This window comes from Mus caroli, unplaced genomic scaffold, assembly GCF_978045245.1.
Source record: "Mus caroli unplaced genomic scaffold, Mus_caroli_1 scaffold_8, whole genome shotgun sequence".
Classification (NCBI taxonomy): Eukaryota; Metazoa; Chordata; class Mammalia; order Rodentia; family Muridae; genus Mus; species Mus caroli.
This window is the reverse complement of record NW_028227263.1, coordinates 107,821,078-107,892,775: the sequence shown is the minus strand read 5'-3', so window position 1 is coordinate 107,892,775 and position 71,698 is coordinate 107,821,078. Positions and strand designations below refer to the sequence as shown.

Below are 71,698 nucleotides of genomic sequence, written 5' to 3'. Positions count from 1 at the left end.
AATCTGCAGCTTTTCCTCCCTCCCCTTTATGGTAAGAATTAGTTCTACATCTTATATGTGCCAGCCAAGTTCAGTAATCCTGAGATAGGTCTTCAACCAGGACAGTAACTGTTTTTAAGCAGCATCTCATGACTTTACTCTCTTGGGGAGGATCATCTTGAATTTCTGAGACGGGTACCATCCTGCATAATTTATATGGTGCTGAGGATTGAAACCAGGACTCTGTGTGTGCTGGGCAAACACTCTACCAGCTGAATTTCAGCTTAGATTTCAGTATCTTTTCTACATATCAATAGTGGACATGGTAAGAAGGAAATGAAGAAAACAAAGTAATTTAAAATTGCCTCCAAGTAACCCTAAGCCACCTAGGAGTATTCTAAATAGTGTGGACAGTTAAACCTTTAACACTGGTCAAACTGAGTTTAACATGCTGGCTCAATAGATAAAGAAGCTGGAGTTTAGTCACTCACACCAGTATGGTAGAAGGAAAGAGCAGACTTCTATGGGTTCGTTCTCTGACCTCCACACATGTGGTATGGTATGTGTGCATTCTCACATATAGACAAATAATGTAATCTTTTAACAGAAAATTGAGGAAGACAATAGAGTAATTAAAGATGTCACATGTTCACATAATTAGTTTAGTCAAAATGTATTAAATAGGTTTGCCAGTATTTATTCAATATAGGATTAATATTGTGAATATATGAAAAAAGAACCCATATACACAGTTGTTGATAATAAAGAATTATCCAGCTACTGTTGAGTTTTTTGTCAGATGTGAGACATAGAACGGCTGTATGATGCAAGTATCCCATCCTGGGTAAATGCACGATGGGACCATGGGTGCAGTGGCCGCCCTTCAAGTGCCATGCTTATAATAACCAATATACAGTGTCGTTCTCAGTGCTCATCATTGGAGTCATCAAAAAGATGACGATAATTTCAGATGACTGTTTAACTGAAAAGAATCAGATTGTTCTGGGCATGGTGGCACACATGCAAACATGCACAGTGAAGTCAATCAGTTTATTCTAGTCTTCAAGAAGAACTAAAATGTATGCTGTTATCATAAGGCAATATTATTTTATACTTTTCATGAGGACAAGAAGACACACTTTTATGTTTGAGTTACATGAAAAAGGATTTCAGAATTATTCATGAACAATGATATTTTTAATATCATTTTAGGTATTCATAAAAAGTCTGCCGGGAACGAGACTGGCCAGGAAAATCACCAAGGGCATTTGTGGCAAGTTGAAATTACCAACGCCCAGACATCAAATGACAAAATTGTTGAAGTAAGTAAAATCTTTAACATGAGCTCTTACCATATTTCATATCTAAACATATATGTTGGAAATTACTTAGTAAAGTTTCTTCTAGAACTTAATCCAAATCAAGAAGACAGCTCAACGTGTAACAGGACTTGTGCTTCTTATGGTGGATAATGAAGAAAAGCCCAGAAACTTGTTCTCTGAACTTTGTGTGTGTGCTCTGGTGTGCCTATGCATACACACACAAACAGAAATGTAATTTGGAAAATAAAAGAAGTACCTTAGGCCTGGGAAGATTGTTTGCTTGGTGAAATGCTTGATGTGGGAAAGCATGAGGTCTTCAGTTTGGATCGCCATCCCCAATATGTACAGCTAGTTTGGACAACATGTATCTTTAACCAGTGCTATGAGAATAGGAGAGATTGGAAACACTGGGGGTTGCTGCTTATCATTCCTTCCAAGCTAGGAAACCTCAGGTCTAATGAAAGACCTGATCTCAAAATAGACAGTAAATGGTGATTTATGAAGACACGGAACATCAACCTCTAATAACCTCACACATGCACACACAGACACACATGCACACAGAGATACATTTAAACATGTATACACAAATGTACCCACATATACAATTAGAAAGGAACACATGGCTTAGCATCGTTGTCTACTATGTAGCTAATAAGAGCCAGTGGGAGAAGAATGTGATGTTTAATAATATTAGAAAATTATTCTGACATCATGATCAAATTAATTTGCCAAAACCTCAGTCAAAGTTCACAGCAGTATTTCCAATATATTTGATCAGGTATGTTGTTTTACATAAAGGTAATAAATGATTTTTTATTTTAAAGATATATCTGGGAACCTCAGTAAATATCTGAAATCCTTATATATTCCAAATCAAAATCAGAAAGCACATTCTAGGAAAAAGCCCTGTTACTATATGAGCTATAACTAATTCCTCTCCTTCAAGGCAGACCTGAATTTTGCACAGAAGATCCAACCAGGGACAGCATCCTATGAAGATAAAGATGTTGTGAAGGCATTTCTCCAGCAGTCACAGCACACAAGGAGTCAGATGAGTTACTCATGTAAGAAAAGCATCCAATGTAAGTCGCCTCTCAGTAACTGTCAGAGGCTTCTTAGTGAGGAGACGCAGTACACACACAGACCACGCAGGAAGTCATACCTGACTGAACAGAGAAGTCACGAAGGGGAGAAGCCATGTGAAAGCTCAGGATGTGGGAAAGCTTCCCACACCAAGTCTCAGCATCAGACCACTCATAGAGATGAGAAGCCCTACAAATGTCTAGAATGTGGGAAATATTTCTACTACAAGTCACAAATCATTGAGCATCAAAGAAGTCATACAGGGGAGAAGCCTTATGGGTGTACAGAATGTGGGAAATCTTTCAGCTATAAATCCCATCTCACTGTACATCACAGAAGTCACACCGGTGAGAAGCGTCATGAATGTACAGAATGTAGAAAAGTTTTTTACTACAAGTCCCAACTCACACAGCACCAGAAAAGTCATACAGGGGAGAAGTGCTATGAATGTATGCAATGCCTGGAAGCTTTCTACTTCAAGAAACAACTTACACATCATCAGAAAACTCATAGTGCTGAAAAGTGCTTTAAATGTAAAGAATGTGGTAAAACGTTCAACTGGAGGTCCAACCTTGCTGTTCATCAGAAAATTCATAGTGGGGAGAAGCCCTTTGAATGTAAACAATGTGGAAAAGCATTTTACTGCAAGTCCCACCTCACTGTGCATCAGAGAACTCATATAAATAAAAAGCTCTATCAATGTTCACAGTGCAGGAAAGCGTTCTACTCTCAGACACAGCTTGCTGTTCATCAGAGAATTCACACTGATGAGAAGCCCTATGAATGTAAGCAATGTGACAAAACATTCTACAGCAAGTCTGGGCTTACTGCACATCAGAAAACTCATACGGGCGAGAAGCCCTATGGATGTAAAGAGTGTGGGAAAGCATTCTATAACAAGTACTTGCTCATTGAGCATCACAGAGTGCACACAGGTGAAAAGCCCTATCAATGTACAGAATGCAAGAAAGCATTTTTCTCCAAGAAACATCTTTCTCTACATCAGAAAACTCATGCAAGTGAGAAGTCATTTCATTGTGCAGAGTGTGGGAAAGCTTTCTCCTGGATGTCACACCTCACTCAGCATCAGAGAATTCACACAGGTGAGAAGCCCTATGCATGTGAACAGTGTAGGAAGACTTACTACTTTAAGAGACAACTCACTCGACATCAAAGAACTCATACACACGAGAAGTCATGAGGTATAAATAATGCAGGAAAATGCAACCTTTCTCTGTCTGAAAGAGCTCAAACAAGGGAGAATCCCTGTGGTGAGTGTACCAGATACAGAAAAATTTCTCCCTCATGCATACCTTATTCCAAGTCAGATGAGAAAGCCTAAGAGTGTAAAGATGTATGAACTCTTGCTCAAGTGTGTAATCAGAAAGCTTGTAGGTGAGAATGATTAATGTAAAAACTGGAAATTTTCTAGTGTAAGGCAGGTTTTAATCAGTCAATGAACATATACTGGAGTCTGTCTGCAAACATTGTTGGAAGGCCACATATACTGTCTTGTAAGAGAATTCATACATGGGCTGTCTCCTGTGAAGTTAAAAACTATATAAAGGCTTTCTCATTCTTCAAATTCCGTTAGTATAGTGTAGGTGAGTGGTGAGTATTGTAGAGTGTAAAGGACAGAGGAACGCTTTCCAGTATTAAGCCCCATCAATTCCCACCTGAAAGCTTTTACAAGTATGGGCCCCATGAAAATAGACACATTTTGTTGTTGTTGTTTTTTTTTTCAAGCCAGGGTTTCTCTGTATAGCCCAGGCTGTCCTGGAACTCACTTTGTAGACCAGGTTGGCCTCGAACTCAGAAATCCGCCTGTCTCTGCTGGGATTAAAGGCATGTGCCACCACAACCTGGCGAAAATAGACACATTTTGAGGCAGAAATTGGGCCTCTGCATTAGCAACTTCTCATGTGATATGCCAAGTAGAGCAAAAGGCAAAGTGAGATATATTACTTCATGCTTTCAATTCTAGGCCCTGGTACTGCAGGTTTGCTGCAACTCAGTGACTGAAGATTGAACTTCGCAACCTAGGCAGGCTCCATTTGATAAAAAGCAGAAAAGCCTTCTTGAAGTGCTCATGTCATATGATGACATTGTAACCCATGTGTTTCAAACCCTAAGAGTCTAAAGGGTACCAAGACTTTTAAAACTAACTTGGAATTTATCTGGCATCAGAAACCCAACAGAGCTGATTAAACAGAGGATTCTACTATGAAAACATACTTCTGTAGTTCATGTGACTTTTTTTTTTAACAAGAATTCACCAACTATTAGTGTAAGTATTCTAGAAACAGCATTCAGCCATGCTTCCACAGGCTAGGGCCTGCCCTAAATTTCGTTCATGGGATGAAGTGATCCCTGGAACCTGTTTACACATATCAAAGCTACAAGGTATATTATGGAGTTACCTGCCTAACTCAAAAGCTCAAGCACCCTGTTCTTGTGAGCCTCTTAGAGATTTCTGCCTTCTCCAGCAAGACCCAAAGTTGTTTTCTTCCTTTCTGGATCCTGTAATACACTTTTTTTTTTATATATTTTTATTACATATTTTCCTCAATTACATTTCCAATACTATCCCAAAAGTCCCCCATAGCGCCCCCCACTTCCCTACCCACCCATTCCCATTCTTTTGGCCCTGGCATTCCCCTATATTGGGGCATATAAAGTTTGCAAGTCCAATGGGCCTCTCTTTCCATTGATGGCTGACTAGGCCATCTTTCGATACATATGCAGCTAGAGACAAGAGCTCCGGGGTTCTAGTTAGTACATCATGTTGTTCCAACAATAGGGTTGCAGATCCCTTTAGCTCCTTGGGTACTTACTCTAGCTTCTCCATTGGGAGCCCTGTGATACATCCAATAGCTGACTGTGAACATCCACTCCTGTGTTTGCTAGGCCCCAGCATCGTCTCACAAGAGACAGCTATATTTGGGTCCTTTCAGCAAAATCTTGCTAGTGTATGCAATGGTGTCAGCGTTTAGAAGTTGATTATGGGATGGATCCCTGGATACGGCAGTCTCTAAATGGTCCATCCTTTCATCACCGCTACGAACTTTGTCTCTGTAACTCCTTCCCTGGGTGTTTTGTTCCCAATTCTGAGAAGGTGCACAGTGTCCACACTTTGGTCTTCATTCTTCTTGAGTTTCATGCGTTTAGCAAATTGTATCTTAAATCTTGGGTATCCTAAGTTTTGGGCTAATATCCACTTATCAGTGAATACATATTGTGTGAGTTCTTTTGTGATTGTGTTACTTCACTCAAGATGATGCCCTCCAGGTCCATCCATTTGGCTAGGAATTTCATAAATTCATTCTTTTTAATAGCTGAGTAGTACTCCATTGTGTAAATGTACCATAATTTCTGTATCCATTCCTCTGTTGAGGGACATCTGGGTTCTTTCCAGCTTCTGGCTATTATAAATAGGGCTGCTATGAACATAGTGGAACATGTGTCCTTTTTACCGGTTGGGACATCTTCTGGATATATGCCCAGGAGAGGTATTGCTGGATCCTCCGGTAGTACTATGTCCAATTTTCTGAGGAACCGCCAGACTGATTTCCAGAGTGGTTGTACAAGCTTGCAATCCCACCAACAATGGAGGAGTGTTCCTCTTTCTCCACATCCTCGCCAGCAACTGCTGTCACCTGAATTTTTGATCTTAGCCATTCTGACTGATGTGAGGTGGAATCTCAGGGTTGTTTTGATTTGCATTTCCCTGATGATTAAGGATGTTGAACATTTTTTCAGGTGTTTCTCTGCCATTCGGTATTCCTCAGGCGAGAATTCTTTGTTCAGTTCTGAGCCCCATTTTTTAATGGGGTTATTTGACTTTCTGGAGTCCACCTTCTTGAGTTCTTTATATATATTGGATATTAGTCCCTTATCTGATTTAGGATAGGTGAAGATCCTTTCCCAATCTGTTGGTGGTTTTTTTGTCTTATTGATGGTGTCTTTAGCCTTGCAGAAGCTTTGTAGTTTCATGAGGTCCCACTTGTCAATTCTCGATCTTACAGCACAAGCCATTACTGTTCTATTCAGGAATTTTCCCCCTGTGCCCATATCTTCAAGGCTTTTCCCCACTTTCTCCTCTATAAGTTTCAGTGACTCTGGTTTTATGTGAAGTTCCTTGATCCACTTAGACTTGACCTTAGTACAAGGAGATAGGAATGGATCGATTCGCATTCTTCTACATGTTAACAACCAGTTGTGCCAGCACCATTTGTTGAAAATGCTGTCTTTCTTCCACTGGATGTTTTTAGCTCCCTTGTCGAAGATCAAGTGACCGTAGGTGTGTGGGTTCATTTCTGGGTCTTCAATTCTATTCCATTGGTCTATTTGTCTGTCACTATACCAGTACCATGCAGTTTTTATCACAATTGCTCTGTAGTAGAGCTTTAGGTCCGGCATGGTGATTCCACCAGAGGTTCTTTTATCCTTGAGAAGAGTTTTTGCTATCCTAGGTTTTTTGTTATTCCAGATGAATTTGCAGATTGCACTTTCTAATTCGTTGAAGAATTGATTTGGAATTTTGATGGGGATTGCATTGAATCTGTAGATTGCTTTTGGCAAGATAGCCATTTTTACAATGTTGATCCTGCCAATCCATGAGCATGGGAGATCTTTCCATCTTCTGAGATCTTCTATAATTTCTTTCTTCAGAGACTTGAAGTTTTTATTATACAGATCTTTCACTTCCTTAGTTAGAGTCACGCCAAGATATTTTATATTATTTGTGACTATTGAGAAGGGTGTTGTTTCCCTAATTTCTTTCTCAGCCTGTTTATTCTTTGTGTAGAGAAAGGCCATTGATTTGTTTGAGTTAATTTTATATCCAGCTACTTCACCGAAGCTGTTTATCAGGCTTAGGAGTTCTCTGGTGGAATTTTTAGGGTCACTTATATATACTATCATATCATCTGCAAAGAGTGATATTTTGACTTCATCTTTTCCAATTTGTATCCCTTTGATCTCCTTTTGTTGTCGAATTGCTCTGGCTAGGACTTCAAGTACAATGTTGAATAGGTATGGAGAAAGTGGACAGCCTTGTCTAGTCCCTGATTTTAGAGGGATTGCTTCAAGCTTCTGACCATTTACTTTGATGTTGGCTACTGGTTTGCTGTAGATTGCTTTTATCATGTTTAGGTATGGGCCTTGAATTCCTGATCTTTCCAAGACTTTTATCATGAATGGGTGTTGGATCTTGTCAAATGCTTTTTCCGCATCTAAGGAGATGACCATGTGGTTTTTGTCTTTGAGTTTGTTTATATACTGGATTACGTTGATGGATTTCCGTATATTGAACCATCCCTGCATCCCTGGGATGAAACCTACTTGGTCAGGATGGATGATTGTTTTGATGTGTTCTTGTATTCGGTTAGCAAGAACTTTATTGAGGATTTTTGCATCAATATTCATAAGGGATATTGGTCTGAAGTTTTCTATCTTTGTTGGGTCTTTTTGTGGTTTAGGTATCAGAGTAATTGTGGCTTCATAGAATGAGTTGGGTAGAGTACCTTCTGTTTCTATTTTGTGGAATAGTTTGTGAAGAACTGGGATTAGATCTTCTTTGAAGGTCTGATAGAACTCTGCACTAAACCCATCTGGTCCTGGGCTTTTTTTAGTTGGGAGACTATTAATGACTGCTTCTATTTCTTTGGGGGATATAGGGCTGTTTAGATCATTAACCTGATCTTGATTCAACTTTGGTACCTGGTATCTGTCTAGGAACTTCTCCATTTCATCCAGGTTCTCCAGTTTTGTTGAGTATAGCCTTTGGTAGAAGGATCTGATGGTGTTTTGGATGTCTTCAGGATCTGTTGTTATGTCTCCTTTTTCATTTCTGATTTTGTTAATTAGGATGCTTTCCCTGTGCCCTCTAGTGAGTCTGGCTAAGGGTTTATCTATCTTGTTGATTTTCTCAAAGAACCAGCTCCTTGATTGGTTGATTCTTTGAATGGTTTTTCTTGTTTCCACTTGGTTGATTTCACCCCTGAGTTTGATTATTTCCTGCCTTTTACATGTTCTGTTTTCCTATCCTCTTCACATCTATAAAGCTGAACTTATTTCAGGAATCCACATGGACCTCTTCTCCAGGAAGACCCTGGACTTTACCCGGAACACCATTAATACTTACTGAGTTACATTACCCATTCCATTGCTCCAGTCAGGGAAGTCTTGCAAACATTGTTGATTTCCTGTACAGATCTTAAGGTTTCTTTTAATCCTGATTACAGTCGTTACAATCATTATCTTCCCTCATATAAATTAAACTATGTTGCCAATTGTATTCAAAATGACTTTCATTATCCAGCTAATCCTGTCACTTACCATGCAAGCAATACCTTTGCCACTTTCCCAAAAGGTCTATAATATCTTCAGATACTCTTTGGTTCTTTTGGGGGACTGCTGGGTTCCACTGCATTGATGCCTAATTGGACTGATGCTGATTAACTGGGAACTTTTCAAATAAACCAGATTGGGAGCTAGAGAGATGTCTCAGTGGTTAAGAGCAGTGGCTCTGTTTTTTTTTTTTTTTTTTTTTTTTTTTTTTTTTTTTTTTTTTTTTTTTATTCCTAGAATACACACAGTGGTCAGCAACTCTATAAATACAGTTTCCAGGATCTTCTGGCCTCTGTGGACATCAAGTATACAGGAGATACAAACATACATACAAGCAAGACATTCATAGAATCTTACAAATAAACAAAATTTGCAATCTTATTACTCCTTTTAGCACTGTATAACTAAATATACACATCTCTTTCCTTATGTATCCTCTTTTTGTCAGTTGAGGATTCAGTCCTGTCATGTATTGAACTTTTAAGCCAAGTCTCTATTTGTATTAAAGCTATCAGCCACATAAAATAGTCTATTATCATGAGCAACAGTCATTATTCTATGACATAAGACACAAGGGATATTTTTTTTTACAACACCCTAAATGCCCACACAACATTGAGACAGGTATATCAATGTACCTGACAAAACTTTTAAGTAAAATCTCAGTTTCATCAACATGAAGACCTGCTTATGTTAGACCTATACTTGAAGGGTTTGTACCTCCTTTAAAGCTATCAAAATTGTCTCCCATGGGCTGGCAAGATGGCTCAGCTTCTCTCTCTCTCTCTCTCTCTCTCTCTCTCTCTCTCTCTCTCTCTCTCTCTCTCTCTCTCTCTCTTTTGAGACAGGGTTTCTCTGTGTAGCCCAGGCTGTCCTGGACCTCACTCTGTAGACCAGGCTGGCCTCGAACTCAGAAATCAGCCTGCCTCTGCCTCCCAAATGCTGGGATTAAAGGCATGCGCCACCGCTGCCCGGCTCAGCTTCTCTTTATTGGCTTCTGGTACTATAAGTTCTTAATGTCATCTTTTAAGAAACTATTTCCTAAATTCTTAAAATATAGTTATCTCTTTCTTAGAGTAATTAAGTAAGCAAGAACAGCCACTTCCTTTGACCACTGAATCATCTCTCCAGCATAGGTCTCTCTATGTAGACCAAGTTGGCTTAAACTCACCAGATCTTTCTACTTCATTGCTTGTTTGCTGGGGTTAAAGGTACCATACCCTGCAGGGATTTCTTTTAACAGAATGAAAATTAATCAATAAGGTAACTAACAACTTCAAATATTAAAATCAAAGAAGTAAACACCCTTCCCCAATAAACCATCCCAGAAGACAAGACACATGTGTAATATATACAATACGAAAGAATTTGGGTGCAGGGTTAAAATCAACCACATACATGTATTATAATCAGAAAATAATATGAGTACAAAATACACACACACCACACACACACACACACACACACACACAGAGAGAGAGAGAGAGAGAGAGAGAGAGAGAGAGAAATTTACAAGATGAAAGACCATACATGACATTGATCCCATCTCTATGGTAACAAGGGACACAACTTCAAGTAAATGGGTTCTCAAATTTACTACATGTTCAAAAATTAGTCTCCTGATGATCAGACCAAACCAGGTAAATTATGAATAAATTCATCCACACACATAATGATTATAACACCTTGAGACAGTTACAGTTGAGAGTAACTCATTGGACACCAGCATAACCCTGCAACCCTTACATTACACTTCATAAACACCTTCAGTTTGGTAAAGCAGCTTGCTGCAGCCCTTTGATTCTTCCCTGGGTAGAAATCATATGTAAGGAGAAGCTGCTCAAGTGCTGGGTTGTAGCAGATTTTGCCTCTCTCGGCAGCAGATGGGGTGGGAGCAGGCAGAGAGAGTAGAAGGCTTGTAGGGTTAATGCTCACATGTAGGCAGCAAGACACTAAGTTGTATTATAAATATTTAAACTGTTTTGGCCTGGGAGAGAGCTGCTTCAACTTCTCTGCACTTACAACCCTGCTTTGTCTGAGAAAACTTCACCTAACTATAAAAATACACCCCATGGTATGTATTTATAGAAATCAAATATTTACTGATAGAAAGAAATTTACTTAAAAATTGGGGGTGAACTTGCGGAGGGGAACTGGAGAGATAGATGGCTTAGCAGTTAATAGTACTTGATGCTCTTCTAGAGAATCTGAGTTCAACTCCTAGCACCCACATGGCAGCTCACAACAGTATGCAACTTCATTCTCAGGTGACCCAATGCAGTCTTCAGGTCTCAGTGGGCAGTAGCCACTCATGCACACAGACATACATGCAGGCCAAATGCCCATGCACATAAAGATGAATCCCAAAACATGTTTTGAACAGTTAAGAAAATAAAAATAGTTTGGGACACATGAATAGACTCCTAGAAAAAGGTGAACGCAGATTTGCATTCTCATGGTGTAGATTTGCTTGTTTACTTTTTAGATAAAATGAAGTCATGGTTGAGTATTTTATTTGATATGCAGGACAGAACATCTGCCATGTTTTTCAGAGTTTATCATTTCATTTTAAATTCATCAGTCTTGGAAAAAACAGTTTGTCATAAATATGTTTGAGTGTTTTCCCTGCGTGTATGTAGGTGTACCACCTGTTTGCCTGGTATGAAGAGGTCAGAAGGCACCAGATCTCCTGCAAATGGAGTTACAAATGGTTGTGAGCCACCATGTGATTCCTGGGAACCAAACTCCAAACCAAACTTGCAAGAGCAAGTGCTATTAAACATTGAGTAGTCCTTTACTGCTTTCTTATTCACATTACCTATTCAGACTGTGAATGGACCAAAATTGGCACAGGACACTCAAGGACCAAGTTCTCAGCACACAGTAGATTTATTTGCCCCACAAGGAACAAAGGATAGGTAATAAGATAAAGCAGGAAAGAGATAAAAGAAAAGAAATAAGGGGACAGGAAAAATGGGAGGGGAAGAAGGGATATTTGTTCTGGAATGACAAAGGACTACCTCTGGATAGAGAAGAGACATACATGGCCCATAGGAGAATTGCAATTTATAAAGGGTAAAAGATAATCCCTGTGCTAGGATGAGCTAGTTTGTTTTTATTGGACATATTAATTAGGGTAACTAAAAGAGGCCTTTGATTGCTGTACTTCAGTACTTTGATACCTGGACCTTGGTGGTCAGCCTCTGGAGGAAGAAGTGGCCTAAGAAGGTGGCTAGCTTTAGGAATGTAAGTAATTCAACTGTTTGGCAAGGTAGAGGGAATGGAGAAAGGGCAAAGCCTGCCAAGGCTGTATTTGCCATGCTGTGGCCTACTAGAGCTGTTCAGACTGCACTACTAAATTAGACAAGACCAACTCAAAAGAAGCCTAATGTCGCAATACCAAGCAATACATACAGCACAGGGCATTACCTACCAGCGTCTTCGCCCAGTGAGTTGAATGGGTGAAGTGTATTAAGTAGACTAGGGATATTTGCAACAATTGTACCAACCTTTTATGAAACTGAAGGTTGCTTTGCACTAATCATAGCATTGTTTCCTTAATAGCACCAGTCACAAAATCCCCCTGATAGTTCACCACAAGGGTCCACTCTGATCTCGATGAGAATGGTTGCAAGATTATCTAGACTTTAGATCTAAATTTTATTGAGGCTCCTGACAGAAAAAGAACAAAAAACAAAAAAAAACTGATGACTGGAGATGGCACTCAGGTTATGGAAGGCACACACAGAATGAATATGGACTCTATCTCCAGCTAACTGAATAAGTTAGTTGGGTCAGTGCATAAGTGCAATTTTACCAATTGGTACATAGAGGTCCTAGGACCAGAAATCCAAGGAAGATTATCTGAGCCATCACTTACAGCATGCATGAAATGTTTATAACTACTAATTTAGTATAAATATAGTCTGGTCTAAAGTGTGACAGTTCTTTGCTCAAGGAATCTAGGGTAATAAGGTTCATTCTAGCAGCTGCCAGTAAGAAGTTCAGATTGCCCTAATATCTTGGTTTCTTTACAGGACAGTTAGTGTCAGTATGAGTGTTCAGAATTAAAATTTCAAAGAGCATCCCACTAATGGTACTAGTGATCCTAAGAGTATTTTAACAGTGATTGACACAGCCCTGTTGTTCGTGAAGAGATAGATTTATTTCATCTCTATCGGTTACTGTGTGACATTAACATTTTAAAAAATGAAACAAAGCAACAATAACAAAAACCTTACACCAATGTTCTCTCTAATATTTAGTAATGTGGAGGCAGGAGGATCCTGAATTCTATTAGATCATGAACTTGTAGATTTTTTTTTGTTTTTTGTTTTTTGTTTTTCGAGACAGGGTTTCTCTGTATAGCCCTGGCTGTCCTGGAACTCACTTTGTAGACCAGGCTGGCCTCGAACTCAGAAATCCGCCTGCCTCTGCCTCCCCAGTGCTGGGATTAAAGGCGTGCGCCACCACACCCGGCGAACTTGTAGATTTAACACCATCTCTGCAGGCTAGAGAAATGAAGTTATGCTCCCTGCCAGCTACTCTGACCCTTATCCTACAGATGTAGCAAAAATGTGTAAACAAATATACTTCCTTATCTCTGCTGCTCTGATGGCCACTCAAACTGTCTTCGAGGTATAGACTCAAAGGTTTTCTCCATCTTTCATACTCTCTCTAGCTGGTGTTTAAATAGGCACCCCTCATGTTGCAGGATATTTGATCACACTGTGAACCCTGAGATTATGTTGTTCACTGGAGAAACCTGTTTCTAGTTGAAGTGTGGCTCAGCCCTAGAACACACCTTTAATCCAAGAGCTTTCTGCTTATTGTAAACAGGATTGAATAAAGTCAACCCTAGGTCAAGAGGCAGAGCAAGCAACCAGTTGACAGGGAATGAACATAGGGAAAAAAACTATAAAGTCAAGAGGATGGATAGAAAGATGCACAGGAAGTAGAAAGGAGAGACATCCAGTGTGAGGGTTTTGAAAGAGTGTGAAGAAGGAGAACTTTACTTTTTGTTTTGGGACATCCCCTGAGGGGGAAGGTCAGCTGTGTGCTTTCTCTGCCTTTCTGAGCTAGCAGGCTTTCACTCCAGAGTCGTCATTGGTAAAAGTCAATCATTGAGATTTTGTTTAAAACAACACTCTCCACACACACATATTCATGTAAAATGCTCATACATATAAAATAAAGTAACAAATCTCAGGGAAAGAAAAAGAAAACACATCATCCAGTCAACCAAATACCTTAGCAAACAAAAAGATCTGCATGGGGCTCACAGCTGTAATTCTAGCACTCAGGATCTGAATGTATCTCACAGCTGTAATCTGAGCACTCAGGATCTGCATGTGGCTCACAGCTGTAATCCTAGCATTCAAGATCTGCATGTGGCTCACAGCTATAATCTGAGCACTCAGGATCTGCATGTGGCTCACAGCTGTAATCCTAGCACTCAGGAGGCTGAGGACTGCAGTGAATTTCAGGCCAGCCTGGGCAATACAGCCAGTTCCAATCTGGGTTACATAGTTAGTTCTTTGCTAACTACTGGAGATATAATGCAAGATTTTACTTGAAAAGGGGGGCAAAGGGCTGGAGAGATGGCTCAGTGGTTAAGAGCACTGACTGCTCTTCCAGAGGTCCCGAGTTCAATTCCCAGCAACCACATGGTGGCTTACAACCATCTGTAATGGGATCTGATGCCCTCTTCTGGTGTGTCTGAAGACAGCTGCAGTGTACTCATATACATAAAATAAATAATTCCTTTTTAAAAAATATAGAAAAGGGGGGCAGAGTTGGGAGAGAAAAATCAAATTCTAGGAGAGATATGACATACCTATATCACTGATATGCAGAACAACAGCTGTACATATTTAAAAGCTTCCTCACTGAACTGATTAAATCTAATCTTAAGAGCCGGGCGTGGTGGCGCACGCCTTTAATCCCAGCACTCAGGAGGCAGAGGCAGGAGGATTTCTGAGTTCGAGGCCAGCCTGGTCTACAAAGTGAATTCCAGGACAGGCAGGGCTACACAGAGAAACCCTGTCTCGAAAAACCAAAACCAAAACTATAGGTGTGCTTCGCCAAAACCTGACAGGTACTATTTAAAACAGTTCAAAAGTGATCCTATTTTCTAGTATAGCCTAAACTGTTATTTTATAGTCCAATTTTCTAATGTACATTAAATTTAGTTATAACAAATACACGATTATAAGATTACCATAGCTTTAAAGTGACATTCATCTGTAATAATTGTCATCTCCGAGGCTGACTGCCTCCATCTGCTAACGTAAGCCTAGTCCTGGAAGCCTCTAGCCTCTGTACAATTTATCTAGGCCTAGAATGTTTTCAGCCTCTGAGACTTGCTGCTGAATAAACTCATGCTTTCTTGTTCTTTCTGAACTCTGGCTGGCTCATTCAACTCAGCTGTTCTGGCTCATAACACCTCTCCAAGCTGACTGATTCAAACTGTCTTCTTTCTTGGCCTCTGACTGAATTGTTCTGCTTGGCTTCATACTAACTCTAGCAACCTGTTCTAATCTTCTGGCTCCTTCTCATTCTCTGGCTTGTTTTGTGTCTAGCTTTTCCTCTCTTTAAACTGTCTCTATAAAACTCTTCCAGTAAAACTGCCTTCTCCCTCTCTCTGCACTGCTTTTTCTTAGTTTCCCTTAAATCTCTCTTGTGATAGTTGGGCATATCCTATTCTGTCAGATATTTCTCTGATGTATCATTTTGTCTGATAGTCAACTAGACATCACTCTCCAACATGGGTGCTTCCTTCTACAAACTAACTTTACCTTTATTGCTTGGGTTTCAACATGTGTGCTAAGGGCATGTTTGTATCCACCGAGACGGATTAAAGGTCTGTGCTAAGGGCTAAGCCACACCACAACTAGAAATAGGAATTTTTTCCCACCAGTAAATAATACAATCTTGGGGTTCATTACAGTTTTTTACCTCTTGGGTTAGAATTCATGCATAGAATTCTAAACTGTTGGGTTGATTGTTGATATTATATCATGAAGCCATCAATGCTCTGATTCCAAAACATTCTGTCATCCTGCAGAGTAATTTAATATTTTTAGAAATTTTTAATAATTTTATTTATTTACGTTCCAGTCATTGTCCCCCTACCCCATGCCCTTCCCACAGTTCCTCATCCCATTCCTCCTTCCCCTTGTCTCCACAAGTGTGCTCCCCCCACCAACCAGGCCTCCCTCTTCCCTGGGGCTTCAAGTCTCTTGAGGATTAAGCACATTTTCTCCCACTGGGAATATATATCTGTTATATATGTGCCAGGGGCCTCGGACCGGCCCATGTATGCTCCTGGTTCATTCTCTAAGAGCTCCCTGGGTATTTAAAAAATTTTTTTGAAACTTAAAATTTACTTTCTGTAGACATTTATCAAGTGCTTATTATATGATAGGTGGAGTATGTTTGAGATGTTTGAACAATTTTAGTTTAGGGTATTTCCATAGCTCAGGCCAGCTCTGCCTTAGTTTTTGAAGTTCTGAGGTTACAGTCCCTTGTCCCCAAGCCCAGCTTCATTTTCTTGGCATTAGTTTGTTGGCAGCTGAAATAAACCAAGCTGGCCTTGTACTCACAGAGATCCACCTGCCTCTGCCTCAGGAATGCTGGGATTAAAGGGATGCGCCATCACAGCCCATGGACCCACATTCTTACCTCTCAGTATCAATTGATAAGTATCTTATTAGATTTCGTTTTATTTCATGGGCAAAAGTAGAAGGCATGAGCTCCCCTGGAACTGAAGGTACAGGCAGTTGTGAGCTGACAGCCTGTGAGCTTGGGAAGAGAACTAAGGTTCTCTGGAAGAGCAATGCACACTCTTTAACCTCCTATCCTCCAGCCCTTTTATTTATTTCTGTAATTAGTTTTTTTTGCCTTCAGTTTTGAAGTGAGTACCCAAAATTCAACCTCTGGTTTCAACCATGCTATGGAAGCATTGTATTGCAGAGTGTTTCTGTGTTGTGTGTGTTTCTGTTCTGAGACTGGCCTTGAATTCAGCCTTGTCAGAAGCCTGCTTTTCCTGCCTCAGCCTCCCGTGTTCTGGGATTACAGGACCTAGCTAGACTGGTCTCTAAATTTGGCAGTCTTTTTACCCCCACCTCCCTTTCAAAAGTAAATAACAGGTGCGCTTAATTTTTTTTTTTTAAATCAACTTTTGGGAAAGCGAAATGGCTCAGCGAGTAAAGGTGCTTGCTTCTAAACCCTATGAATTGAGTTCGATCCCCAGGACCCACATAGTGCAAAGGGGCCATCAACTCTAGCTAATTGCCCTTCAATTTCCACTCATGCACTGTGGGACACATGTTCTTCTTCCACATTTTTCTTTTAACTAAATACATGCAATTAAAAATTTTAAATTAACCTTTTGTATAAAAATTCACGGCGATTCCTACACTAGCCATTGCGTGTAGTGGTCAGTGCGCACGCGCGACTCTAAGACGGCAGGTCCAGTTCTGGAAGGCAGGAGTAAGTTCTTAAAAGGAAAACTCCTTCACGTGTATACTCGGGGGACAAGCCACGGGCCACAAGGACCGGCTGGGCTGCCTTTGTCTCTTCGCTTCCACTCTCTCCTGTCACTCTGGCATTGCTAGCCATTCAGAGCAGCCAGACCAGCTGTCCAATAAAGGGCGCTGCCGAGCGGCGAGAGGCGGGTCCTTCGCCGCCATGCTCCGGGTTCCCCTTTAAGGCTGAGCGAGGTGCCACTTGAGCCGCGCTTGGGAGCTCCGCTGCCAGGACCTGTGGGGAGAGTGCAGTCGAGATCGGAAGCCGCGCCATGGTGAGCAAGGGGCTGCTGTCCTCAGACGGGGAGGAGAGGCGGGCTGAGACCCGGGAGCCCGTCTGGTGGAGCCTCCTTGCGGCTGGAGCGGCAGCGCTGTTCTGGGCCCCGGCTCTGGTCAGCTCCGCCCCTCGGGCCGCGCTTGCGTAGAGCGCAGAGCACCGTGGCAGGAGGCTCCGCCCCTCTCGCCTTTTCGGGTGACGTCACTTTGTTGCGGGCTCTCAGGCAGTGTTGTGAGACCAGTTCCTCTCAGTTATCTATAAGAGGTTCTGTACTTCGCATTTCATTATTTAGGTTTAGAATACACTTAGAGTTAATTTTTGTGACAGTTATAAAGTCCTTTGTTAATTTCTTACATATAGGTGTTAATTTAAGGTGGCTCACTAATATTTACTAATGAAGGAAATTCCTTGAGTTTTCTTTGTTTCTTTGTCAAAAACAGTTAACTGTATTCTTTTACCTTTATTTCCTAATTTTCTCTTTATCTTTTTATTGTGAAATAGAACATTTGTTTTGGCTTTTGAAATAGGGTCTCTCTACGAAGCCCTGGCTCCCTCGGGAGCTCTCTTTGTAGACCAGGCTGGCCTTGCACTCACAGATATCCTGCCTCTGCCTCCGGAATGCTTTGATTAAGCAACTCCGCCAGAGTAGATTGCTTTTATTATTGTAGTTTAAACAAAGTTTTACAGTCAGATGATGGTAGTGCGAGTGTGTGTGTGTGTGACCTATTCTAGTGTGCTGACTATTTTCTTTAGAGATAGACACCCATGACTCAGTCTATGCTCAAACTCGCTGTGAAACCGAGGGTAACTTTGAACTTCTGATCTTTCTTCTTTCACTCACCGCAAGAGTGAGTGAAATTCAAAAAGTGAAAGAAACTCGAAGTACAGAACCTCTTAAAGATAACGCAGAGAAACTAGACCTGCAATACTACCTGATTAAAGACTAAAGATATGTGTCAGCCATTTCTGTCTTTATGTAGTGCTTCAAAAGGAACCCAAGGCTTCTTCCTGCTCTCAGAAGGCTCTATACCAACTGTGCTACTTACCAGTCTCATGGGTTTTCCCTTCCCGCACAACCTTTATTTTTAAGATTTATGTATTTTATATGTTTGAATGTTTTGCATGCATATTACATAATGCCTAGTTCCCTCGGAGGGGAGAAGATGGCGGTCAGTCCCTTGAGCTTGAGTTGATGTTTGTGAACGCCACGAGTGCTGAGAACCCAATGGGGAAATCCCTTGCCAGAACAAGATTTCTTAACCACTTAGCTTTCTCTTTAACACAGCAGTTTTCATCCTGTGGTCAAAACCACTTTTCGAGGTCGAAAGACCCAGGGGTCTTATATCATACATGCTATATATCAGATATTTACATTATGATTCATGCAAGTAGCAAAATTACGGTTATGAAGTAGCAACAAAATAATTTTACAGTTGGGGGTCACCACAACACAAAGAACTGTGTCAAAGGGTTCCAGCTTTAGACTTTCCATACAACCTATAGAATTAGATTTGTTATTAAGTCGTTAGAACTTCTTTTTTAGATTGTGTTGAATCTACAAATCTCTAAAAATAATCACGTATATATGTGTTTGTGTGTTTGTGTGTGTAGACTGGTGGGCACACTACCAAGCATGTGTGAACATCAGAAGACAACTTTCAGGAATCAGTTCTTACATTGTGTGGACCCCAGGTGTCAAACTCAGGAATTCAGATTTGGCACCAAACACCTTTAACATGCTGAACCATCTCTTGAGGTCTCTTGAGTTCTGTGTTGAATTTATAGTTTCAATTGGGAAGTAACATAATTTTAAAGCTTTTGGTCCACAATTGGAATCTTTGCACTCATTTAACTTTTCAATTAATAATTTAAAGTTTGTGTTTATAGATCTTTATTAAAGTCATATGTATTTCTAACTCCTTTTATCTTTAGTGCTATATAAATGATGCTTTTAAATCATATACTCAGATGTTCAGTGCTGATATGCAGGAAAATGATAGGTCATTAATTAATTTTGCAATTTTGCTTTTTTTTTTTTTCTTTTTTCTTTTTTCTTAACTGAGACAGAATCTCAGCCTGTAGCTCTGAACTTTTTAGATCTGCCTGCCTTTGCCTTTCAAGTGCTTTTCTTTTTTCCTTGAATTTTTATTGGGTCTGGGGATTTTCTGTGGTCAAAGACAAAATTATATTTTTCTGCTCAATATCACCTTTTAACCTTGTCCCTGTTTTTTTTTTATTTTTTTTTAGGTTTTGTATTTTTAAGATTTTATGTTTATGAATATATGCCTAAATGTCTGTCTGTATAGATCCCCTGGAATCAAAGTTAGTATCTGGCTTCCATGTGGATTCTGGGAACTTAATTCAGATCTTTTGCAAGAGCGTCAAAGATTCTTAACCCATGGGGTTTTAGGTATTGTCTTAGTTAGGGTTTTACTGCTGTGAACAGACACCATGACCAAGGCAACTCTTATAAGGACAACATTTAATTGGGGCTGGCTTACAGGTTCAGAGGTTCAGTCCATTATCATCAAGACAGGAGTATGGCAGTGTTCAGACAGGCATGGTGCAGGAGAAGCTGAGACTTCTACATCTTCATCTGAAGGCTGCTAGCAGAATACTGGCTCCCAGGCAGCGGGGTCAAGGGTATTAAAGCCCATACCCCCCACAAGTCCACACCTACTCCAACAAGGCCACACCTCCCAACAGTGCCACTCCCTGAGCCAAGCATATACACACCATCACAGGTATCCACCAGAGAAGACTTCTTTGACGTGGGCTTAAGCCAATAGAATGCTTTTATTAGGCAGCTAATGACTACACTGGGTAGTCAGAATCCCAGTGTACCACTGAGCCTTTCTCAGGGTGTGTTTTTAAGTACAAGAAATCATCATTCTGGATTGACATACTTCAGTTAACAAGAACAGTTAGCCAGAAGTGGATCTACAGATCTAAATGTCAAGTTAGTACATTTAGAGACTTTCCCACAATTATGGACTTTGATAGGTTAAGGGTTTGTTTTCATTTGGTCTATGGGCTGAGTTTTCTGACCTGATTGATAGAGAATCATGGAGTTAGTTGTGCTAAGACCTTGGGGCCTACTAAAGCCTGGGAGCCTGTTACATTCCCCACTGAGCTTAGAGTGGTGGACTTATCCTGCTTTAAGGAGTTGAAGCTGGCCCCAGATACTAAACTGACACATAATTAGCCATCTAGATTAAGATGCAGGTCTCTGCTGTTAATCCAATCAGAATGAGAATTAAAGGTCCAGACAATACTGATAGCAGAGTAGTAGCCAGGGAAACCAAGAGAAAAGAGACTGGTATCAATTTGTTTTTGTCTTTTTCTCATTTTGATTTTTTCCCCAACGATGGCAAGATGTTTTCTATTATTCTTAATCAATGAATGCAAAATAACAGGTTTCTTCCAAAGCCATATATAGAAACTTTCCATTATCTCATGAGAAGTCTAAACCTCTTCAGTTCTCTATGTCTATTTCTGCAAGGGAATCTAACTGTTATTTTAATCAAGAAATGGAAACTTTTAATACGTTTAGGACCTGACCAACTTGTTTACTTAGTTTGGAAAGCATCAGAAGAGGCACATGTAGTCGAAACCATTAGTACATGCCTACCAAATAGTCTTGGGGGCTCAGTAATGTTGTTATCTAGACAAATTAACCCATAAGACTGAACAACAGGCATCAGAATAAGGGGAGATGCCTAGGTTAAAGGTTTTGGATATTAGACAAGTTTCAGTCCCTTGTAAGTCCTCTAACATTAATCTGGCTGTCCCCAGCCAAAATGAGCTTTGTTGGTCAAGGGACTGACAGTCTAGTTAGTTTCTATCCCTGTCTCGTATGGGGCGTAGCTAGCATTAGCATAACCAGCAATCTTGGCAGATTTCAGCCTGGGAATGATGAACTCAATCACAGGGTTCCTTCCTGTGGCATAGTCTGATACTCCAGGTTTTCCAAAGGCTAGAATCTTTCTTAATTTCCAGATTTTTAATTTTATGGCCATTGGATTACATTTTCCTATCTTGTATTTCTTGGAAGGTAGCTTCCTATCTATTCATCTCTGTGTTTTCAGTTCTTGGAATGGAAACTCTCTCGTTTTTGACAACTAGGGGACCCAGAGGTATAAGGCATGCATAGAATTGTAAACTCTGTACTCCTATCTCCAAAGATAAAACTCCTACATCTTTCCTTTCTCCAGTGCAATGAAACAACACTTAAAGTAGACCTCAATGGGGCTGGCGAGATGGCTCAGTGGTTAAGAGCGCCAACTGTTCTTCCGAAGGTCCCGAGTTCAAATCCCAGCAACCACATGGTGGCTCACAACCATCCGTAACGAAATCTGATGCCCTCTTCTGGAGTGTCTGAAGACAGCTACAGTGTACTTACATATAATAAATAAATAAATCTTAAAAAAAAAAAAAGTAGACCTCAATGAGCAGAGGTCAAGATGACTATGTGTTGCTGCTCTGTAGTCATACTAGTTGATACCTTCCCTGGATCTGTCTTTCTCACTTTCCAGGTCCAGGCTTTGAGGCCAGTGGGTATTGCACCACATTCCTGTACTCATACCAGACATACAACCCAGGAAGAGATGGAGGAGAAGGAAATGGGGAGACCCTAATTTTAATGGATCGATAGTTTGGGAGACAGTCCATTTGGCAGAGGTGTCTGTGGCTTCTGCTTTCTCATCCTGGGTGTGGTGGATCCATGGTATAATGTTAGCAACCTTCACAGCCATTGGAATGGAGAGGACCACCTTGTCTGGTTCTTTCCAAGTTGGTTTCAAGACTACTTTCAGTACCTGTTTGACTCAGACGGTATCACTGAAGTTACGGGAGAGACTGGTGGTGGACTTGGAGGTCAGCTGGGTTTCTCAGATAGTCCCATGAGTAGCCTGCATGGAGAAGTGAAGGGGGGGCCTGTAGTGAGTTGAGAAAGGAATGCATTATAAAGTCTGGTCACTAAGGGGAGAGGAGGGGAAGAGTCAGAGAGGTCTTCCAAACATAACCTCATTAGGGTTAAATCCCTCCCTATATGAGGTACAGTGGCCCCAAAGCTAAGCAAAGGGAGAATGTCTGTCTACCCTTTGTTGAACTCTAATGAGAATCTTGTTAGTGTTTCTTCATGTCCTGTTTCTTATTGTCTTAGTGTTTCCATTGCTATGAAGAGATACCGTGACCATGGCAACTCTTATAAAAGGCAAACATTTAATTGGGGCTGGCTTACATTTTCAAGGTTTAGTCCGTTATAATCATAGCAGGAAACATGGAAGCATCCAGGCAGACATGGTACGGGAGAAGGAGCTGAGAGTTCTGCATCTTGATTTGAAGGCAACTGGGAGACACTAGCTTTCATGAAGCTAGGAAGAGGGTCTCAAAGACCACCCCCACAGTGACAAACTTCCTCCAACTAGCCTACATGTCCTAACAGTACCTCTCCCTCTGGACCAAGCATATTCAAACCACCACAATTATTATTCATTTTTAACCTGCCTATCACTCTAAGGTCCACATGTACAATGAAGTTTCCAATCTGTCTCTAAAGCTTTTACGATTAATTGAGAAGTACAGGCTATGAAAGCTGGGGCATTATTGGACCCCATTGCTAGGGGGAGGCCAAATCAGAGGACCAGTTCCTGGAGGAGCTTTTAAGCTACTATTTGAACAGCTGGATACCAAAAAGATATCTATAAAAATTAGCAAGTACTTTTGTCCTCCCCAGACAGGCCAATCTCAGTGAAGTCAGTTTTCTTAAAGTTTGCCTGGGTTTTGTTCTCTTGTCCAGACCCCTTCCTGAGTCAGGGCTCTCTGTTTTGGATTTACTTGTACATACACAAATCTGGCATCTGGCTGAGACATCCTGGCTAGGCTGTTCCCTCTAGGCGTAACATATATTTGTCTCAGAAAGTTTTGTTGACCCCAGATGAGTAGCCGGTGAACTTCAGGTACCAGAGTCCTGCCAGTTATTTCTAGGAGAATCATATTTCTGTCTGGTGTCCTCCACCAACATGTGGGTAGGTATGAATTGTCCATTGCTTCTTTACCATGGAGTGTCAGGCAGCACTGGGTCGAATATCTCACCAGAATATCAATAGCACCCCTGCAACTTCTTGGTCTTAGGGCCATTTGTTGGGCAGCCAGATGGAGAACAGCAATTCATACAGGGAAGCCAAAAAGCCTCTAGGAGAGCCAAGTTCCTTTTTTTTGTTTTCCTTCCCCTTTGCTTTTAGTGTCATTTTCCCCATTGGTAAGAAGCTTACAGAATTATATTAAAGAAACTGGTTTCTCTGGCCTCTTACAAGCCCTACCAAAGATTTAATTGGCTTTTAGTCTAGGACAAAACTGGTTACTTTTCTTTGTGGCTTTTTTTTTTTCTTTTTTCTTTTCTTCCTTTGAGACAGGTCTCACTTTATAGCTCTGACTGTCCATTAACTTACTATGTAGACTAGACTGCCTGGGATTTAGAGATAGCCCTGCTTTCTCTGCAGGGATTAATGCCAGGCTTATGCAACCATGCCCAGATTTCTCTGGTGTCTTTGTATACTGAACTGCTTGGCCAATTTCTGTCCTTGATCATCATTACCACCTCTGTAGAGGTAGTAACCCTAACTGTTGGTAGGAATGGGGGCGGTGACTTGTCTGACTTTAAACTGAATTTGTTACTTTGAATGCAATGATTTGGGAGTCAATCTAAAGGATCCCAACTGTCAGGTATAGGATTTATTTTGTTTTGTTTTATTTTATTTTATTGAGAGGGGGAAGGGAGGAAGTGGGAAAGGGGGAGAGGGAGGGGGAGGGAGAGGGAGAGAGAGAGGGAGAGAGGAAGGGAGAGGGAGAGAGAGAGAAAATATTTAATCATCATTTGATTTTTATGTTAAAATAAATAGCCAGCTCATCTCTTACTGCTGTAGGTAGACACTACTGTATTGAATTGGGCCCAGATATGAAGGCTTATTTTTTTAAGCAATGTACTTTTATTCATACACATGTGTATGTATGCACATGACAAGGCCTTCCTGTGTAGCCCTGGAGGGCCTGGAATTCCCCATATAGACTAGGCTGGTCTTAAACTTCTGGAGATCCGCATGCCTTTGTCTCCCAATGCTTGGGATTACATCATGTACCACCATGTTGGGTCATTTTTTTTTTTTTTCCTTATCAAGAAGAAATTGTTAGTGAGATAGTTGTCTAAATGGCAAGTTGATCTAGACTTATGTCTATTCTAGTATCTGGGCAGTGTAACTCATTGCTCAGTTAGAAAACCAACATTTTAGACTTTGGCGAGACTTTTCTGCTGGATGCTTACAACCATGTAGGCGACCAAGATTAACTGAACTTTATTTTTTCTTTAATTGAAGCAAGGCCTCTCTGTGTAGCCTTACCTGTCCTAGAACCCAAGTTCTAGGGTTGCGGACCAGGAATTTAGAGATTTACTTGCTTCTGCCTCCTGCTGTGTCGGGATTAAAGGTGTGTACCACCATGGTCAGCTAGTTATATTTTCACTGCCAAGTCCACTCGCAGATCTGGTCCTTGGGTGGTCACTGGGGCTTGGAGTGGCCTCTGGCTCCTCTAGCCTTCCTTGCACTAGTTGTCCCCTTATGTGAGGATACGCCTTGCTTGACCATGGCTTTGCTTGGAAGCATTGAGGAAAATTTCCTCTGTGTTGACCCTTTTCTTTGTATAATGTTGCCATTCACATGCTGGGGTCTCTGTGACCTTGCTAAACAAGAGAATAAGTGACTTCTGAGAGGTACAGAATGGTTTGAGAAGTCCCACAGCCCCCTCAGAACTAACTGTTCTGACGTTGGAGAAGGGGAAATATTCCTGTGTACTTCTCTGACCACATATCAGTATAGCCTCCGTTTATGATTATTAAATACAAAGAAGTTCGGTTATACCAGTCTGGCACTTGTCACTACTGTTGTATACGGATGAAGCTTGGGCAGGACATAGGTTGACTTGGCATGCATTTTCAGTTGTAGGCAGTCTCCAGGCAGCATGGGCTTCTCATAGACAGGGTGGAGCCCTTCCCATAGCCTTCCCAAGCTTCTGTACTTTAGCTTTTCCCCCAATCCAGGAGTCCATGTGCAATTAGAACAGAGTTACATACAATTGCCTAGAAGGGATGGAAAGTTACTTAGGGTCCAGTGACCTTGCCCAGCCCATCCTTTTATGAAAAACATAGTCAGTCAGTAAGACTAGCTGTCGTGATCTTTTGATTAACACAGCTGAATTCATGAAAACCAAGAACAGTGCTGTGTGATCATAACTTGGTAAAAGAAAGTTGAGTCAGACTACATACTTAAGATGTATTCAATTAAATGTAATAAATTAGCCTTGTCTGTGCATATACTAGAATACTATGTAAGCCCCAGGTAAATTCTAAAGAATACAGAAAACAAGTCTTCATACATTTATAGAGTACATTTGCTGTTACTGTGATTTTGGTTTTGAAATTTTAGGTAGCAGACAGAAGCAGCAGATATAACAAAAGTCATTAAATTAATGTTTATTTACAATGTCCTGCAAAACTCATCCCAGGAAACCCAATTAAAACTAAGATACTGGAGTTACTCTTGAGAGATTCTAATTTTAGACAGAGGGGCCTCTCTGTTCTCTCCTTGAATAACTATTTTATTAGCCATTTTTACTGTAGATATATTTCTATTATGAGATAATAATAATTTTTGTTGAAAATAGTTCCTTAGGTATTCTCAAGAGCACAATATCTTTATTCTTGGGCTCCTTTGTTGTTCTTTCTCCCTGCTACAGAACCAGGGGCCAGACTGACTAAGGGAGGAGGCTTTGGATGGCACATTGAGACAAACATGCTTGAGTCTGAAGTCTGAGGACCAAATACCACCTCTAGAGCCAGCTTCTGTGAGCTTAACAACAAATGCAAATCTACCACTATAATGAATGCATACAGGGCATGTGTTTCTCTGTAAAACAGCCCAGTCGTTTATAGTGGGTAGGAGACTTGCTGTTGAGCTCAGTGACAGCTGGCTGGACCCAAAGCACCTGTCTGCCCTATAACTGATACAGATTTGTCTAGATGACTTTTGTCATCTATTGGGGTCATGTATTACTAACAGATATTGATAAGAAACAGAAAACATCTTATTTTTAGGGTCCTATAAGAAACAGGACAGTTAATGGGACTGGAGAGATGGCTCAGTGGTTAAGAGCACTTCCGGACCCAAGTTCAATTTCTATTTTTTTTTTTTCCGAGACAGGGTTTCTCTGTATAGCGCTGGCTGTCCTGGAACTCACTCTGTAGACCAGGATGGCCTCGAACTCAGAAATCCGCCTGCCTCTGTCTCCCAAGTGCTGGGACTAAAGGTGTGCGCCACCACGCCCACTCCTTACCAGCTACTATTACAGATACTGGCCAGTGAGCAAGATGCAGTCACAGGGCTGAGCCATTCTGGTGTGCGAGGTAACCATGAAGCAAATACACAAAGAAACATATGTGATGTCATAAGCCAGGAGTGTCTTTTTTTTTTAAAGATTTATTATTATTATACATAAGTACACTGTAGCTGACTTCAGACACATTAGAAGAGGGCATCAGATCTCATTACGGATGGTTGTGAGCTATCATGTGGTTGCTGGGATTTGAACTCAGGACCTCTGAGCCATCTCGCCAGCCCCCCAAGTTTAATTTCAAGCACCTACTTGATGTTTCACAGCAAGGTATCTCCAATCCAAGGAGGTCTGATGCCCTCTTCTGGTGTCACTGAACAGTGAACACACAGGATGCATAGGTATAAATTCACATAAAACTTAGCACAAACAAAAATATTTGAATTTAAAGGGTCATCCTATGATATCTTTAAATGTTATAAGGTCATGGGTACATGGCAGAACACATGATTGAGGAGGTCAGGCCAAAAGAAGTGTTTGCTTTTACTAATGGTTAACCTGAGACACTCTCTAGCTAGAACTGGTGTGATTAACTGTTTGGAAGCCTTCTTATTGATTTTTTTAAATGTGTCTACAGACAATGTGAAAAATTTAATGTCTTAGTTAGGATTACCTTTGCTGTGACAAAACACCGGGACCAAAAGACTTCCATGTCAGTGTTCATCATCAAAGGAAGTCCAAGCAGGGTCCTGATGCAGGAGGCAGGAGGCAGGAGCTGATGCAGAGGCTGTAGAAGGGTGCTCCTTCCTATCTTGCTCCTCTTGGCTTGCTCATCCTGCTTTCTTATAGTATCTGGGACTACCAGCCCAGGGATGGTCCTACCTGCAGTGGGCTGGGCCCTCTCATATCACTAAGACAACGAATACAGGCTTGTGTACTGCCTCAGCGGCATCATTATTATTGAGGCATTTTCTCAATTGAAGCTTCCTCTGATGAATCTAGCTTATATCAAGTTGTCAAAAAGCTTGCCAGCATACATAGTAAATACTTTTCCTCTAATAAAGAGGTCAAATTATAGGGCAATCTCATACTCTTCTTTTGTTTAATTGAGGGCATCTTTTATCTCTATTTATAGACAGGCTATTCGATGGAAGAAATCCCACTCGGTAAGGACACAGCTTCAGGGAGCCTTTGCTGTAAAACAGAAGAAGACACAGAGGGATGTCTTCCAGGTCTTCTTGGTTGCCCTTCTTAGAGCATTGCCTGGAGAGTTTTTTGTTTTTTTTTTTTTTTTTTTTTTTAGCTCTAGTTCCTTTTCTCAGAAACTCATGAGCAAACGAGGTATCTATTAGATTGGTTGATTCTTCACCATCAACTTGACAGCATCTGGAATTAACTAAAACCCAAATGGCTGAGCACATCTGTGAAGGGTTTTGTTTCTCTGAGATGGGAGGATCCACCTTTGATCTCAGTCACGCTGTCCGCCTGTAGCCTCTATAAAGAACATGGAAGAAGGAAGCTTGTGTTTTCTTTGCCTGCTTGCTCTCAGTCTTGCTAGCTAGCAAGTCTATACCTTGACTAGCATTAGAGCCTACTTGGGGATTCAGGTATATATTATAGACCATCTGAGACATCCAGCCTTGTGAACTGAACAACTACTGGATTATTGGACCTTCTGTTGGTCGACAGCCATGGTTGGAATATAGGTGTGTATGTGTGTGTGTTTGTGTGTGTATATACAAACATACATATATATACATATATACATACATATACATACATACATACATATATTTTTTTCCTTTAAATTCTGATCCTCCAGAGCAGTAATTCTCAGCCTTCCTAATGCTGTGACCATTTAATATAGTTTATTATGTTGTGGTGACCCCCAACCTTAAGATAATTTTTGTTGCCACTTAATAACTGTAATTTTGCTACTGTTTCTAATCCTAATGTAAATATCTGTGTTTCCTGATGATCTTAAGTGACCCATTTGAGAGGGTCGTCTAATCCTAAAGAGGTTGAAGTCCACAGGTTGAGAACTACTGCTCTAAAGAACCTTGACTGATAGTTGAGTTTTTACTGCTTTGGTCCTGGGTTTCCGTCTTCATTATATCATGGCACGAAGAAGACCATCTGTTTGGAAATGTTCACTTTTATAAAGAGGACCCTTTAGTACCCTGAAACTTAAAGTGGGGGGCAGGCATGGTAGAGCATGCCCTTAATCCTACTTTTCAGAGACTGAGGCCAGCCTGGTCTACGTAGCAAGCTCCAGGATAGACAATTCTACATAGAGAGACCCTGCCTCAAAACAAACAAACAAAAAAATGTCCTCTGGATTTAGGTTTGACCTCCCCTCAGCTACTAAGCACAAGCTGTTGTCAGAAGAACCCGTGAAGAAAGAAGGAGTGGGGAAGTATGTCCAATCCATAGGTGCACAGGAGAAACTAGAAAGGAGAATGTGACCCTCGCTCTATTTTATCCCACTTATGCAAGGCCTGAGCTGAGATCACATGGACCTGTGACTCTGAGTTATCTGGAGTGTTGGGGGCCCTATGTGACCCCTGCCTTTGTTGGACATAGGACTCTGAGTTAGAAATGCCCTATAGGCCTCTGGAGCCACTAACTATTTTAAGTGGCCCTGGAATTTGGATGTGAGGCTTTCCCTAGTAGGAGAATCAATTACCTTGATAGAATGAGAAAACAATGAAAAGCTGTCCCATGGGTATAACGTGGGATATGAAGTGTGCTGCCTGGTTTTGTCATTCATGCCAGTAAGGATGACTGAGGACTAAAATGGTAAGCCAGAGAAGTTAGTCAGGGGAAGCAGTGTAGCTCATGAATTGGCAGTATGGGCATAACCTTTGCCACACCTAGAGTTATCCTAGGTTCGTCATAGACATGGAAAACGTGGGAACTTCTACAACCTCAGTACCAGAATTAGTGGCATTTGTTGGTTTTCAAGTTTGACCTGAGCATGAAGTCTTTTTAGTTTTTATTCTTTTAAAACTTCAGATGGCCCATCCCATTCTGAAGGAGAGGAAATGTTCTGCTCCCAGTACCCTCCAATTTAGGTGTGGGACATGGGCTCCTAGGACACTTCTTAGCAGGCATCTTGGAGTATTCATGGCTGGAATGCACCAGTTGTCCACAGGTATAATAGGAATGGCTCATTTATTCCAAAGGTGGGATAGTTCCCTTCTCCTGAGCAGGGTGACTTTTAAATGGAACTTTTTTTTTTTTAAATGAAGGAGTAAATTTTGTTAACAATTTATTTATTTCTTATTTTATGTGCACTGGTGTTTTGCCTGCACATATGCCTTTATCAGGGTGTCAGATCCCTTGGAACTGGAGTCACAGACAGTTGTGAGCTGCCACGTGGGTGCTGTGAATTTAACCCAGTTACTCTGGAAGAGCAGCCCATGCCCTTATCACTGAGTCACCTCTTCACCCCTAGTCGGAACTTTAATTGCCTGTGACTGGTGAGAAATGTGAAGATCATCCATCCCTAGTCTGCTCTGCTTCTCAGGTCTTTCAGTTATCACTGACCTAGGCTCCAGGCCAGTGAACCGTGAATCCAAAGAGTTAGAGACTGAGGCTTGTAAGTTCTTTACTTCCCGAGTCTTAATGAGCCTCCATCTAGAACGGAATGTTTAAATTGAATTTTTCTTATTTTCTGTATTTTAAGTGGAATATTATTTATTCTTTTACAACTTTGTAAGTGTAAAACATTATATGTACCCCAAGTCCTTCCTACTCCCTCCAGGCACCCCCAACTCTTCCCTGTCATTCCTCACAGGAACCCTCAATGTGTCACACTTCCTCCTTTGTGTTCTCTCTCTCTCTCTCTCTCTCTCTCTCTCTCTCTCTCTCTCTCTCTGTTAATAACCTACTGAATCCAATTACTATTGCACTTATAACTTCAGTGAATAAGTGTAGTGACTGTGTCAAAGATAGCATTTGACAGTTCTCTTCAGCACCCTTCCAGCTCCTGTATTCTTTCCATCCCTCCATGATGTTCTGTGGGCTTGAGGGAAGTTGACATAGAAATCCTGTCTAGGCTTAGGCTGACCACTGCTGAGGGAAGCTTCTCTGGCCAAGATTGCCGGCAGAGTTAATTTATAGGTATAATTATGAATATTTAAAGCAATCTTACAATATGATTTCTAGCAAAACAACAAGAACTTCCTCTCCAGGGCCCGTAACATCCTGAGCTAAGAGTGTTGGATCAGGTTTACATTTGAGTCTGAATTTCTGTGGGATAGGCCACAAACCCAATTCAGAAGCCCAGGTTACATACTTTCTTTGATAAGAGTTAACCTTGGTCATGGTGTCTCTTCACAGCAATAGAACAGTAAATAAGACAGTCCTGAGGTAAGCCATTCATATATGGAATGTTCACACACACAATAAAAATAACTTACCAAGACATAAGGAAGCAAAGAATGTGTTGAAATACTTCATGGAAGCAGCGGGTGAGATCCCAGAGAGGGGAGGGGAGGGCACCAATGGAAAGAAGTGGAGGTCTTTTGCTAAGAGTCAAAGGGAGGCAGAGACAGCAGTTCCCTGTGATTTAGTGACACTGACTTCCTCTTTCCCCTCTCTCCCTCCCTCCTGAGATACGGATCTTTACAGGACAGCTTTGAGATCCTGGACCAAGTGGTTATAAATCTCAGGTTTCCCAGCAGCTGACTACAACAAATAGCACACCCTGCTACTTTGAGTTCTTGTAAAAACATGTGTTATCTAGTTGTTCTCTTTCCTTTGACCTCTACTGAATAGACATTAAAAACTTGCTCTCTATTAGTTCAAGACTCAGGGAACATGACTGGAGAGGGATCATAAAGACTGAAGGAGCCAGAGTATGGAAGAGTGCTGTGAAGTGCTGTCTTCTGCCTATGACACGGAGTCAGGAACTCACAGCATTTATGGTTACTTGCACAAGATCCGCACACAATCAAGCCCATCAATAATGCTCGCATAAAATCACCAGCTAATGAGACTCAGCTCCTCTCTTGGGAGCTATCAGCAATTGATAGCTGCCAATGGAAGAGATTACGTTTTCCTTTGGGTGTATGGCTGCTAGGAGGTTGTTGGCATGCATGCAGGTAGAACTCATTGAACTTCGTGGGTAATAAAAGCAAATGTAGAAGCAAGGGTCTGGAGAAGTGGCTTAGTGGTTAAGAACGTTTGTTGCTCTTGCAGAGGACTCGGGTACGGTTCCCAGTATTCACAGGGTAGCTGTCCTGACCCAGTTCCAGGGGCTCTTATGCCTCCTCTGGGTTCTCCAGGTACCACATATGTGGTACATAGACATATATGCGAGCAAAACAACCATACGCATAAATCTTTAAAAACAAAACAAATGGAGAGAACGTGAAGATGGGGGAGGGCATGTGCTAGGGTACAGAGGGAATGGAGGAGGAGGAGGGTGGGGGTAAATGTGAGCAATGCATACAAACAATGTGTATAAATACTTATTTGCAAAATTATCAGAGAACACATGAAAAGTTTAAAAGCTCTCCTCTTGTGGTCATTGTTATTTCTCACATTGACTGCTTTATTAAGTCTGGGTGAGTGTGAACTGCTTTCAGGATTTTAATATTTCCCTTGCTATAGTCACATAGCACGGGTTCCCCATATAACAAGTTTTGACAACTTGTGTGACATTCGTTAGGCTTATTACCCTACACGTACTGTGGGGATGGATTCTTTCCTTATTGCGGTGTATGGCACATTTCAGAAAACCCACAAGGGTTCAGAAAATGCCGAATGATTCCCGGAATCATTTAGACTGAGTGACTACGATTGCCGTTTATACTGGTAATGCCTCCTACAGCCTCAGGTGCATGTATCTGAGTAAAGCTACTCTTTGGGCCAAGGAGACACGGTCTTTTGACTGTAGTCTTTTTTTGTCCGTCATTCAGTAGGATTTTGTTATCACAGGTGCGAGATAATCCATTCTAGATAGAGAAATAGACGCGGCCCCAGTAGAACACTCCAGCCACTGGTTTCGTAATGAGAGGAGAGTGTTAGTTCACTATTTTGGCAATTTCCTATCTGAACATGTCAATCTTAGCATTAGAACGATCTGCCACTAAATAAAAGTTTGGAGACTGCAGAATTATATGAACATTTTATCAATTATACACAGCACTGTTGGTTTCACCCATTTTCTCATGTCTGCATATGGGATATTTTAGGACTTGGTGACCTTTGAGGATGTGGCTCTGAACTTCACCCAGGAAGAGTGGGCTTTGCTGGATCCTTCTCAGAAGAACCTATACATTAAAGTGATGCTGGAGACCTGCAGTAACCTTGCTTCTGTGGGTAAGAGTTTTGATGGTCCTTTACTTTGTCAATTGGACAAGTGTTTCTTCATTCTGTAATTTGGAATATGGAAAGGGAAGAATTATGTGACTACATCAGGTATGGGTACAATGTGCATCAAGCCTAGGAACTTAGAGTTTTTTGTAGTTTCTGGCCATTGGTAATATTTTTTTTTCTGGATCTACATTTTAGGAATCAAATCAGAATATCAGACCATTGAAGACCAGTATAAACAACCTGGGAAAAATATAAGGTAAATTACATGTATTAGCTGGGGGGAAAATATCTTTTGCGAGAATCTTAATATGTTATGAAAACTTATGAACAAGTTAGCAAGGCAAACACAAATTTAAATTATTCACCATTATAAAAATTTTACAAAAATATGTGATTCCATGTAAGAAAGCTGTCCAGATTTGAAAACAGTTCACTTGGAAAAAGTACTGAGAAACATGCATGTATGATCTTTGCTGTTTTGGGAGTAGCTTGAAAAGCAGTGTTGCAGTATCACCAATCTATTTAGTTAGAGAATATTTAAATATTGCAGATGGCATACACTTTCTCTGATTTAGGCAATGGTGGGAGACTAAGACCTACCAGTAGCTAAATGATCATCAGTACAGCAACCATTAGTAATATCCCTGCCCGTGTTTACAGCCATCAAATGCTAGGTTTGGTCTGTGAGGATAAAGAAGGCGATGCATTTGGAGAAAACTCTAAGACATCAAATATCAATAGAAGTCTAGAAATTTCTGCTCAAGTGAAACTATGTGACTGTAGTTTGTGTGTTTTCACGTCTCATTCATCCTGCAATAGGGACATCATAACCCGCTCCGGATACACTCCATACGAACTTGAGGACTGTGGGGAGAAGCCATATCACTCCAGTTCTCTCACAACCATTCACATATACATGGGACTCCACACTGTGAGCGGAGCGTATGGATATGAAGTGTACTCAAAACCCATGGGTGCTCCAAGTTCATGTGGCACTGGTGAGCAAATTCAGAGTGGTGAGCAGCCCCATGGATATACTATAAACAAAACAGCCTTTATTTGTCCCAGCTCATTCTGCAGCAGTGGAGGAGATGACACTGAAGAAAACCCCTCTGAATGTAAACCAGGTGGTACAACCCTGAGTCCTTTCAATTACCCGCCGTTTTGCAGTGGAACTCATAATGGAGGAAAGCATGTTGACTGGTCACAGTGTGTTAAGGCTTTCAGATGTTACCGTTCCCTTCAGAGACATGAAAGAATGTGTGCTGGGGAAAAACCCTATGAATGTAAACAGTGTGGTAAGTCATTCGTTTACCCCTATTTACTTAAAATGCATGAAAGGCATCATACGGGAGAGAAGCCTTATAAGTGTAAGACATGTGGTAAGGCATTTCTTTGTTCTTCTTTCCTGCAAAGACATAAAAGAACTCATACAGGAGAAAAAGCCTATAAATGTAAGCAGTGTGCTAAGCCCTTTAGACGTCTCAGTAATCTTCAGGTCCACGAGAGAACTCATACTGGGGAGAAACCCTATGAGTGTAGAGAGTGTGGTAAAGCTCTGAGAAGCCACAGTTCCCTTCAAAGACATAAAATAGCCCACGCTGGGAAGAAACCCTACGAATGTAAGCAGTGTGGTAAGTCCTTCATTTATCCCTACTTACTTCAAACCCACGAAAGATCCCATACTGGAGAGAAGCCCTACAAATGTCACCTATGCAGTAAAGCCTTTCGTTGTTCCTCTTTCCTGCAAAGACATGAAAGAACTCACACCGGGGGAAAACCCTACGAGTGTAAGCAGTGTGGTAAGGCTTTCAAAGGGCACAGCTCCCTTCGCTTGCATACAAGGTCTCACGGCGGGGAGAAACCATATAAATGTAATCTATGTAGTAAAGCTTTCCTGTGCCCCTCTTTCCTCCGAAGACACGAAAGAATTCATACTAGGGAACGGCCCTACGAATGCAGGAAGTGCAACAAAGCCTTCCGAGGTCAGAGTTCTCTTCAGTTACATGAACGATCTCATACCGGAGAGAAACCCTATAAATGTAAGATCTGTAGTAAAACCTTTCTATGCTCCTCCTTCCTCCAAAGACATGAAAGGATTCACTGTGAGGAAAAGCCCTATGTATGTAAACAGTCTGGGAAAGACCTTAAAGATAGAAGTTCCTTTCAACGACAGAAAGTGTCTCATGCTGGCGAAAAGCCTTATGAGTGTAAGCAGTGTGGTAAGTCCTTCGTTTACCCATGTTTACTTCAAGTTCACATCAGAACCCACACTGGTGAGAAACCCTATGGGTGTAAACAGTGTGACAAGGCTTTCAGAAGTCTCAGTTACCTTCGTATACATGAAGGAAGTCACACCGAGGAAAAGCCCTATGAATGTAAAGAGTGCGGTAAAACCCTCAGTTGCTCCAGCGCCCTGCAGTTACACACGCGGACACACACGGGAGAGAAGCCCTACGTGTGTCAACAGTGTGGGAAAGCCTTCAGGGGATTCAGTTACCTTCGAGTCCACGAAAGGACCCACACTGAAGACAAGCCCTACGAGTGCAAGCAGTGTGGGAAAATTCTCAGCTGCTCGAGTTCCCTTCAACTGCACGAAAGAACCCACACTGGGGAGAAACCTTACGCGTGTAACCAGTGCGGGAAAGCCTTCAGAGGTCTCAGCCGGCTCCGAGTCCACGAGATAATCCATACCGGTGAAAAACCCCACGAATGTAAACTCTGCGGGAAAGCTTTCCGGTATCGGAGTTTACTTCGGGTCCACGAAAGGACCCACACAGGTGAAAAACCCTATGCTTGTAAACAATGCAGCAAAGCCTTCAAAAGCCTCAGTAACCTTCGAATACACGAGAAGACTCACAGTGGGTTCTATGAGTGTAAGCAGTGTGGCAAAACCCTCAGTTCTTCCAACTCCCTCCAAGTACACGAAAGGGTCCACAGTGGAGAAAAATCGCAGGCGTGTAAGCAGTGCGGCAAAACCTTCCGCCGGCTCAGTAATCTCCAGGTCCATGAAAAAACTCACGTCGAAGGGAAGCCCTACGAGTGCAAGCAATGCGCTAAGTCCTTCCTTTATCAGTATTTACTCGAAAAGCATGAGAAGTCTCACACTGCAGAAAAGCCCTATAAATGCATGATCTGCAGTAAAGCCTTTATCTGTGCCTCTTTCCTTCAACGGCACGAAAGGATTCATAGCGCAGTAAAACCCTATGAGTGTGTACAGTGTGGCAAAGCATTCAAAGGCCTCAGTTCCCTTCAGCTACACGAAAGAGCCCACGCTAGAGAAAAGCATTATGACTGTACACAGTGTGGTAAAACCTTCAGATGTCACAGTCTCCTCCAGGCGCATGAGAGAACCCATACCGGTGAAAAACCCTTCGAGTGTGCAGAGTGTGGCAAAACCTTCAAAAGTGCGGGTTACCTTCGAATACATGAAAAAACTCACAGTGGTTTCTATGAGTGTAAGCAGTGCGGTAAGATTCTCAGCTGTTCAAGTTCTCTTCAGTTACATGAAAGAACCCACACTGGAGAAAAACCCTACGAATGTAAGCAATGTGGTAAGGCCTTCAGAAGTCAGAGTTCCCTTAGAAGACACGAAAGGATTCACGCCGGAGAGAAACCCTACGAATGCAAGCAGTGTGGTAAGTCCTTCATTTATCCATGCTACCTTCAAATGCACGAGAGATCTCACACCGGAGAGAATCTCTATAAATGTAAAATATGTAGTAAAGCCTTTCTTTATCCCTGTTTCCTTCAAATGCATGAAAGAACTCACACTGGCGAAAAACCTTATAAATGCAAGCAATGTGCTAAAGCCTTCCGAAGTCATAGTTCCCTTCAAATGCATGAAAAAACGCATACAGGAGACAGATCCTATGAATGCAAGCAGTGCGGGAAAGTCTTGATAAGTCATAGCTCTCTTCAGAGGCATAAAATAGCTCATGCCGGGAGAAAACATTACGAATGTAAACAGTGTGGTAAGTCCTTCGCGTATCCATATTTACTTCAAACTCATGAACGATCTCACACTGGAGAGAAGCCCTATGAGTGCAAGAACTGCAGGAAAGCCTTTACTTGTCACCGTTCCCTTCAGAGACACGGAAAAACACACACCTGAGGGAAAGGCTCTGTAAATGCAGACAAACGTGCAGACAAACTGGATTAGACTATCTAGTTCTCTTCAAATGTGTGGAAGTACTGGGAAAAAGAGCTAATGAATGTAAAACAAATGCTGAAGTTTGTTGCTGTTGTTATTGCTGCAGTTTGCTATGGAAAGTTTAGAAGGATTCATGGGGGGCGGGGTGCCCTTGAATCTAAGAGACGTGCTAAGACCCTCAGTTCCATTTGAAGACGTGAAACTACCTGGTGTTAAAACTCAGAATGGCATATGGTATTTCATTTCTTAGATCTACTCAGATACATAAGCTAATGAAGGTAGTCACTTGGGAAGTAAGGCTTGTATTTTAATAATACTAAAAATCATGTGATAACTCTGATTAGGGGATCTTACAAATTTATGTGTGTTGAAATGTTGAAGCAAAACATGCTAAAAGCTTTATAACATGAATAAAAAGCTGTGCAGTTTATGAATGTATGGTGGTTTCCAGTGATTTGCATTTGAAGACATTCCCAGCTGCCCCTGTAGATCAGGCCTGTACTCTTGGGTACTCTGGTTTGCTGCAGCTGATAGCAAGTTCCGGGCCAGCCCAGACAACTTAGTGAGACCAGTCTCAATAAAAAATTGGAAAGAAAACCAAAGCCACTCATTAATTGAGCTCTGGTCTCCCAGTGTAATTTCTAGTCCTAGCATAAGAGAAATGAGAAGGCTCCTAGGTGTTTCCATTTCTTTTACAGGAAAACACTGAGATGAAAGTTTCCTAAGTGTAGACATGAACTTTAACTGCAGAAATAGTTGATGCCGATTGCTAGACAATTTCTTAATTACCATAGATGAACCTTATAGTGTAGCCCACCATACACTTATGCTACATGGTATCAGTACTCCACTAGTCTGTGGAATGTCGCTTCATTGTATATTTTAGGCATGGTACCAACAAATATGTATCAAACAAACATTTGGCATGAAAGTAAATGCTGTATCTATGAAGAGTACTTACTGTGAGTGGAGTTTTGAGGACTAGATTTTATTCAGTCAGAGACTTAGGTGAATATAAACTCCTAGGACACATTAATCTACTGTAAAGTATCAATACTATAGACTTAGTTTATTGTATATTGATGTTTTCCTAAATAATAAACTGACTTAAAGCTTTATACAGTGTGTATAATTTTAATACTTTTGATTTTTGTGAAAACAGTGCTTAAAATGTAGCCATTTTATGATTGTTTAAAACTATTTCTTTGTATGCATATTCTATATATTTTTTGCATTATAGATATGTTTTTAAAAACATTGTGAAAACCAGCTGTCACCTAGAACAGAGGCAGGAGGTTGGTATAGCTTTCACATCTATATGTGCACGGATTCTCATGTGCTCCCACACCACTCCCCTACGTTGTATCGTATGATCAACTGCACCTTCCTTTGTTCTGATCATATGACATTGGCATTGCATGGATGTCATCCCATGCAATGCCTACTAACAGCTCCTTGAAGCACCTCAGCTCACACGCAAGACTTGCTGAATGTTGCAAACTGAAGTACTTTTACTAAATAACCAGACTTTCCGACTCTTATGGAAATAATGATTTAGTTGTGGAAAACAGACCTTTCTGTTTTTCCAGTGTCATTCATCAGCATGTAAGCACTAGATTAATTTATCTTTGCATTATACTGTATAGTAGAGTTTACCTTTAAAAGTTGCCTGAGATACTGACTTGTATTTTATTGAAAAAGAATCATCCAATAGTTATGGGGTTTCAATAAAGAAAAATATTTTAACAACTTATGAAATGGTCCTGTCTGTATTTCTGCCTAGTATTTTATATGATGCTCTTTATATTTTTCCAAGTATAAAACCAAAGTATCAACTCTGAAAAACATTGATTCCCTGCTCACTGCATTATCAAATACTCAGCTAAGACCTACTCTTTTATGTAAAAATAAGTATGCCTATTTTATTAATGTACAAGCTTAACTTTCATAATAAATGATAAAATTGTCTAGTTACCAAATTGTTTTTAAGTAGATTTCTTTGATTTGTGAAAAGTAAATGTTTCATTTGAACACCCACTTCATAAAACCTGTCTACTGAGGGATGCATTACAGTTTCTCACACAAAGGGAGTCACGAATAAAATAAAACCAAAACTGAATTAGTCCAGTGGTTTACAGCTTATGGCACTGTTTTGGGCCTTTACAAACCTTTGGCAAGTGTGGCCTCCCTGGAGGAACTAGGTTCATGAAAATCAGGCTTTCAGAATTACAACCATGACCCAGTTCTTGGATTTCTTTCTCTGTCCTTTTACTATCAAGGTGAGAAGCTGCAGGCATGCAGTCTGGCTACTATGGGAACTTTGTCATCTTGTTTTCATGGCATGATAGGCTGCATCACCTTAACCATGTCAAAACAGATTTCCAAATTCCATCAGTGTGGTATTTTATGGCACTGGGGGTGGCGTGGGGGTAGGGAGAGAGAGAGAGAGAGAGAGAGAGAGAGAGAGAGAGAGAGAGAGAGAGAGAGAGAGAGAGAGAGAGAGAAGAGAGAGAGAGAGAGAGAGAGAGAGAGAGAGAGAGAGAGAGAGAGAGAGAGAGAGAGAGAGAGAGAGAATCCACCAGGAACTGATTAGTGCAGTGTGCAGATCTCCCACATAAAATTTTCTGGAAATTTTCGTTTAAGTTTCCTCTAGTGACTGTGAGCCAGAGCCATGGAAAGGTTAGCTTTAGATTTTGGTTATGGTAGGATTAGGAATGAAGGGTTTGAGTTATAGGGTTGGGCTAAGATTCATGTGATAGCTAAAGTCCATTGTTGTCTTAATGGAATTTAGAATAGCCATGGAAACACATTTCTTTGGCATGTCTATAAGGGATTCTTTGACTAGGGTAACTGAAGTAGGAGTGCCCACCTTAAGCAAAAATCACCTTTTGAAGATGATGATGACAGAAAAATCAATGACAGGCACCTGAAATGATTTTGAAAGCTATTACTGTAACCCTCCAGTGTCTCTTTTCTTCTGTTATTCAGGTTTAATTAATTGATTTCTTATCTGGTAGGACAGACAGTGTCTTACTCTGTAGCCCAGGCTTTCCTCACATCCACAGTAGTCTTCCTACCTCTATCTCACAAATGCTAGATTGCCAGCAGGCTTTACCACAGTCCAGCTTAAGTGGCACATTAGAATAGTCAGACAGAGAGAGCTATTGTGTTAGAGGAAGAGAAAGAGAAACACAGCTTTATGCTGCTTTCTATAGTAATACAGTTCTTTTCTGGAACCTCCACTTTAGTGAAGCCAGAATTCTTGACTGCATTGTTAAAAAGACCTTGTGTCAATGCAGATCAGAGGTGAGTTTTATTTTATGTTTGTCTATTGGTGTGTATATGTATGTGTGTGTGAAAGAAAGATGGTTTGTATATGCTTGGCAACAGGGAGTGGCACTATTAGAAGATGTGGCCCTGTTGGAGTAGGTGTGGCCTTGTTGGAGTAGGTGTGTCACTGTGGGTGTGGGCTTAAGACCCTCACCCTAGATGCCTGGAAGCCAGTATTCTGCTTGCAGCCTTCAGATGAGGATATAGAACTCTCAGCTCCTCCTGCACCATGCCTGCCTGGATGCTGCCATGTTCTTGTCTTGACACTGGACTGAACCTCTGAACCTGTAAGTCAGCCCCAATTAAATGTTGTTATTGTAAGAGTTGCTTTGGTCATGGTGTCTGTACACAGCAATAAAACTCTAACTAATACTGTGTGTGTGTGTGTGTGTGTGTGTGTGTGTGTTTGCATGTGAATTACGGCATCCAGATGAAGGTTAGAGGCTAAAGTTACCTTCCACAGAACTTGAGGCAGGGTCTCTTGTTGCTGCTCTATGGGTGTGATTATCTAGGGGTTCTCCTGTCTCTGCCTCCTGTCTTGTCACTGGTTCACTGTAATTACAGACCTGCACAGTCATATTTGACTTTTCTTGTGTTCTGGGGATAGGAACTCAGCTCCTTAGTTACAGGGCAGGGACTTTACCCACTCAGCCATCTATTCCGCCCTGAAATTTATTACAAAGAGAATTTAAACATAGTTATTAGCAAGAAAGGCACCTCAGGAAAGCGTGGGTAAATGTTACAGCAGCCATGTATACAGCTTTCATGGCGTCTGAAGTTACATCTCCAACAGTTCATGAAAGACTCTTTCTTTCCTTTTAGTAAATGAGCTCATAGGTTGTTTCCTGAGGTGTCGTGGATAGGATTACGATGTAGTAAGGTAAACTCTTTCCATAGTTCCCGAAGCAGCAGTCTAGCTGTTAGAGACAGCATGGTTTGGCCCTGAATTCTGCCATCCCCACTGAGATCTTCATGCCACCCCATTGTCTATGTGATTCAGCCTGCCTGGTAGGAATGATATTCTAAAGAGACATCTGTGTCTTTCTCTTTGGCCAACAGACTCTTGAAACAAATTAGAATGTTTCCAGGAATCTCATCCTAGAAGCAAAGGCCAAGGAAAACCAGAGGAGGAACTTGTTTATGGGAGACTTGTCTAAGTCTGTTTTTCCGCCATACTGTCAAGACAAGAGCTGAAAGTAGGGAAGTGGGTGGGCTACACCTCACCTCATGCCTTGGCTGGACTGTTTAGGTAAGCTTATTGCTGGCCTCTACTTAAGTGTCATCCTGCTGTAGGACCCTGAAGATGGACTAAGGGACATAGTCATGTCTCTTCCGAATGTAACCACATTAAATAAATCTTTTTTCTGTCTTTCATTTATTTATACTGATTGGTGGTTATAGGTGCCACAGTAGCGAGAGAAGCTCACAAAGATACAAAGCCTTCATTTTCTGAAGGAGCAGAGGGGCTCAAGCCTTCTTGGAAAAGATTGATCCTAAACAGCTTACACCAGTGACTTTTATTCACTCTTACACAAAATTAAGTAGGCTGGGAAAGGTTCCAACTACCAATGTTATCTTGCCCTTGCTGCCTGAGAGAGCAGACCAGACAATCCACACAGATTTCAGTTCCTTTTGACCATGGTTAACTATAATCAAAACTAAGACCTCCAAGTTGACCAGGAATGTCTTAGGACCAAAGTCTGTGCAGCTGCAAGCTCTCATGTAGTAACAAGTGTAGACTCTCCAAGGAGACATTTCTTTAAGGTTCAAGCACCCTGGAAGCAATTTCTCAGCCTCTACCGATGAATCCAAACATAGCAAAGGCTCTGCTGAAGCATTTCACACAAAGCCAGACACAAAGGCTTTACGACACATTTCCCTTAAAGCCACACGTAAAGGCTTTACTATACATAGCACTACATATTTATTTATCTATTTAATTTTGAGGCAAGGTGTCTCTATCCTGTAGCTCTGGCTGTCCTGGATCTTGCTGGGTACACCAGGCTGGCTCTGAAATCACAGAGATGCTCACCTGTCTTTGCCTCTGAGTGCTAGGATTTAGGCAAGGCATGTGCCACCAGGCCTGGCTGATTGTCACTATTCATTTGACTCTTGTTTTAAGGAAGGATGAGAGGCAGCGGCTGTTTGTTTCATTAGAGAAGCCAGGACACAGGCTCTGTTCTTAACTCCAGTGACAGAAGATGGCCAACATCAAGTGCATATCTCATGTCTTAAACTCCACTGACTTCCCTCTATGAGCAACATTTGATGATGATGATGATTGATTGATTGATTGATTATGTTATAATCCTATCAAAGGAGTAAGGGAATAGTATTCTACAGAGGGGGAAACACAAGCTCACAGAGATAAGAGATTTTCTACTATAGTTATGTGTAACCACTCTTTTTATCCCTCCAACCTAGAGATTCATTAAAGTTGCAAATAAAGCCACCCAAGCCAGGCAGGGTGACACAGGCCTGTAATCACTTGGAAGGTTAAGGCAGGTTTACGAGGATTCAACAAGGTGCCCAGCAAAGTGGCGTGCACTCCTGTGGGACTCAGACTGGAGTCTCCCCGCCCACTTCTGGAGCCTCCTAGTGGCTGCCAAGAGAGAACTGAAACCCTCCCAGGTCTCGGTTGGAGAGCCAGTGCTAACGCTGAGGCTCCCGAAAGTCCTCCCACTCCCGATTCTGCCTAGCTCTCCTTGGCTCCGCCCTGCGCCCGATTGAGTTGGTAGTGGCGTTCGCAAGCGGGCGGTGAAGGCGCTGGCGAGTGGAGGAGCTCACGCGCTTTTGGTGAGGAGCAGGGAGGCCGGGTGCTGGCCCTGCTGAGGTCCTTGTCTGCGGCTGCGTGTAGTGTAGCCGCGGGACGGATCGGGATGACAGTGTCTTTGGCGCGGGGACACAGCGATCTTAACTCTAGCCCGCAGCTCTCTCTGCTGTCCACTAGGACTCCTCCTTTCCTCTCGCGTCTCCTTTCCCCTTGGGTTCCCTGGCGTCTTTTCCTGTCCGTGAAGGTCCTTTCTGAAAGATTTCCAGGCCCAAGTTAAGATGATCTTCCGAAGTCCCCTTCCTTAGAACTATGCTGTCCCTGTCCCATTAGCAGTCTCTTGTCTCTGATCCTGGCCAAGTCCGCCACTTTCCTGGCCTGAACCTCAGAAAGTCTGTCGTAGGTTTAGTAAAGAGGATTGATTGTGTCTTCAGCCCTCTCTGTGGCGGGGTGTGGAGAATTGCTGACCAAGCTCTCTGCCCTTTGTGCAGTTGCAGCCTGTGACAGGCCCAGGACGAAGATAGAAAGAGGGTGGTGGCCACAGCTCTGCAAATGTGCACTTCATACTTCGCAGTGAGTGGTTTTGGCTTTAAGACAGTTTGGAGTTAGTGACTTATTTGATAATAGGGAACAAGTGCCTTCTCCTCAGGACACCGGGTTTTCTGCATTTGTGCAGAGCATGCGTGCTCTCCAGTGGGGAATTCTATTCCAAAGTGAGACGCATTTTCCTACTCAAACTTTTACTCTGTGGCTGGCTGGAAAGGGGTTGGGAAGCAGAAATGGAGGGTGGGTGCTTTTCCAGACTTTTACAACTACTGGGGTCCAGCGTGGTGCGCACGCCTTTAATCCCAGCACTTGGGAGGCAGAGGCAGGCGGATCTCTGAGTTCGAGGCCAGCCTGGTCTACAGCATGAGTTCCAGGACAGCCAGGGCTACACAGAGAAACCCTGTCTCGAAAAAAATAAAAAATAAAAAAATAAATCCAAAAAACAACTACTGGGAAAAATCACTTTTCTTTTTTCTTTTTTAAAAATCAGTTTCCCTCAGGCTCCCCCAGAGCCTCTCACTTTTGAGATTGTTGTCAAGGCCTTGGAGAGTAGATATTTGGTACTCTGCAGTGTTACTTTATAGGTTTTCTAAATGTGAGCAAAACTCAGTGTCCAGACACTGAGATAGTTCAGCATGCTGTACCTTGATGGTGGAGTAATGGAAACGTCTCAGGACTGTTCTGTAATGCTCTGTCTGACTTTTACTGTTTTTATTCTTTGAGAATTTCATACATTATATTTCGATCATATTCATCCCCATCACCTGTTCTTCCCAGATCCACATTCCACCTCTATCAGTTCACTCATATATATATGTATATAATATATATATGTATGTATGTATATAGTATATATATGTATATATAGTGTACATATATATTATATATTTTATATATAAGGTTTTTTTGTTTGTTTGTTTGGTTGGTTGGTTGGGTTTTTTGTTTTTTGTTTTTTTGGTTTTGGTTTTGGATTTTGGTGGTAGAGGGTGCTCTTACCTCTTTGGCTGCCCTGGAACCTGCTAGGCAGACCAGGGTAACCTTGAACTCAGAGAGCTCCTTCTGCCTCTTCCTGAGGTAGAGTTGGGGTTGAGATTAAAGGTATATAGTAGCACACCCAGCCATGTGACATGTTCTTAAAATACTGCCTACCTATCAGGAACACATGAGTGTTAACTTCCAGTTATCCTGGAATTCCAGTGTAGACTGAAGACCAGCTGAGACATCCAGCCTTGTGGACTGAACAACGATTAGATTCTTGGTCATCCCTTTGGGAGATAGCCATTGTTGGAGTAGCCAGATTGATTACAGCCTGTAAACCACTCTAATAAATTCCTTTTATACATGCGTATATCTTCATTCTATTAGTTTTGTATTCCTGTAGAGAATCCTGGCTTATACACTGTGTCTGAATAAAATCTTAATTTTTCCTTCATGGGAATTGAATTCTTTTTTTTTAATAAAGATTTATTTATTATATATAAGTACACTGTAGCTGTCTTCAGACACACCAGAAGAGGGCATCAGATCTCACTACAGATGGTTGTGAGCCACCATGTGGTTGTGAGCCACCATGTGGTTGCTGGGAATCGAACTCAGGACCTCTGGAAGAGCAGTCAGTGCCCTTAACCGCTGAGCCACCTCTCCAGCCCCGGGAGTTGAGTTCTTAGTTCATATTTTGTTCTTTCAGATCCGTAAGGATGATGTTCTACTGTCTTCTGATTTGTATTTTGAGACTGATTTATTTTAGGTGTATGAGTGTTTTGCCTGCATCGATGTATATATCTTGTGACTGAGGAGGTCAGAAGAGGGCACTGGATCGCTGGGCACTGAACTGAAGTTGCAGAAGGTTGTCAGCTGCCGAGTGGGAGCTGGGAACTCACCCCACACCCTTTGGGAGAGCGTCAAGTGCTCCTAACTGCGGAGCCATCTCTCCAGCCCAAATTGTTTTTGATAAGTATGTTCACAGTTGCATTTCATGTCTCTGAAGTAGGTGCCTCCATTTTCCCCCCTTCTCTGTCTAAAGTTTTCTTTAAAGTTTGCTTTAAGATAAATTGATGATGGAGGGCTTTGGTGTAGGTTTTTTTTTTTTTTTAATTGGTCTTTGAGTGCATTCGAGCAAGCAAGATGTAAAAAGATAGATAGGTAGATAGATAGATTGGTAGAGATTGAGATCAGAGTTTATACTTTTGACTTAATTTGAGAAATTCAGCAACATTACTTAGTTATTTTTCTATCTTTACTGCCTTTCAAGAAATCCAGTTACCACTTGCTGTGGCCCTTCTTCTACAGCTCAGGGATATTCTGTGCCTTTTCTCTGGGTCTGCTGTTTTTGTTAGTTTCCATTAGTAGAACGTTCAGCAGTTTCTTCTCATTTATCTGATTTTATTTTATTTTTTTAAAAATCCAAGACAATGACATTATATCCTTGTTGATTTCTGTTTTAGCTTTGAAGCATTTTATGGTAATATATGCATAGCTTGATTTACTATTTCAACATTTTTAAGGACATAAGCCATAAGTCAACATTTTTAAGTACATTCATAATGTCATGTCATCATTTGAGGAGGTCCCTGCAGGGAAGCTAACCTCGAAGAGATGAGAATGAAAACTCAATTCAAATTGACTTCGTCAACCTGGATCAAACTTCAGGGAGTCTGATGCCAGGTGGTTATAAATATAGAATAGTGTCTTAGTTAGGGTTTTACTGCTGTGACCAGACATCATGACCAAGGCAATTTTTATAAGGGATATTTAACTGGGGCTGGCTACAGGTTCAGAGGTTCAGTCCATTATCAGTAAGACAAGAACATGACATCATCCAGGCAGGCATGGTACAGGCAGAGCTGAGAGGCACATCTTCATCTGAAGGTTGCTAGTGGAAGACTGGCTTCCAGGCAGCTAGGATGAGGGTCTTAAAGTCCACACCCACAGTGACACACCTATTCCAACAAGGGTACACTTCCTAATAGTGCCACTCCCCTGGACCAAGTATATACAAACCATCACAAGGGGAACATGTACAAACCATAATAAATAGTAATAGAATATCAAACATGATAGAATTTGGGGAAAAGTTTCCAAGCAACAATCATTCTATTCCAAGTTTCCGTGCAACGATAAAGCTTAGAAATGCTTTTACCGAGTATATGTGACTATGAAGATAGACTCTATAGCTAAAAGACCTAGAATCTAGTGTGGTCTCTGATGAGATAGCATAGAGGTCAGCAGGTCCTTTTAAAGTACATGTGACATCTCCCCTGAGGATGGGGTCTGTTAACTGGGAGCTAAAGATATATGTCTAGGGAAGGAGGGTCTGGTAAACTGCTAGGGTCAAAAAATTCCAAAGCAATCCAAGTAGTCACAAGAGTCTAGCAAAGCAATATCTTTATTTGAGTTAGGCAGCAAAAACTGACCAGGAAGGGACAACAGCACAGACTTGGGAGCCGACTGCATTTTCGAACATTGATCTTAGTATTTAAGCAGATGAGAAAAATGTATTGTACTCTGGTTGCTACTGATCAATCAGGGGCACAGAACAAACTGGGGAGCTGAACTACAACCACGAGATAGAATATCATGGAGTTTTTTAAGCCTGAAATTTGCTAACCTAGCCTAGTCCTGAAAGCTTCTAGCTTCGGGACAATCTTATCTGGGCCTAGAATGTTTGCAGCCTCTGAGACTTCCTGCTGAATAAGCTTACTCTTTTTACTCTTTATTATTATTATTATTATTATTATTATTATTATTTTTAGCTCTTTCTGAACTCTCACTGGCTGGTTCAATTCTGCTGTTCTGGCTTACTCTCTCCTCTCCAAGCTGACTGATTCAAACTGCTTCTCACAGTTCTGACTGAATTGCTCTGCTTGGCCTCATGCTAAGTTTGGCAATATGTTCTAATCTGGCTTCTTCTCATTCCCTGGCTTTAACTACCTCTGCTGACCTACACAAAACTTACAAACTCACTGTTCTCCTCTCCCAACTTTTACCTTCTTGTTTGGGATTAAAGGTGTGTATTCAGGATGTGCCTGTATTCCAGCCAGAGTAGCCAGGTTGCTGATTAAAAATAACTCTACAGAAATCCACAAACACCTGTGCCAAGTCACAGTAACTTATTCCCACCAATCCAGACTCAGGGAGAGGCATCTTCCTTAGGAACATGCCTTTGTGGTATCCTTATCCTGTTCCAATTGGTTGAGTTATTCAACTGTGACAGGTTCACTTGGCTAGCGAGAGACCAGATCTTTTGGATTCAGACTCCATCTTAGAGAACCTGACCTAAGATTGAACTCGAGTTAACTAACAAATTGGCACCTAACATCGCTTTCCAGGGTACTCCCCAACAAATCTACACCTCCAGGTCATTCATAAGCCTGCCTCTGGTACTTCACCTTCTAACAACCACCAATCAGGAGAAAAGCAGAAGTTAAGCTTATGGTTTGGCTCCCAACACCAGCCAATGATGTTAAAGGCCATAATGCCCCGCCTCCCAATCAAATGTGTGTTAGGCTAAAAACCCCTTTGCTTGTTTGCTTGCTTCTATAAATGTTTGCCTGAAACTAGGCTAGGGGCTCCACCTTCCCATCCTGCTGTGCCAGGGTTGGCAGGAAGCCCAAGCTGGAGCTTATAATGAAGAGGCCCTAGTGAGATTGCATCAGAATTGGCTCCTTGGTAGTCTTTTGGGGTTCAGGAACACTTCCTGGCACAACATTAACATTTGTCTAAACTTGCTAGCCAGGATATCAGTTACCCAGGTACATGTCTCTTTCTGCCAAACGTGATGTCAGTTACCCAGGGAGGTCTTGGGAACTTAAGCTTCATTTGATCCCTATTCACAATGGAAGTTGTATTTAAAATGGCTTCAGTTTGGTTCCATCTTACAAACATTTTGGGTGAGGTCTGTCTCTACAGAAAGCAAAAAGCTCATTAACAACCTCAACTATCAGCTTTCTGGTGCAGGTATTTTATTTTATCTCCTCTATTGAGAAGACACTACTACTGCATGTTTAACATGTTTAATATTCCTAAGGATCTATGGGCAAAAAGACCTTTGTGTCCCAACAATGTTTTTATTTTTTATTTTGTTTTATTTATTTATTTATTTTTTTGAGACAGGGTTTCTCTGTGTAGCCCTGGCTGTCCTGGAACTCACTCTGTAGACCAGGCTGGCCTTGAACTCAGAAATCCGCTTGCCTCTGCCTCCCAAGTGCTGGGATTAAAGGTGTGTGCCACCACTGCCCGGCATTACTTTTGCATCTTTGAGATAGGGTCTTACTCTGTGGCCCAAAGTCTCCTGAAACTTTTGATCCTTCTGGCTCAGCCTCCCTAATTCAAGAACTGAGTATTTATGTGTCCTAATATACTCCAACATTTCTCATTTCAAACAGAGAGTCTATGCCCATTTGTATCATGAAAGTAAGATTTATCATTACTGTATATCAGTAGAGTCCCTCCCATAATGTGTTCTTCCCTCAACTAACATGGTATAGCACAGCAAATGCCTTTATGGTAAACCATTATTGCATCCTGGAAGAAAAGACTTCACTTATAATAGTTTCACATGCTGAACATTCCTTTGTTAGTATTTTGTTAAAGATTTCAGGGGCCATTCTCTGTAGCTTTCTTTTCCTGTAATGCCATTGTCTGGCTTTGAGCCAGATAGTGGTCTCAGGGAATGAATTGAAGGGTACTTATCTTTCAGTTGTTTGTAGGAGCTTGGAGAGGGTTTCTTATGTCTTCCTCAAATATGTGATATAGTCAGTTGTTGAGGGTTTTGATGATAGATTCCATCTTTTCACTGGGTATATTTTCTAATAAGATTTTGTAATTTTTCTTGATTGAACTATGGTAGAAATCTGTCGATTACATCTAGATTATTCAATATGCTGTTCTATTCTCTTCTAATCAATTCTGTTTCTGTAATGGGTGATAATACCTCTTTCCTTTTTGTGGTGGTGAGACACTGGAGAGTCAGCTTAGGATTTCTCACATGCTAGGCTAAGCCCTTTCTTCTTTCTTTCTTTTTTTAAGCTGGGGTTTCTCTGTCTGTCCTGGAACTTGCTCTGTAGATATGGCTGTCTAGAACGTCAATATCTGCCTGCCTTCCAGAGTTCTGGAATTATAGTTCCATGCCATTTAGTCTAGCTTTGTTTTTGTTTTGTTTTGGTTTTGGTTTTTTTTTTTTTTTTTGGTTCTTTTTAAAACATTTTTAGATGTATTTATTTCATCTGTGGACCATGTGCATACCTGATGCCAGGGAGGTGAAAAGAGTCTGTAGGATCCCCTAATTGGAGTCATGGATGGCTGTGAACAGAGATGTGGCTGGCTGGAAAGAGATCTCAGTTCCTCTGAAATAAAAAGGGCTCTTAACTCCAGAGCCGTCTTCAGTCCCCAAGCCTTTTAAAAAAAAAAAAAATTATGTATTTATTTATTTATTATATGTAAGTACACTGTAGCTGTCTTCAGACACTCCAGAAGAGAGCATCAGATTTCGTTACGGATGGTTGTGAGCCACCATGTGGTTGCTGGGATTTGAACTCAGGACCTTTGGAAGAGCAGTCGGCTATCTTAATTGCTGAGCCATCTCACCAGCCCACCAAGCTTTTTTTAAAACATGTTTTAATTTTGAGACAAGATCTCATTAATTTCTCCAGGATGGCCTTGAACCCAGTCCTGCTCAAGTAGCCCCGTTGTGCCTTGACCTTTCTTTTTAATTTTTAATTATTATTTTGTTACTTTTATGTGTATGGGTGCTTTGCCTGTTTATATCTGTTTACCACACGCATGCAGTGTTCTTGGACACCAGAAAAGGGTGTTTGAGTCCCCTGGGACTGGAGTTAGACAATTGTGAGCCATGTTGTGGATGAAACCCTGGTCCTCTGGAAGAGCAACGGGTACTCTTAACCCCAGAGCTATGGCTCCAGCCTCCATTTCTTGAACCTTCAATCTTTCCAGTAGAACCCAGGGTATGGAAGAACAGCAACCTCTGAGTGATGTCTCCGAGCCCCTGGGTTCTCAGTACTCAAAACAGCCTGTAACGGTAGCTTCAGGGGATATGTTACTCTACACACACAAACAAAATACAAAAATCTTTTTAAAAACTCAACTTTTGAGTTTGAAACATTAGTGCTGTTTGGGGGTTTTTGAGGGGTGTGTTATTGTTGGATTACCCATGATCCTCCTAGCCCTACCTCTTTAGCTAGGATGAAGGCTTCGCCTACAGTACCGAGAGTGGCATGTGCTACTATTGTTGAGCATCCTAGGTCTGCTTTACTGAAATTGTTGATCCTTAGAGGACCTCAGGACCGGTTCTCATGTGTCTTTGGGTACGCTGGGCCACCCTTCCAGCTGAAGCAAAGATCACTCGTGGGGTATTGTGTACCGAGTTATGCTAACACTAGAGACCCTGTGACCAGGAGGAAAGGCAAGGAATGCAAGAAGCAAGCGCAAGTCCTTAAATGCACCTTCCCTGTGTTTTCGAATTGGGCTTCCTTCCTAAGGGAGCTGCTTCCATCATTCAGACCTCGCTAGCCAATCAGAGTACTAAGCGGGCTGTCCAATCAGGATCTCTGGCAGGCGGCGGGGAGGCGGGTCTTCTTTGGTTGCAGTGTTGTGTGTAGGTTCTCCGTAGCGGACAGGGGTACGAGTGGGCCCCGCTTTCGGCGCTAATACCAGGAGCTCTGAGAGGAACGTGGGCGAGCTCGGAAGCTGCGCCATGGTGAGCGAGGGGCCGCTGCCCCCAGAGCGGGAGGGGCGGCGACTGAGCCCCGGGAGCCGGTGTGCAAGGCGCTCTTCGGGACTGGGGCGGGGCGGACATCCTGCGAAGCAACCTAGGCCCTGGATCGGCGGCCTCTGGGCAGCTCCGCCTCTCGGCCGCTTCTGCGCAGAGCAAGGAGTAGCGAAAGGCTCCTCCCTGCGCTGGGGACGCTAGGGTTGGTGACGTCGCAGCTGTGCGAGCGCTCAGAGCCTATGTTCTTTTTGTCCCGAGGGCCAGTTGCTAGCTAAGTGAAGGTAGTCTATAGTTTCTTCGAGTTATAGAAGTTCTGACGTTTACGCTTCCTGTCTAGGCTTAGGATCTACTTTAAATTACTTTTGCGAAAGTTGTAAAGTCTACCCAATATTTGGTCTATATCTGCGTGTTTGTTTTACTGGTTTGTTAAGTCACTTACTGTATTTTGGGTTTGCTTCTGGCTGTTTAAACTGTTATTTCTTAGTTTTGAAATACTGTACTACTTTGATTATTGCAGTTTTATTGGGAGTCTTAAAGTCAGGCAGTGTACTGTTATTGCTTCAGTATCGTGTTAACTTTTTTCTTTTTCTTTTCTTGAGACAGGATCTCGGGTTTCCCAGGTTGGCCTCAAACTTTCTCTTAGCTGAGGAGGACCTTGAACTTCTGATCCCGCTACCCAAACCCACCTCCAGAGTGCTGGGATTAAGGGTGTGTGACTATATGCCCCTTTGTGTGTGTGTGTGTGTGTGTGTGTGTGTGTGTGTTTCTGGGGAAGGAGCCTAGGGCTTCGTGGTAGTAGTCAAACATTCTATCCGATTCTGAGTATGTCTTGCCAGATAATGTTTAGATCAACTTTCTGTTATTTTTAGCATAAATTGTGAGGATTTGATGTGTTGAATTTGTAGATCAAAATGACAACTGTCATAATTTTGAGGCTTCTTCCCAAAACCATGGAAATCTCTCCACTTACTAAGTTCTTTGATTGTTTTTATATTAGAAATATATATTTTTTGTGTACAGATGTTAATTACATTAATATGCAAGTATGTCTCACTTTATCTTTGCTATATAAGCTGTGTGGTGGTTTTATTTCTCCATCCAAATGTCAATGTACATACAGTTTGTATATTAATCTTGCAGTTCTACAAGTTCATAGTTTCCTAAATTCTTGTTGGTTCTTGGGTTTTCTAAAGCCAAAGACAACTTTACTTTTTTTAGTTATTTAACATTTTCAGTAGTACTTTTCCTTCTCTGGCAGTATAGGGTTGTTTTTTTGTTTTGTTTTGTTTTGTCTACAGTTACTAGTATGGTGTTGTGGTTTTTCTGTTTTGCTTGTCAGTTTGGTGGGTTACATTTTAAAAATGTGTACTGATGGTGGTGAAAACAGCTATTTGCGTAATGCTAGGCATGTGTTTTATCATAGAGCTTTGTCCACAGTCTGAAGTCTGAACTGACTTTCTGTATCTGCAGTGATTCCAGCCTGGTTTCAGATCGTCTTTTATTTGCAGCCCAGGCTGGCTTCAAACTCACATGAGATCTGTCTCAGCATGCCAAATGCTGGGGTTATAGGCATATGTAACCACACTGCCTCATTTTTAATTATTTTAGAAATACACTTGAAGATTTGGATTATTGATGTTTGTTGAGAAGTTTTTTTGCATTGAGCAATCTTTAGTTGTTGTTTTCTTTTCTTTTTTTTTCCTCCTGTGTTGTTTTGGTGTTTTGGTAATGTGGCCTCAAATTTTGAACCAGGGTTTGTTTGCCATTTTAGAAGATGTTTTACTGAATTAGTGCCATATCTTAATTGTTAAAAAGTTGATGGTTGAAATAATTTGCATCTTGTCTGTTTTTTTTTTTTTTTTTGAGTTAGTGATTTCATTTTTTTAGCACATATAGGCCTATTCATATTGGCCGTCTCTGTCTTTCAGAGAATTTGTTCATTCCTTCTAAGTTACTAAGAGTATGTGGTCTGGAGTTGTTCACAGTATGCTTTTATGGTTCTTTTATGTTCATGCTAATGATAGCCCTGTAGAATTCTCTCACCCAAGTCCTGAGCAGGCATAGTCCTGCTTAGTTTCGCAGATCAGCTAGAGCGTGAGAGCAGGAGTGCTCAGGGGGTATGGCTGTAGGTTGTTCGTCCTCCATACTCTGATCATTCATCCCTTTAAATCCATGGCTGGAGACCTAACAGTTTTGAAAAGCGAAGCTTTAGAGTGATTGGTTGTCTCTTGACTGCCTGTTTACAATTTTATTCTCTAATTGTTATTTTCCCGGGCTTGATTTATTTCTTCTTTCTCTAGCTTCCTATTACGGAATGATTTATTTTGCAGCTGTCTTCCTTTATAGTATAGGAATTTATTGTTTTAATCTCTCCCAAATATTTGTGCTTTGTGGCATACATTTTTGTAAGATGTACCTTTGATTCTGTTGAAATATTTAATCTCTCGAGACCTCTCCTTTACTGTATGTTACTTAAGACTTTGATTTCGTATCCCCGTTTTCCATTAGTTTAGTCCTGCCTTTAGTTTAGGGATTCCCAGTGCCTAATCATAAAGGTGCCAAAATTAAGAGTTTCTCTCTGTCTCTCTGTTTCTTTTTCTGTCTCTCTCCCTCTCTCATTCTCCCTTTTCATCTCCCTCTCCCCCTTCCCCTTCCCCATTCTCTAGGGTGGAAGTGTCAGGGTGACTATTCCAGGATTTATAATAACTTTTAAAATGATTTTATTATTTATTTTTCCTCTAAGTGCATTGGTGTTTTGCCTATGTGCATTCCTGTGAGGGTATCAGATCCCCTGGAGGTGGAGTTACATTTATGAGCTGCCATGTGGGCATTACGAGTTGAACCTGGGTCCTGTGGAAGAACAGCTAGTGCTCCTAGCTGAGCCATCTTTCAAGCCTCAGGAGTTTTAATAAGTTTTAGTGATACCTCAAAATAGATCCTGTTTCTGGGTTGGAAGAACCTTTATTGGCTCAGTCAGGAGGACAGAAGAGTTGAACAATTAGTGTTTTGCACTTCCTTACATCATCATAAATGGCCAGGACAAGCCCGATGATACACAGCAGGAGAAAATAACTGCAGGCAGCTCTTCCCATTACCAGCATAGAAATCTGATCTAAAAACAGTTTCCCTAGTTAATGTAGAGACACTAATAATTTTCAAGGGAAAAGAAGAGAGGATCAAGGAATCAACAAAGTAGTCAATGTTTGAGAACAACTATCATTTGGTCTTCCAGCTGGTGTTATGTTTAATTCTGACAATTCAGTTTGTCATGGTTTCTTCAGGAGGGAGCATTTGATGTTTGTTTGTTTGTTTGGTAGTGGTGGTAGTTGTTGGGGGTGGGGCTGCTAAGACAGGGTCTCTGTGGACCATACTGGCTTTGAACTTAGATTTGCTGCCTCTGCAGTTGTGTGCCACTGTGTCTGTTTTTTTGTTTTTTTGTTTTTTTTTTTTTTTTTTTTTTTAGTTTTAATCATGCTAAGTTAGTGCTGGAGAGATGGCTCAGTGGCTAAGAGCGCTGACTGCTCTTCCAGAGGTCCTGAGTTCAATTTCCAGCAATCACATGGTGGCTCACAGCCATCTGTAATGGGATCCAGTGCCCTCTTGTGGTGTGTCTGAAGACAGCAACAGTGTATTCACATACATAAAATAAATATTTTTAAAAAATGCTAAATTAGGAGCCCTAGACAAAACTAGTGACAGGTGGACAGTTTGTTTTAATTGCAATTTAACTCATTTAAGAGAAGAAAGAGCTTAAGAAAGAATGAAAGAAACCAGTTGTGGAAACTATCAGGATTGTTATTAAATTCTTAGTTTCCCTTCTGATGCTGTGGTAAAGCACCCTGATAATAGCAACTTTAGGAAGGAACGGCTTATTTGCTAATAATTCCAGGTTACAGTCCCTTGTGGGGAAAGCAGGACAAGAACTTTAAGCAGAGGGAGGATGAATATATTCATGCTTACTTGTGCTCAGCCCCCACTCTTCATGGATGTAGTTCAGAAACTCCTGCATAGGAGTTGGTGCCATTTACTGTGGATGGGTCTTGCTGCCTCCGTTAATATAATCAAGACAGTTCTCCATAGGCACACCCAAATGCGAACCTGACCTAGATTGTCCCCTTCCTGAGACTATAATGAGGTGCTCTGTTGAGTTGTCTCTTAAAACTAACTATCCCACTGATGAGACGTTTACTTTCCCAAACCAAATAAACCCTAGTGTAATACTAGAATAACAGTAAATGAAATTGTTGGTCACAAGTAAGAGTTACAGTAATTTAGACATCAAAGGGCAGTCTTTCCTAAACTCAGAATTAACCATGCTACATGAGGTTATCGCTGTGGGATTGAGTGAAACTGGCCAGAGAGAAAATTAAAATCAGAAGATCATGAATTATTTCAAGTATTCCAAATATTAAAGTATTTTATAGAGTACTAAACAGTAGGGAACCTCCAGACTTTGGGTCCGACTCTTTTGGACTTAGGAGATGGCTCAGTGGGTAAAAAGCATGTGCTGCTTAATTCTGATGAGCTGAGTTCTAACCCTTGGAACCCACATAAACCACAGATGTGTAGTGCATGTATATAATCACATACGGTGAGGTGGTAGAGAGAGACGGAAGAGTCCCCTGGAAGCTAGTCTGGCATATATAGTGAAGTGGCAAAAATGAGAGATCCTGCCTCAAGTTGGAAAGCAAGGTTCACCATTGAATGTTGTCTTGATAGCCACATCCATGCTATGTTAATGTGTATATCTCTGAGGCAGTAGCATCTGAAACTTAATGGCCTGTGATCTGGAAGGTATCCATAGCACCAAACAGTTAAGAGGGGCCTCCCTACTCATAACACCAATCATAACCAATAAGCAAGAGTTAGAAAAGTTAGCTCTAAGTCTCTAAGAGTTATCCCTCCACAATTTATTGACATCATATGGTTTTAGCCTTTTATCTGTATCTTTAACAAAAGTCATAATGGTTAAAAGTGGTAACATAACATGACTTTTACAAAGAGATAAGGAGCCTGATAGCATAGCGACTGGAAAGATGGGAAGAATGGTAGGTATCTAGCTCTGAGGTCTTAGGGTAAAGGAGTAACATGGGTATCATAATATCCATGGGTAATATCCTTGGTTGTGGCATAATTTAAAGGTTCCTGAAGCAGGTTTAGGATAGATTCCCTGGAATGACCTCAAAGGAATTAGAAGGTAGGGCTTGTGCAATCTTAGAACTCAGAAAGGTGAAAGCAGAAACACTTGGAGTTGCAGGTGTATAGGGTGAGTTTTACTTTGGCCTCGTTGGAATAGGAAATAAAAATCTCCAAGAGGCTCACATAAGTAGGCTTCTTGAGTTTCCAGGGTGAAATAGGTTTAACTGTAGACAGATAAGTCATGGTCATAGGTTATTTCTTAATTTTTTCGTGGATGGAAATCTTACAGGATATCTTATGGGTCTGGGAAGGCTCCTTGTGCCTACTGATAGAAAATCATTAGTAGGGGGATTAGTGCCTTAGAAGGGGAAATTAAATGTCTCTATGAGACTAGTCTGATGAGTGGTGGTGGTGTTGATGGGAGGTAAGAGGTCTGATACTACAGGTTAAAAAATGACCTGTGTACTAAAAGAGGTTATTTCTGTATGAAAGTTTCAAGGAAGAAAGGTTTTCTTCCATGGCAGAGAGGTAGAGGGTGTCCCATATGTCCTGAGGCAAGACACTCCAGGTGAGTGGTTTAATATCTGGGTTAAGTGGTCCTGCCATTTAAAGCCAAATAAGAACTGAATCTGGGTGGGTTCAAAAACAGAAAGAAAGCATCCTTAAAGTGTAAACGATAAAGCTAGATGATATTAAGAGTATATTTCTTTTTACAGTGTCAGGATTAGGACCTATGGAAAGTCTGGGTTCACAGTTGAGAATGTGTCAACAAAAAGTCGTAATCTCTTCTAAGTTTTAGGTTTTAATTGGGCCTTTGAAGAAAGTTGTGAAGTCTTTAGTGACAATTTTGACAGAAGGGGCTATTAGCATCTGGGATTAGAGATGCCTCACACTTGAAGGGGAACTTGTTATAAGATGTAGGGGTGCATAGTAGAGATAAGGGAGAATGGTGCAGCTCTAGACATTCTTGGGCCTTTATAGGGTAGGGGTTTAGGGTCTCAGATCTGATAAATGGCCCTGCCATAAATGGGCCTGGAGGTTGGATGAAATGCCCTTTAGGAAGGGAATTGGGCAGCTGAGTAGAACCAAAAAGGAATGAATGAAAGATGTTTATCACGTATGTTGAAAGAGGTTTATAGTGTTCTGGTTGGAGTTTGCCGTTAATACTAGGGAGGAAGACTGAGGAAGATTAAGGACCAAATGTAGTATAGTCATAGCCCTTGATATTTCTTGGATCACCTGAGGCATATGCATGGAGTACCAAGGAAAACTTGAGCCTGAATAACCCCAGGGTCATGTCTTCCAAGGGGAAGTAAGCCCCTATTGTACAGGACCAGAGTTAGGGCATTGTCAGCTTTCATGTTTGACCCTAGCATGAGAGTTTTAGATACAAGATGGTAAGAGGTATAGATTTGTGGGGGTTTTGTTTGTTTGTTTGTTTTTGTTTTGTTTTTGAGACAGGTTCTCACTATTTAGTTCTTGCCTAGAACTTGCTATGTTGACCAGGTTGGTCTCAGATTCAGAAATGGGCCTGATTCTACCTCCTGAGTGCTGGGATTATAGGTATGCACCATCACACGCAGTATAAGGAATATTTTTCTGAAGGTCAGAGTGTAGCTTTTACTTGCTTCCTGAATTCTCTGTGTCAAGCTCCTGGGTGAACATTTATGTGAAAGCAGAGTGTATCTGGATAAGGGGGAAGAGTTATAGTAGACTTAACAGGTAGAGAGTGATGGAGTTAGAGAGCGGGAGAAATGAAGTCCCTTAAAATTGTAGACTACAACAGTTAGTGGTCCCCTACCCCAACTCCTATGACCTTAACATCAACAAAGAATTCCTTTGACCTGTGTCCATCAGTTTTGAATGAGAAGCATGTCTTTCTTCGAGGGTGCAAAAGGACTTCCTTCCCTTATCCTCTGACGGGAGACAAAGCTTTAGAGTCACCTAAACCAGGTACCTTTAGCTGATCATCATAAAATGCTGGGCAAAACAACACCTGGAAGGCCACCAGCGACAGTCAGTCAAAAGGATTCTCAAAGACATGCACAGACAGAGGTTATAGAAATAGTTCAAGGAAGCAGTAGGCCCACAGAGGGAGTTGCATAGATAATAAGAGAGTGAGTGAAGGATGATTTGCTTTCATATGATGTGGTCCATATCTGATACCGAGGTAAATATGTGAATACCCTATCTTGTGGAGTAAAATTTGCAGTTTTTTTTTTTTTTTTTTTTTAAATCTGGCCATTTTTTATGAAGTGCCACTAAATCTTCAAAACGTGGAAATTCACTTTTATTTCTGTCCCTTTGTGTCTGTGGAGTAGTTTGAAAGTCTTTGCTGTGTGTTAGGCAAACCATCACTTTATTGTTTAGAAGACTGGCAATTTCTCAGCATTTGGATCAATAGAAAGTTGAGAAACTAATTACTGATAAGTGTGGTTTTTAAATTTAAATTTATTTATTTACATCCCAAATGCTACTCCCCCAGCCTCTCCTTCCAGACTCCCTTCCCCCATCCTCCTTCCCCTTCTCCTCTGAGAGGGTGGGCCCCACTCTGTATCACCCTACCCTGGCACATCAAGTCTCTTGCCAGATGAGGCACATCTCTCCTCCTGAGGCTAGACAAGGCAGCCCTGTTGGGGAATGGATATCCCAGTTGGGCTACAGTTTTAGGGAGAGCCTGTTTTAGTTGTTGGGGGACTCACATGGAGACTGAACTGCATATCTGCTACATTTGTCCCACCCGTGTACGTTCTTTGGTTGCTGGCTCAGTCTCTGAGAGCTACCAGGGGTCCAGGTTAGTTGACTCTGTTGGTCCTCTTATGGCGTTTCTATTCCCTTTAGGGCCTGCAGTCCTTCCTTCAACTCTTCTATAAGAGTCCCTGACCTCTGTCCATGTTTGGCTGTGGATATCTGTATCTCTTTCTGTCAGCTGCTTGGTAGAACCTCTCAGAGGACAGGTATATTAGTCTCCTGTCTGCAAGCATGACAGATATCATTAATAATGTCAGGGATTGGTGCTTGCCCATGGGATGGGTTTCACATTGGGTCACTTATTAGTCAGCCATTCCTTCAGTCTTTTTCTGTCATTGTCCCTGCATTTCTTCTAGATGGGACAGATTTTGTGTTGATGGTTTTGTGGGTGTGTAGGTGTCCTTATCCCTCCACTGGGAGTCCTGCCTTGCTACAGGAGGTGACCTCTTCAGGTTCCATGTCCCTACTGTTAGGCATCTCTGCTGAGGTCATCCACTTTGACTCCTAAGAACCTCCCCCACCTCAGGTCTCTGGGACTTCCTAGAGACTCCCCCTGACCTCCCACTCCTGACCCCTGAAGGTTTCCATTCATTCCTCTGGCCCTCTGGGCTTCTCTCCTGTTATAAGTCTGTTCTGGTTTATGTTTTTGTTTTTATGTTTTTTGTTTTTATTTCATGTGATTTTATAAAGGTGTAATTCAGAAGAGATGATATTTGATCACACTTATTCTTCACTATTTTCTTCCTTCCTGAGATAGAAGCCTTGCAATAGAATATAGCCTGACTTTGAACTCTTGAATGCAAGTGATTTTATTTACTAGTCTCCCAAGTAGCTGGGACTATAAGAACATGCCAACACTCTTGACAACATTGCATTCTTTGTAAAAACACATACCATTTAGTTGTTTCATTTTGCATTTCTGTTTACTTAATGGATGCTGGCTTTGTTGTTGTTGTTAGGCTCATTAGTCATTCTTGCTGTGGTAAATTCTGCATGGTATAAATTACTTTTGAGGCTTCTAAATGTTTTTTCTTGGTGTAATCAGTTCCTCACTTAATAAGTGACAATATGCATGAAGTGTTGTTTTCCAGAGAAACTCAGTAGACTCATGGCCCACATCATTGGCGGTGCTGGGGAATTTTCTTGGTACCTCTAAATGTATAGAACATTCAAAAAGCTAACAGTTTAGAAAATTGCTGTGTTTATGTAGTCATTTAGAATAAGAGAACTGCTGTTACCATTTATGTTAGTGGGATGTCTCCCAGAATCTTAGGTTCCCTAATACCAGAAAAAACCCACTCTTTGTGTATAGAAATGTGTAAGTAAAAGCAGCCTCTTGACTGCTATTGCTGGCTCTTTCCTGTATATCATTCAGCAGAATTCTGTTATTATAGGTAGAAATCTACTCTAGGAAGAAAACATGGGGTGGCCTGCAGCACATTTACCTCCCAGGCACAGTCATGAGGGTTCTTACTATGCTCGCTCTTTCTCTCTCTCTCTCTCTCTCTCTCTCTCTCTCTCTCTCTCTCTCTCTCTTTTCTTTTCATGGAGTCAGGGTCTCACTGTGTAGTCCTGGATGTTCTAGAACTCTCTGTTGCTGTCTTCTTTTGTAGTATCTCAGGGCTGGCATTAGAATTTTCATTTAATTAAATAAATTCCTGAGTACACAAACTTATATGGACATCTTATCAATTGAGTGTAAAATCTCTAGATCTATTAGTTTCATCTGTTCTCTCCTGTGTATATTCGGGATGTTTTAGGAGTTTTTGGCCTTTGAGGATGTGGCTGTGGAGTTCAGCCAGGAAGAATGGGTTTTGCTGGATCCTTCTCAGAAGAAACTGTACAGAGATGTGATGCTGGAGACCTGCAGTAACCTTACTTCAATAGGTAAGAATGCCACTGTTCATTTTGTATAAGAACAGATGTTCCTTGGTTCTGTGATTTAGAAAGGAAAGAAATCAATTAGTAAACAGGAATGGGTCCAGTGTATGTCAAACCAAGAAATTCATTTTTCTGTTATTTCTAATAATTTGTGATGGGGGATTAAATCTCGATTTTAGGCATCAAATGGGAAGACAAGAACATTGAAGAGCAGTACAAGCATTCTTGGAGATTCCTAAGGTAATTTTCATATACATGTAGAAGAAAGTTTTCATTGAGAAACTCTTAAATATGTTATGAAAAGTTGCAAGCAGAAAACCAAAGGGAGCTGGAGGGATGGCTCAGTTTTTATGGGCAATGGCTATGCTTCCAGAGTACCCGGTTTCTAGTCACCTCACCTACCTGATGGCTCACAGCCATCTGTATCTCCATTTCCAGGGCATCCAGTGCTCTCATCTAGTCTCTGCAGTCACCATGCATGGGTAGATGTACAGACTTACATATGGGCAAAACACCCGTGCATATAAAATAAGTGATAAAATCCAAAAAGGAAACAAAAGTTAGAGCTTTACAGTGTATTTATCATTAGAATGATTTCATCAAAAATGTACACTTCAGTGTATCTTTTTGAAAAAACAGTTTGTTTGGACAACACTTACATGACTAGAGCTTTTTATATATATAAGATTTACTTATGTATTTCACATACATGAGTATATGGGTCTGCAGATACATCTACACACCAGAAGAGAGCATTGAATTCCATGGGACTACAGTTATAGGTGCTGTGAGCCACCATGTGGATGCTGGGAATTGGACTCAGGACCTGGAAGAACAGCCAGTTCTCTTAACCACTGAGCCATCTCTCCAACCTTTGTGGGGGCTGTTTTGGTAGTAGCTCTTTGGGTGGATATTGTAGAATCATCAATTCTTTTCTTTTGAGACTATTCAAGTGGCAAAAGCATACAGTTTCCTTAACTTTTCTGACTAAGTAAGCATAACACCTTCTGGTAAATAGGCAGTCATTAGTGAAGCAGACATTGCTAACATGTTTATAATTTTTTACAGAAGTTGCATGATAGATGCAATTTATGAGCACAAAGAAGGTGGTCAGTTTCAAGAAACCTTTACCTGGATACCAGATTTCCGTAGGAGTACTAACATTTCTACTGGAGTAAAACCATTTGAATGTGGTGTGTGTGGAAAAGTATTCACGTGTCATTCATCCTTTAATGAGCACATCATGTCTCACTTAGGGGACAAACCATCTGAACACAAACATGGTAAGAAGCAATATAAATGTAAACAATGTAAAAAATGTTGAACTCACAAAATATTTAATGATACCTTATGGAAATGAAATGTTTTCAAAATCTTTTGATTTCCCAGGTTCATGTGGAATACAGCAACAAAGTCAGAGTGTTGAAAAATCCTATAAACAGTGTGGAATGGCCTCTGCTTGCCACTGTTCGCTTTCTATAGATGGAAGAACCAACAGTAAAGATAAATGTTACAAATGTGAACAATCCAGTAAAGCTCTGAGTTCTTCCAGTTCCCTCCAGAGTCCTCAAACAGTTTATGCTGCAGGAAGAACCTATGAGTGTGAAGAGTGTGGAAAAGCCTTTAGACATGAGAGCTCCTTTTTATTACACCAATTAACTCACATTGGAGGGAAATCATATGAATGTAAACAGTGCGGGAAGGCCTTCAGGTGTCACAGTTATCTTCAATTACATGAAAACTTTCATATTGAAGAAAACCCCTACGAATGTAAACAGTGTGGAAAAACCCTCTGTTCTCCCAGTTCCCTTCGAGTTCATGAAAGGATTCACAATGGAGAAAAACTTTATCCATGCAAACGGTGTGATAAAACTTTCAAATGTCAAAGTTACCTTCAAATACATGAAAGAACTCACACAGGAGAAAGGTGCTATGATTGTGAACAATGTGGTAAAGCTTTCAGAAGTCACTGTTCCCTTCAAAGACATAAAATAGCTCATCCTAGGAAAAAACCTTATGCATGTAAACAGTGTGGTAAGTCCTTCACTTATCCATATTTGCTTCAAACTCATGAGAGATTTCACACCAGAGAAAAAACATATAAATGTAGGATCTGTAGTAAAGCCTTTCTTTGTTCCCCCTTTCTTCAGAGACACAAAAGAACGCATACTTGGGGGAAACCGTATAAATGTAAACAGTGTGGTAGAGCCTTCAGAAGCCACAGTTCCCTTCGACTGCATGCAAGGGGTCACACAGTAGAGGAATCTTACACATGTAGGGTCTGTAGTAAAGCCTTTCTATGTCCTCCTTTCCTTCAGAGGCATGAAAAAACTCACGCTGAGGAAAAGCCCTTTGAATGTAAGCAATGTAGTAAAATCTTCAGAGATTGGAGTACCTTCCAAGTGCATGAAAGATCTCACACTCTAGAAAAGCCCTATACATGTAAGCTATGTAGTAAAGCCTTTTTTTATTCCTCTTCTCTGGAAAGACATAAAAAGATTCACACTAGAAAAAAATGCTATCCATGTAAATATGCATGTGAACAGTGTGGTCAGTCCTTTATTTTTCCCTGTTTACTTGAGAAGCATTTAAGAACTCACACTGATGAAAAACCCTATGAATGTAAACAGTGTGGTAAAACATTTAGGAGTCTCACTTATGCTCGAATACATAAAAGAACTCACACCGAAGAAAGACAATATGTATGTAAACAGTGTGGTAAAAGTCTCAGTTGTCCTAGAACTCTTCAGTTACATGAACTAACTCATACTGGAGAAAAACTCTATGCATGTCAACAATTTGATAAAACTGTCAGAAGATTCAGTTATTTTCAAATACTTGAAAGGGCTCGTGCTGAAGAAAAAGCTTACAAATGTAAGCAATGTGGTGCAATTCTCAGTTGTTCAAATTCCCTTCAGCTACATGAAAGAATCCATATGGGAGAGAAATCCCATGAATGTAAACAATGTGGTAAAGCCTTCACAGTCCTCAGCAATCTTCAAGTACATGAACTATCTCACACTCATGAAAAATCCTATGGATGCAAGCAACATGGTAATGTTTTCAGTCTTAGTAATCTTATACAGGAAAGAAAGAAAGCTGAAGCAAATCTCTGTGAATGTAAACAGTGTGGTAAATCTTTTGTGTCTCGATATTTACTTCAAATGCATGAAAGGTCTCATTCTGCAGAGAAACGCTACGAATGTAAGGTATGTGGTAAAAGCTTCATTTATCCCTCATTTCTTCAAAGACACGAAAGAACGCATACTGGAGAGAAACCTTATGAGTGCAAACAATGTGGTAAGGCCTTCAGAGTTCAGAGCTCCCTTCGATTACATGAAAGAACTCATTCTGAGGAAAAACCTTATGAATGTAAAGACTGTGGTAAAGCCTTCTGGCGGCTCCCTTCTCTTCAAGTACATGAAAGAATCCATACAGGAGAAAAGCCTTTTGAGTGTAAACAATGTGATAAAACCTTCAGGTGTCACAGTTCCCTTCAAAGACATGAAAGAACTCATAGTCACGAAAAACCATATGAATGTACACAGTGTGGTAAGGGCTTTAGATGTCACCGGTCCCTTCAAAGACATGGAAAAACTCACGCTGAAGAAAAAGCCCAGGAATCTGGACAGTGAGCAAAATTTTTTAGGCTTTCCAGTTTCTTTTTAATGTATGAAAGTAACTCCTGGGAAGAAATTCTGGTGCTATAAAACAAGTGGTGGTGGTGGTGTTTTTAATCATAGACTTACTGAAGAAAGACCTATCAGTAATAATCAGTGACTTAAGATGTTCAGTTCCAAGCCTGATATGGTGGTGAATGTCTTTAATCCTAACACTGGAGAGTCAAAAGTAGACAGATCTCTTGTTCAAGGCCAGCCTCCTCTGCAAAGCAAGGTACAGGACAACCAGGGCTGCACAGAGAAACCCTGTTTCAAAAAACAAAAGATGTTCAGTTCCATTTGAAGCCTTGAACATCTCTGGTGGAATACCTTTGAAATGAATATAATATGAGGATAACTAATTTTTCATATATCCTCTTGAATACTCACATGATAATGCAAATAGAGGTAGCTCTTATAAGAATAAGCGTCAGATTGAAAATAGTTTGGAAAGTAAAGTTTGTAAAACTTTTAACTGCACTGAAAGTCATGAAGAAGACGATTGGAAGTAAACCATGTGTATTTTGCAGTCCTCATGCAAATTTACCTGTAATGCTCAGATTTTTTGAGTGTATTTTTGTAAGGTTAGGGATATGTTGTGTTTGATTTGCAATTACTGGTGACCATAGAAGGGGTGGTGGTGCAGCCCTCTAGTGCTAGCTACTCAGGTAGCTGGTGGAAGAGAATTTCAAGCTCAGGACCTGCCCAGGCAATGTAAGCCCCATTTTGCAATCAAAAGTTGAAGAGTACGGGGTATGTTGCTAAGTAGGTAGAATACTTAGCTGGCAAGCATGAGACTGTAAATTCAATCCCCAGTACTCTTACTAAAAGAATAAAAATCCCAAGAGAATGAGTTGCCATTTCTTTCAGAAATGCATACATTAGAATGAAAGTTGTTAAGTATTCAACAATAGAGATAGTATGTGATAGATATGTTGTTGGACAATTTTATAACTGAAGATCATTGTGTCTTCTGTAACTTTTCCTGGTGCTGTGATAAAATGTTCCAACAAAAACAAGTTAGGAAGGGTTTCCTTTGTCACAGTTTGACATGGCACAGAAGTTAGAGCAGGAGTAACATGTGACAGCTTGCCACACTGCATCTGTAGTCAAGAAACAGTGATGAGTGGCCATGATTGCCTAACTTTCTCTCTGTTATACGGTTTGGAACCCAAACCTAGGGTATAATGCCACCACCTTCACAATGGGTCTTCCTGTCTCAGTTTAAATCCCTTACAGGCAAACCCTGAGGCTCATCTTCCAGGGGATTCTAGATCTAAAGATGATATCAACTAACACAAATATATTACATACTGCCCCAAACATGGGCAGTATGTTGTTTTACTGCTTATTCTAGGCAAGGATAACTACTTATTTAGGAAACTGAGAATATTTGATGTGAATATATGAAAGGATAATGGCATAAAGATAAGTGCTACACACTTAATGAAGGCCCCATATTTTAAGTGGAATCCTCTGGACTAGCTGTTGCTCTTCCTTGTCAGTGAATTATTTAGTCAATGTCAAGAACATTGCTGTACACTAAGATTATTACTAGTAACTTTATAAACACTTTAGACTTAGATTTTATTGTCTGTAAAATTTTCCTTAGTATATTCAAAATTTTTTCACTTTGCAAAATTAAAAAAATTTGATACTTTTCTAGACACTCATTATTGTGCAAGTAAGAATTTAGTATACCTTGGACTATACTGTGTTAGAAAGCTTGATTTTTAAAATTTTCTAACTTACCAGAATGTATTTTAGAAAGTTTTTTTTAGTGAATTTTAGTTTAGGATTATTTGGTTTGAGATTATACAATAGTTTCTAAAATGATTCTAAATGTACTTTTGCCATTTTGTACTAATTTATATGACGGGCACTCAGCATTCATGATTCAACTCTGGACAACTTGGCTCTCTATATTTTGCATTCTAAAATATTAAGCCAAGATTTTTTTGAGACAAGGTAGCTCTGACCTAGAACTCAGTATGTAGACCAGGCTGACCTTGAATTCAGAGATGCACCTGCCTTGGTCTCCTGAGTTGCTAGGATTAAAGGCAAATGCCACATTCAGGTAAGATTTGTATGTAAACTTAAGCCTCTTGTCTCATTAGTTTGAAAATTTGCTTTAACCTTTAATAAATAGTAAAATTATATTTACTAAAGAATTTTTAAAATAGGTTTATTTTTAAGAATGTTTTATCTTACAGTTGTCTTGTGTGTGTGTGTGTGTGTGTGTGTGTGTGTGTGTGTGTGTGTGTGTGTAAAGAGAAGCAGTATAGCTAGAATCTGATTCATGCAGTGGGAAGAGTGGCCAAATAAAATTTTGCTTTTGTCATGTTGATACCTGGAGGTTCTGTTTTCTTCTGTTTATAGGTCAGAGTATATATATAGAGAGAGTTAAGATTAAAGATCAGGGTTAGGATTAGAGGAATTTAAGGAAAGAGGATTTTTACAGTTAAGGATTATGGTAAATAATGGTGGTAAGGCTAGATGTTGGGTACAAGGGCTAGGGGTTAAAGTTTTAGATTTACATATAGATTTTGCATTAGGGATTAATGATTGGTATATGGTTAAGAGTAATGTAAAGTGTGGTTGAATATGAGACACTGTGTTGTGTATCATTAGAGTTTGGGTTGGAATTGGGTATTGGTTGAGTATGGGGTAGTGATAATATTAACTGTGGTTAGAGTGGGATTAAGGATAGAATTAGGGTAATTTAGAGAATAACATTAGGATTAGGGTTAGCATGGGAATGTTAGGTGATTAGTGTTAGCATTAGAGTAAGAGATTAGGATTAAAGGATTAGGATTGTGAAGCAGCAACACATTCTGTCTTCCAAACAAGCCTTCTGTCTTAGGGTTTTATTGTTGTGAAGAGACACCATGACCATGACAACTCTTAAAAAGGAAAACATTTAATTAGGGGTGGCTTATGGTTCAGAGGATTAGTCCTTTATTGTCATGGCAAGAAGCATGGTGACATGCAGGCAGACATGGTGCTGGAGAGATTCTGAGAGTTCTACATCTAGATCCACAGACACTAGGCCTGCCTTGAGCTGCTAGACCTTAACATCTGACCCCAGTTACACATTTCTTCCAACAACACCACAGCTACTCCAACAAGGCCACACCTCCCAGTAGTCCCAGTCCCTATAAGCCTATGGGGCCATTTTCGTTCAAACTACCACACCTCCCAGTAGCCTCCCCACCCCCAGCCTTGAACCTGCTGGCTCAGGGGTGGAGCTTTCTGTTCATTTGTCCTGTCACGCCTACTGTTGGACCGTGCTGCTTTGCTGTTTGGAGACACACACATGTTCACCCTGCTACTGAACCCCGAGTTATTTGGCGGGAAATCGGGTTCCCTCCCCCTTCCTTTATAACTGGATGTCGGAACTAGTAAAATTGGGCTTTAAAAAGGATGATCTTGCCTTGGCCTCATTTTTCCTTCCTCCCCATCTAGCTTCCTCTTTTTTCAGCTCGGAACTGCCATCTCAGTAGAACTGTTCACGTTGTGGGCTGCTGGCCGGCCCCCAACACCTTCCCATAAGTTTAGAGACTTCTATATGAAGAAGTGTGTTAGGGAGGTTGGAAAACAATTCAGATTAACTGGTAGATTGTGAAGTGTGTTCTTTTTAGTACTCTAGATGCTTTCAATGAATAATGATGCCTTGAAACTTAGTGTCTTAGAAGTATATTTTCCTTAGAACTTCTTAAGTCAGTAGCCATGGTAGGAAGAGGTCTGGATTAAGGGGGTGTTTCAGAGGCCTAAAACTGTTTTTGCTCCATATGAGATGAATCTCACCTAAAGTGGCAGCAACACCTTGTGCTTTTAAAGCACATTGTATAGTGGTTAAAAAAAAAAAAAAAAAAAACCATCAGTCTGCCCATAACAGTGATCCATTGTCCCATCATGTTCTTTTTCTGTCTCACTACAGTGTTTCTGTCCCACTACAGTGTCTCTATTCCCCTGTTCCCCTGTGTTCCATCATAAAACTCACCTGTTGTCACAATATTCTGTCATATAATATCCATCAAGTTAACATCACCATGCTCTCAACTCTGCTGTCTTCCATTATTCTGTTATAGTGCTTTATAATCCAATCATATTGCTCCCCTGTTCATCAGTGTCCAGTTTTTCTATTCTGCACCAGTGTACCAGCTAAAGTGCTCAATTGTTCTATCAGTATTCCACTGTTTCAACACAAATGTTCCTCTGCCTTATCTCCTGGTTCTTCTGCATTATCTCAAGGGTCCACTATGCCTCTCTTCTATACCATTATACCAGTACTCCTGAACAGTACATAATTATAATTGCCCAGTAACAGTGCTATACTGTGACATTATAATACTTATCTTTTTGTTTTTTTGTTTTTAATCACTGTGTTCTTATGTGCCATCACAATGTACTACTGTGATATCTCAGCACTACTCATTGCATCAGTCTCCATTGTTCTATAACAATATATGGCTGCCCGTCATGAGTGATCTTCCATCCTATTTCCATGTTTCATTTTCTTATCACAGTGCACCACAATACCCATCACAGTATCTCGCTTTGTTTCTGCCCTTGAAATATTTCTGATATGTAGTCCTAGCTGGTATGGAATTTGATATGTAGACCAAGCTGGCCTCAAACTCCCTGCCTCCTTAGTGCTAGTATTAAAGGGGTGATCTGGCCCACTGTTTTTTGGTCAGTTCACTTCTGTCCCATTATAATGGTTCATTGTCCCATAGCAATGTTCTACTGACCAACCACTCACAGGATTTTTATTTATTGCCATACATTTAGAAGTCTCATCACAATGTATCCTCTTCTACCCTAGCGCTCTCTGTCATGTCACAGTGCTGCACTGTCATTACAGTCCTCCATTGGCCTGTCAGTGTTTCACTGTTCAGAGTGATTTTCTTTTTTATTGCACTACTCAATAAGTGCACACCTACCCACGTCAGTTCCAGTTCTCATCACAATTCTCTATTGTATTGCATTTCTCAGCTGTCAAATCTCAATATTTCTTTGTTCTATTATTTGTCAGAATTTCTCTCACCTTTGTACTCATCACAGTGGTTCAGTGTCCTATCACAATGTTAAATTGATCTAAACTAGTCTCTAAAGCTACTCAACAACACTCATGTTCTATCCCAATGTTTCTCTGCCCCATTATTTTCTTTTGTCCCGTTGCAACACTCATGTGATTCCTTAAAATCTCTTATGTCTCTATCACAGCTCACCACTCATTGTATCCCATTACAATGTTCATCAGTCCAGTCACAATCTCCTCTTATCCCATTATAGTGTTCTTACGTTCCACCAAATTGTTCCAGTATCCCATCTCAATCCTATAGCAATGTTCCACTGCCTGATCACATTCCTCTACCTATTAAAATTCTCCACTGTACCTATCATAGTGCTCCACTTGCTAGGACAGTATTCCATTCTCCAGACACAATACTCCGTCCCATCATAATATAGCACTGGTTTTCCTGGGTAGCATGGTTACTTAGAAGCCTCATCACTGAAGCTCAAGAAAATACACAAACTCCTTTCCTACAATAGGCAGGGACTGCAAATAAACTTACTAAGCCTGAGAAGATCTCTGAAGGGAAGCAGGCAGACACACTGAGAACTGATACTGGGTCTGCTCGAATCCTGAGTTGGTAACACTGTCTAAGCCCTGAGAGAGCAGTAGAAACTTCATGGGAAGTGATGCTCTGCATACATGGAACTTGCAGGACTGGAAGAGGTCAAAATGGACTTCTCTGGGATCTACCAGGAAAGAATCTCCAATGTTCCCTCACATGCCAGAGTCACCTGGAACACAAGCCACAGAGCCCATTTATGCCTCCCCTCATGGCACCATGTGCAGCTTGCTAGGAAAAGAAATATCTGAGAACCACTTTTAACTCAGTGTGACTGTGTCAGCAATCTCATCCTATAAAAATTTAAAATTTTTTTATGTAACCTTTACTCTATCATGTATGCTCATAGTAGTGCTTGTTTACACCCAAGGATTTAAAGGACTCTCTATGCTTTACCTACATCCTATCCCCTTTTATTTGTATGTCTTGTCTTATCTCATACTTCTCCTCTCCTCTTTTATACAAAAACCCTATGTTTGTGTTTTGTCTGTGTTTGTCTCTGTACCACATTTCCAGAGACCGGAAGAGGGCATCCTGTTCTCTAGAACAGGACTTACAGATGGTGATTAGTGGTTATGTGGGTGTGGGGAACCAGTCTCAGGTCCTCTAGAACCATCTCTACTGCCACCTTTGTACTTTGTTTATAACCTTCCAGGGCTATACTTATGATCTTCATGGGCACCTGCTCTCTTGTAGTGCACACGAACTCACAAAGGCATACACACATAAATATCTGTATAACCTTTCTTAATTAACTTTCATACTTATTTAACTTATACTTAATTATTTTACAATAATACACTAAGTATATACTTAATTAACATAACCGTGCTTAACTATGTTGGCTTGT

The 71,698-nt window shown here is 41.0% G+C and overlaps 2 protein-coding genes and 1 pseudogene across 9 annotated transcripts in view; all 3 read left to right on the top strand.

Annotated features, from left to right (window-relative positions):
* Nucleotides 1-3,729, top strand: part of LOC110297484 (uncharacterized) — an 8,996-nt pseudogene extending 5,267 nt beyond the window's left edge. The window contains exons 3-4 of the transcript XR_015047969.1: nt 1,192-1,301; nt 2,251-3,729. The product of XR_015047969.1 is annotated as an uncharacterized LOC110297484 (transcript). The remainder of the gene's footprint in view (nt 1-1,191; nt 1,302-2,250) is intronic.
* A 13,688-nt stretch (nt 3,730-17,417) lies between these two features.
* LOC110298216 (uncharacterized) lies at nt 17,418-39,114 on the top strand. Its single transcript, XM_021167330.3, has 4 exons — nt 17,418-17,541; nt 33,128-33,254; nt 33,447-33,507; nt 34,071-39,114. The coding sequence occupies exons 1-4, from the start codon at nt 17,539-17,541 to the stop codon at nt 37,363-37,365; spliced, it is 3,486 nt and encodes a 1,161-aa protein (XP_021022989.1). The 5' UTR covers nt 17,418-17,538; the 3' UTR covers nt 37,366-39,114.
* Nucleotides 39,115-43,454: 4,340 nt separating this feature from the next.
* On the top strand, nt 43,455-68,630 carry LOC110297486 (uncharacterized). 7 transcript variants are annotated; one of them, XM_085841870.1, is made up of 6 exons: nt 43,455-43,530; nt 52,380-52,484; nt 61,427-61,553; nt 61,727-61,787; nt 62,616-62,830; nt 62,937-68,630. In XM_085841870.1, the coding sequence occupies exons 3-6, from the start codon at nt 61,520-61,522 to the stop codon at nt 65,180-65,182; spliced, it is 2,556 nt and encodes an 851-aa protein (XP_085697996.1). In that variant the 5' UTR covers nt 43,455-43,530; nt 52,380-52,484; nt 61,427-61,519; the 3' UTR covers nt 65,183-68,630. The 7 variants fall into 7 exon arrangements, with proteins under 7 accessions (XP_085697996.1, XP_029335513.1, XP_085697992.1 ...); XM_085841866.1 differs by lacking the exon at nt 43,455-43,530 and adding an exon at nt 51,633-51,764; XM_085841868.1 differs by lacking the exon at nt 43,455-43,530 and adding an exon at nt 51,633-51,764 and having other exon boundaries at nt 52,376-52,484.
* The last annotated feature ends 3,068 nt before the right edge of the window (nt 68,631-71,698 follow it).

Excerpts from the sequence above, each read along its gene's own strand:
- LOC110297486 (XM_085841866.1), top strand. Across the intron at positions 61,554-61,726 it reads CAGTAACCTTACTTCAATAG|GCATCAAATGGGAAGACAAG; the intron begins GTAAGAATGCCA and ends TCTCGATTTTAG. Across the intron at positions 61,788-62,615 it reads CATTCTTGGAGATTCCTAAG|AAGTTGCATGATAGATGCAA; the intron begins GTAATTTTCATA and ends AATTTTTTACAG.
- LOC110298216 (XM_021167330.3), top strand. Across the intron at positions 33,255-33,446 it reads CAGTAACCTTGCTTCTGTGG|GAATCAAATCAGAATATCAG; the intron begins GTAAGAGTTTTG and ends TCTACATTTTAG. Across the intron at positions 33,508-34,070 it reads CAACCTGGGAAAAATATAAG|GGACATCATAACCCGCTCCG; the intron begins GTAAATTACATG and ends ATCCTGCAATAG.